Consider the following 72,089-nt stretch of genomic DNA (forward strand, 5'->3'; position numbering starts at 1 on the left):
AACAGTACTTCTTCATAAACACATATACATCTTAACCCTTACTTATCCATTAGAAATACACATTGTAACAGTACTTCTTCATAAACACATATACATCTTAACCCTTACTTATCCATTAGAAATACACATTGTAACAGTACTTCTTCATAAACACATATACATCTTAACCCTTACTTATCCATTAGAAATACACATTGTAACAGTACTTCTTCATAAACACATATACATCTTAACCCTTACTTATCCATTAGAAATACACATTGTAACAGTACTTCTTCATAAACACATATACATCTTAACCCCTTACTTATCCATTAGAAATACACATTGTAACAGTACTTCTCTCATAAACACATATACATCTTAACCCTTACTTATCCATTAGAAATACACATTGTAACAGTACTTCTTCATAAACACATATACATCTTTACCCCTTACTTATCCATTAGAAATACACATTGTAACAGTACTTCTTCATAAACACATATACATCTTAACCCTTACTTATCCATTAGAAATACACATTGTAACAGTACTTTCTCATAAACACATATACATCTTAACCCTTACTTATCCATTAGAAATACACATTGTAACAGTACTCTCTTCATAAACACATATACATCTTAACCCCTTACTTATCCATTAGAAATACACATTGTAACAGTACTTCTTCATAAACACATATACATCTTAACCCTTACTTATCCATTAGAAATACACATTGTAACAGTACTTCTTCATAAACACATATACATCTTAACCCTTACTTATCCCTTAGAAATACACATTGTAACAGTACTTCTTCACAAACACATATATATCTTAACCCTTACTTATCCATTAGAAATACACATTGTAACAGTACTTCTTAATAAACACATATACATCTTAACCCTTACTTATCCCTTAGAAATACACATTGTAACAGTACTTCTTCATAAACACATATACATCTTAACACTTATATATCCATTAGAAATACACATTGTAACAGTACTTCTTCATAAACACATATACATCTTAACCCTTACTTATCCATTAGAAATACACATTGTAACAGTACTTCTTCATAAACACATATACATCTTAAACCTTACTTATCCATTAGAAATACACATTGTAACAGTACTTCTTCATAAACACATATACATCTTAACCCTTACTTATCCATTAGAGATACACATTATGACAGTACTTCTTCATAAACACATATATATCTTAATCCTTATTTTTCTCTTTAAAAACATCTACACACTTTCTTCTTGCTCTTTGTTACCCCAGAAACATAATGTTTCTTAGTCTGACTTATTTCTATAGTGCAACATTATTTTCTTTCTAGCCTTTGTTCACCATTCTCAACCATAGCTGTAGTAAATCTGTTTTATCCTTAAATACTTACTTTTGACATTAGTAAGTAGTTTTATTGTGCTAATAAGAATTTGACACAACTGTCAGTAATTGCTATTGTAATTAATAAATTAATCTTTATTTACATTCTACTCCTGTAAACTTAATATTTGTAATTTGTTCAGGATATCTAAACTTTTACTTTTGTGTCAAGTGTATGATATGGCAGTAGGAGGTTGTTTAACTTGGTGTCTTGTGCTATAAATAATGCATCAAAACAGATGTTTTAGTTGTCTTTATAATATAATTTATATTAAGTGAAATACTCTCAAGTAGAAATACTGCCTTTAGGCTATCTAAAGTAATTCTTTGTTTCATTAAATGTATTTAATTTCCCATCTGTATCTGTAAAGTAATCTAACAAATAGTTTTTTATTCATATTTGTTGTTTATTTTCAACTTGTATGCTTCAAAAATGAAAAGTGTATTTAGTTTGTTCTTGAACCTTTAACATTAGGTATCTCAACACTCTGGAAGAACAAAGTTTGGTTACATTAGTTTATTTCTGAATTATTTCTGCCTGTAGACATGACTGTAACTCGACATACTTGTTGCCTAGTGATTGTTATACAAGTTGTGGTAAGAGAGAAGAATTACGTATCCATAGTCATTCCATCCCATTACCGTTCAATATGCTTTGTAAAACATCAAATTTGTGGATTTAAAAAATAGATGACATAACAACTAATCACAGTTAAAAATACTGATCAAACATTAATAACTTGACTTTCAGGACCTGTTTCTAAAACATAATCTGACAACATTTGCAGAGATGCCAACCATTACAATTTGAGCATAATCATTATGATTTTGGTGTATACATTACAACTTGTTGCAACTTCCAAATTATTATATATTATTTTGGCCAATACAATAAAGTGATAAATTGTTCCCCAGGACTTGAAAAGGGTGAAAAGAAAATTTCTAGTGAGATACAAATAAATTTTAATAATAAATAAAAGACATAGTCAAATGGCTACTTGCGATAATCACGTTTGTGCTTGAAGTAATAAAATATTTGTATCTCCGGCGTCTAACAATAGTTTTAGTGCAGTGCTTCTCCGTCCTGGGAACGTGGGGGAATCCATGGTTACCTCATCAGTGCTTGTCAGCCAGTCAGTGCTCGCATAGATGGGTATTTCTCATTTCCTAAGCGGCATAGAAACACCAATGAGATCGTTTTCAAGATGGAAAAAGAGAGGCCTCGTTCACCAGATTTTCTTGTTTCTGGCAAATCTAAAAGGACTAAAACTGTGAATCAAAAATTTAGGAAAGAGTATAGTGCAAAATATCCAGTCATTGCATCAAAAGTCAGTGACAGTCATGTGTTTTGTACAGTTTGTCACATCAATTTTTCTGTGGCACATGGCAGGATAAGCGATTGTTCCAGACATACAAAATCGTCATCTCACCATAAAAAGCTGAGGTGAAGACAAAACGATGCAGATAACGACATTTATGTGTAAGAATTCAGAATATGAAACCATAAATGCAGAAGTGATGTTCATGTAATTCGTCATTGCTCATAATTTACCTCTAGCTGTAGCCAATCATGCAGGACATCTATTCAGAAAACTGTTCCTAGTCTCTGATATAGCGAAAAAATATGGCTGTGTTAGAACCAAAACTACAGCCATTGTACAAATGTTGGGTTGTGAAGATGACAAAATGATTTCAAGTATACTTACTAACAGTGTTTACAGTTTAGCCACAGAGGGATCCACAGACATGGGTGACTCAAAACTGTATCCAGTGGTTGTACGATATCTGTACGGGCTCTGTCTACAATCATTACACTCAGTCATTTGAAATAGTTGGCATCTCTGCATTTGAGCCATTGAAAAGAACATTTGGTGTACAACACTTGAATAATTTAAGTGTTAGATTATACTGTAATTACTATAACATTTGGTGTACAACACCTGAATAATTTAAAAATAGATTATACTGTAATTACTATAACATTTGGTGTACAACACCTGAATAATTTAAGTGTTAGATTATACTGTAATTACTATAACATTTGGTGTACAACACCTGAATAATTTATGTGTTAGATTATATTGTAATTACTATAACATTTGGTGTACAACACTTGAATAATTTAAAAATAGATTATATTGTAATTACTATAACATTTGGTGTACAACACCTGAATAATTTAAGTGTTAGATTATATTGTAATTACTGTAACATTTGGTGTACAACACCTGAATAATTTAAGTGTTAGATTATATTGTAATTACTGTAACATTTGGTGTACAACACCTGAATAATTTAAGTGTTAGATTATATTGTAATTACTATAACGTTTATTGTACAACACCTGAATAACGTAAGTATTAGATTATATTGTAATTATTATATCGTTTTATTGCCATAAAGTACAAAATTTGTGCATGTGTATAAAACATATCTCAGTGTTATTCTCAATGCTGACTTCGTTTCTTTAAAGGTTATCGACTTGAAAATTATCTGACATGTTTCTTTTGATGGTATGAAAATTAAAATTAGAGCATGTTTAGCATAACCTTTTTGACCTTAAAACAAGCCTCTCAGTGCCAAGTTTTTTAGCTTTAGTGATAGATGTCAAATTAACTATAAACCTATATCAAAAAATACGAAATTATTTCATTTGTTCTGTTATTAAATGTAAATTATAGCCTAATTACTGTTCAAAGTTGAGAACATTTATGCAGGTTTTGTTGTTTTTAAAAAAAAACAAATAGTTTTAATTTTTGCCATAAAATGCCCATGGTAAAGTGTCAGTTTGTACAGTAGACCTTGATTAATGGGTAACTGGCACCACATCATTAAGAGTAGACATTTTCGGTCTCTTTGTTTCTACTATCTCTAAATCAAAATGAAGTTAAAGTAATTAATAACAAAGTATTTTAGAAAATACATCAGGTATAGTGTATTTATTTCCATAATTTTGAAATTTGACATTAAACTGCAGGTCTAATTGTCCCAGAACAGTAAACATTGTGTTCTAATCCTGCAGGTCATACGACTAGATGGTGGGGAACTTCCTTTTCTAGCAGGAGAATTTAATAGCCTTCTTAGTGTGACTCGTGAACAGTGGGACCAAATGGAAACGTTGATTCGAACAGTTAAGGGATCGTGAAATAATACAATATAAATTGTTGCATGCTATGATATTGTTATATAGCATCAAAAATTGTGCAGTATATAATAATGAATTCTGTTACTTTGAATGCTAAATGAATGACCAAACTGTATTTGAAATATTGTTAGTTTTTGGAAATCATAATATCCATGCTGTTTATATGAAGAAATTATTTTTCTAAAATAAAATTGCTTATTAAAATAATTGTGAAGGAAATAATATGAGATGTTATTCTTGATATAAAACACATATTTCAAGGGTTGGGCTGAGAATCCACATTTCAAGTTTGTTTACTTGTGAATTTCATTCATTCCAGTAAGAGAAATCTCTTTATAAATGAGTTAGAAATAATGTCTGGTACTGGACAATTTGCCTATCAAAATATTTTGTAAGTTGTTGCTGAAATTAAAGTATTTGATGCATGAATATCTGCATGTTTAAGAAAGTCTTTAATACTATAAAGTACAGAACATTATTTCATCATAACTAACTACACTGTTTTTTCATAACCATTGTTAAATGTTTGTCATTTCTAGGTCACTTGTACTTTACAGGTTGTGAAAATGTCACCACTGTTGGTGCTGGTGTTATTTTTCCATTTACATGAACAACATGCATGTTAGGTATTTTTGTACAATTTCCAGTACTGAAAGATTAGCTTATTTTATGAAAACAAATCACTGACTTACAAGCACTGTGCTTAAGTATACAAGTAAGGAAAGGTGAAACTTACTAATTATTTACTTAATTATTAGGCTAAAGAAACATTTGTTATTTTTGTATATATGTCTACACACACACAGAGCCATTAATATAAGCTTAATTTGGGGTTTTATTAATATAAAACTGATTATCTTTGAACTTTGTGAAGAGAAGGTTTGTAATTAGAGTAAGTTTGATTGATAAATATTTAGTCACTAGTTTCTCTGGTGAGCCATCTGTTTGCAAACTTCTGTATTGGACAATTTAAAACATATATAAGTCTGGATAGTATTCTCATATTTTATGGTAAGGTTTTGTATCTGATGGAAGAAGTGTGTTTGACAATTTAAAACATATATAAGTCTGGATAGTATTCTCATATTTTATGGTAAGGTTTTGTATCTGATGGAAGAAGTGTGTTTGACAATTTAAAACATATATAAGTCTGGATAGTATTCTCATATTTTATGGTAAGGTTTTGTATCTGATGGAAGAAGTGTGTTTGACAATTTAAAACATATATAAGTCTGGATAGTATTCTCATATTTTATGGTAAGGTTTTGTATCTGATGGAAGAAGTGTGTTTGACAATTTAAAACATATATAAGTCTGGATAGTATTCTCATATTTTATGGTAAGGTTTTGTATCTGATGGAAGGAGTGTGTTTGACAATTTAAAACATATATAAGTCTGGATAGTATTCTCATATTTTATGGTAAGGTTTTGTATCTGATGGAAGAAGTGTGTTTGACAATTTAAAACATATATAAGTCTGGATAGTATTCTCATATTTTATGGTAAGGTTTTGTATCTGATGGAAGAAGTGTGTTTGACAATTTAAAACATATATAAGTCTGGATAGTATTCTCATATTTTATGGTAAGGTTTTGTATCTGATGGAAGAAGTGTGTTTGACAATTTAAAACATATATAAGTCTGGATGGTATTCTCATATTTTATGGTAAGGTTTTGTATCTGATGAAAGAAGTGTGTTTGACAATTTAAAACATATATAAGTCTGGATAGTATTCTCATATTTTATGGTAAGGTTTTGTATCTGAAGTGTGTTTGACAATTTAAAACATATATAAGTCTGGATAGTATTCTCATATTTTATGGTAAGGTTTTGTATCTGATGGAAGAAGTGTGTTTGACAATTTAAAACATATATAAGTCTGGATAGTATTCTCATATTTTATGGTAAGGTTTTGTATCTGATGGAAGAAGTGTGTTTGACCAAACCCATGGCACTGTGTTTTATAACAAACTAATTTCTGTAGAATCCATAAGAAATTGTTATTATATGTGAAAGTTTTTTAGTAGATGCAAGATTATAATGTTCTATTGAATATCACACGAGAAAGCTTCCTTACACTCAAGGGGAAAAGAACTGTCAAGTTCTACATGTTATGGTTCTGTTTATCCTTAAGATGTTGGATCATACCTAATTGCAGGCTTAAAATTTGTTTAGTTCAAGAAGAAAGATTCACAGTTCAGTTTAACCTCAGGGTTACTTGATTCCTATCAGGGTTATCATATTTAATCTTGTGATTTTTAAATTACAGTGCCCCCAATGGCACAGTGGTACATCTCCAGACTTGTACTGCTAAAAACTAGGTTTCAATGCCCGTGGTAGGCAGAGTGCAGATAGTCCCTTATGTCACTTTGTGCGTAGTAACAATGAACAACAACCTCTTTATAGTTAGGTCATTTTGTTACTTCTAAATTGAATAGTGTGGAATCGTTTTAATTCCAAGGTATAATAGTAAGTTTCAGAAATGTAAATATCTTATTATCTTGTCCTTGTTGTTCAGCAGCTGTTGGATTTTGATGATAATAAAGTTAATAAAATTTTATCTCACATATAAAGGGAACAAGAAGATGATTGTACTGCTGTTGAATATGTTTACAGAACATGAACTTATATTGTATTTAAGTTTTGTTATGTGAGTATATATTATACATATACTTAATGCTTTAAGAAATCACTTTTGAAATATTTGTTTCTGCAAAAAATTACTTGTTTACTGCAAACGACACAATGGGTTTGGAAAGCATTTATAACCATAAACAAATAACAGCTAATATTGTCATCTGCTGTGTGGTAGAGTTGCTTGGTGAATATCTGTTCACATATTATTGTAATAAAAAACAAATGTGAATTTTCTCCCAAATAATGTCTGAAAAAATTAAAATAGGTGTAACCTTTTTTTTTCTTTAAACACTGCTTTTCCCACCTAAAATAGGAACATATCTGAATACAGTTAAAATGCAAACAACAGCTTGAACACGATTGTCACAGTTCTGTGACTGACTTGACCTTTCACTGTTTGTAGCTTGTGGTGTGAAGACATGTCACATCTCCTATATTAAACACCACACACCTAAATCACATCTACACCCAGTTCATTTCATGAAAATGTTATAAGACTACTGACTGGAGCCACTCAGTTAAGTTCTGTACATAATTTTACTTACACATTTTAAATTTCATGGTTCACAAGCAAGGTTTACGTTGGTGCTATTGATGTTGGATACTGTGATGTGTTTAGAAATGAAGATGTGTGGATACCCAGACTGTGGACAGTTGGATAGTTTTGGCATAATATTGCATCGTCATATGGTGGAGGGTTCTGGTCATACTTAAACTGTTGGTCTTTCTTCATAATAGTATCATAGGCTGGTGGTGGTGTCCCATGTTCAAGTGTGACACCACTTATAGTAACTACCTGTTCCAGAAAAAATACATATTATTGGAAATTATTTACTTCTATGTTCACAAATTCTAAGTCTTTAATAATACATGGGTAAAATCATGTATTATAAATTTTAGTAAGCTGATGGACAAACATAATAATACATGGGTAAAATCGTGTATTATAAATTTTAGTAAGCTGATGGACAAACATAATAATATATGGGTAAAATCATGTATTATAAATTTTAGTAAGCTGATGGACAAACATAATGATACATGGGTAAAATCATGTATTATAAATTTTAGTAAGCTGATGGACAAACATAATAATACATGGGTAAAATCATGTATTATAAATTTTAGTAAGCTGATGAACAAACATAATGATACATGGGTAAAATCATGTATTATAAATTTTAGTAAGCTGATGGACAAACATAATGATACATGGGTAAAATCATGTATTATAAATTTTAGTAAGCTGATGGACAAACATAATAATACATGGGTAAAATCATGTATTATACATTTTAGTAAGCTGATGAACAAACATAATGATACATGGGTAAAATCATGTATTATAAATTTTAGTAAGCTGATGGACAAACATAATAATACATGGGTAAAATCGTGTATTATAAATTTTAGTAAGCTGATGGACAAACATAATAATATATGGGTAAAATCATGTATTATAAATTTTAGTAAGCTGATGGACAAACATAATGATACATGGGTAAAATCATGTATTATAAATTTTAGTAAGCTGATGGACAAACATAATGATACATGGGTAAAATCATGTATTATAAATTTTAGTAAGCTGATGGACAAACATAATAATACATGGGTAAAATCATGTATTATAAATTTTAGTAAGCTGATGAACAAACATAATGATACATGGGTAAAATCATGTATTATAAATTTTAGTAAGCTGATGGACAAACATAATGATACATGGGTAAAATCATGTATTATAAATTTTAGTAAGCTGATGGACAAACATAATAATACATGGGTAAAATCATGTATTATAAATTTTAGTAAGCTGATGGACAAACATAATAATACATGGGTAAAATCATGTATTATAAATTTTAGTAAGCTGATGAACAAACATAATAATACATGGGTACAATCATGTATTATACATTTTAGTAAGCTGATGAACAAACATAATGATACATGGGTAAAATCATGTATTATAAATTTTAGTAAGCTGATGGACAAACATAATAATACATGGGTAAAATCATGTATTATAAATTTTAGTAAGCTGATGAACAAACTTATTTTTTTCATGTTTTCAAAAACAATCGTGCAAACGTTAGTGAAGTAGAATTTTCTTCTCATATGAAAACTTTATATTTTGTTGTATATTTCTAAAGCCATCATAATATAAGAACATAGAAATCAAGAATATATGAAGCTTGGCTGAAAAAGTTTTTTCCTTAAATTGGTTTGTTTGTTTTAAGTTTCAAGCGAAGCTACACGAGGGCTATCTGCACTATCTATCCTTAATTTAGTAGTGTATGATTGGATGAAGGCATCTAGTCACTGCCAAGTCTTGGGCTACTCTTTTACAAATAAATAGTGGGATTGACCGTCACATTGTATGTCCCCCCAGGGGTATTCGAACCTGCAACCCTCAGATTACGAATTGAACGTTCTAACCACCTCACCATGCCACACTTCACATACAATGGACAACTACACAAGTTTTAATTGTAAAACAACTTATGTCTGTGTGTCTGTATATATATAGATATTAGAGACGGTTGATATCGGTATTAAAAACTTTTACTTAAAAACACAAAACAAGTAACAAACTTTTACCTTAAGTCATCCTCAGTATAAGATGGTTCTTAACTTACTGATGAACTAAAGCCCCTCCAGTGGCACAGCGGTACGTCTGTAGACTTGCAGAGTTTCAAATCGAGTTTCTATACCCATTGTGAGAATAGTTTTATGCTTAACTACAAACAGAAAATGACCTAAAGAAATCAAAATATTGCTGTTTGTGTTTTGTTTTAATACACATATCAGCCATCTCTACTCTATATATATGCACACACAACACACCATAATGAATAACTGAGAATTAACTGCATTTTCCTTAACTCTATGTATGTTTCAAATCTGATATTTAAATGTTCTGTATAGGCCAAGTGCTTTAAATACCTTCCTCCAAGCTTTATTAAAACAATTTGGTCTAAACTGTTTTCTGAGAATGAGAAACTGGAGATAAGTCACATTTTACAAGAGTGGTGTTTCACCTCTTGTGCTGATGTTGGAAGTCTTTCTTCCACCATCGGTCAAGCTTGACCTGATGACCGTGATTATTCGTTATTACTCAACATTGTAATTACCGTCATATGAAGTTTTTAACTTAAGGCAAACTTACAAATTTTGCGTAGATTGAATCTTTCTCAGTTTCTAGTCTTTGTATATTAAAAGTATCAGAAATTTCAGGGGTGGGTGGCAAAGCAGGCATGCACGACCTTGAACAGTGTCATTCAATATGATATTACGTATTTAGTGTCCGCGTTGTCAACGTTCCTTCCGTGTTACTCTTCACTTCTGATTTTATAACATTTCGTGTTACAATATACATAGATACTAAATAAGCTTCAGATACACATTTGGGAGTTTGTAGACTTGTTTACAAGTAACTTTTAAACTGTACAACAGAGAACATTTCTGTTCTTTACATGAATATTATCACCTTCTCACAGTCAAATTGTCTTTGACTTTCCACAGACGTACCTTTAGTAATACGTCTGATTTTTGAGGTATAACAGATTTGTACTGTGGACGAAAAGCTTGTCAGATTTGTTGAAGATAAGCTTTGTAAATTCGGAATTAAAGTCAACATTCTCCGATATGGGGCAGCAGCCCATTGTACATTCAGTTAAAAGTGTTGCAACGTGGTGTACCAAAATGACTCGTAACTATACTAATATATTTATGGAACATACTGAAAGCCAGCTTTCACAGTGGTTATAGAGTATCGTTTTTTTGTGTTAAGTTGACAAATTGATTTTCAGATCCATTGAAATTTAAACCAAACGAGTAAGGCGTTTGGTAGCAAAATACGTGACAAATGACAAACGAAAATGATGTTTAATGTCACGTGTGGCATTGACAAACGATTTATATACTACGGCTCAAAATGTGGAAGAGGTGGTCCACCTCCACATTTATAGCAATACTTTCTCAGTTGAACATAGTCTGATTCCTTTGTTAATGTAGATTCACTTCAGTTCTTTAAAAAGGACGTACCTGCCAAACAGTGACGATTTCCAAATGTCATCAAATTACTTTTTGTTTGTATTTAGTGGTGTGGATTTTGGTTACAACTTCGTTTTCTGCTTTATCTTTCTGTTTCTTTTTCTGTACTTCATCATCTAACTTCAAGGTAATGCTTGTTATTGAATTTGAAGTCATTTAGAGAACTTGAAGGTAATGCTTGTTATTGAATTTGAAGTCATTTAAAGATAAGGCTGGGAAGACCAGTTACTGTTTGAAATTTTGACGGATTTGAAAGGGTTAGGGCTGATTTTAATTCCATCATTATGTGGAATATTAGTGTGAAGGGAAGAAACGACCAGTGTTCCTCTGCGATACTAAGAAAGTGTGCCATGTTTTTTATGTAAGAAGGGAAAGTACAAGGACTACTTTTTATTGAAGTTCGACAAAAGCAGACTGTTTCTCAAAAGTCATCTTTGTGTTAGTCATTAAGAATCGACCGTGATTTATTAGGTTTATATTCAGTAAGAGATAAAATATTTCTGGGTAACAAGAGACTTTTTGTTGGTTTTCTTGTTTGGGGAAAATTCATTAAATTTATCACCGATGGTTATAGTAGTTAGTTATACGAAGTTTTGTTTCTTGTAGAATTTAATGTTTTCAAGATGGCGGTTAGCTTCAGCAATATAATCATCTTTGTTCAAAATAACAATAGCCTCACTCTCATCTACTAGTTTTATTATAATGTTGTTTAATTTAACATATTTTAGAACAGTTTCCTCTTTTTGATTAATATTATTATAGCATTGCTTGAAATATTTCTATTATGTTATTTTATACAGCTTTGATATAACTCTAAATGTGGTCTCTCTACAATGGTGGTGTCCAGTAGGATTTTTCCGTGAAATCGCTTGATTTTCAGTGGTATTATAGGGTACCTTTAATTTGTCCGAATACTTACAAGTTTATACCCAGCCTGGTCAGATGGTTAGGGCGCTCAACTTGTAATCTGAGGGTCGCGAGTTCTAATTCTCGTCACACCAAACATGCTTGCCCTTTAGAGCGTATGCGCGTCATAATGCAATGGTCAATTCCATTATTCGTTGGTAAAAGAATAGCCCAAGAGTTGGCGGTGGGTGGTGATGACGAGCTGCCTTCCCTCTAGTCCCTAATTTAGGGACGGCTAGCAAAGATAGCCCTCGAGTAGCTTCGTGCGAATTTCAAAAACAAACAAAGCGATATCGGACACTACGCAAACTGCTAGCTCCAGGTAGTTCACAGTTTTAACAGTAGATTGCGCTACATTTCTTTCGATGACGTTCTTGAATGTTTGAGATATGTTTTTGTGTACTTGTACTTACGGCTGCGCCAGTAACTTTTCGAACTTTCTCGATTATTAGATTCTGTATATATAAATACCTGTCGACTCTCCGGGTCCGTCAGTAATTGAAATAACTGAAGGTGTTGTGATCAAGTATCTAACGAAGTTCAATGGATTATTTTGTTGATTTTTAGTCCTTGTACATAAAAATGGGAAGATTTTTTAGCATTAATTTGAAAATGAAATAAAAATATTGTTTTTACTTTCAATTTACGTGTATTATTCCTTCAAACGGCTACTAAGTTGTTACGACATAAGTACTTAAGTTGTTTGGACCTAACTACTAAATAAACGGAACTATTAGGTTTTAAGTTTTGCTTAGGGGCGCCGTGAAAAATTCTTGAGACACTAAAGATGCCGTGAATAGAGAAAGTTTGGGAAACGCTGAGAAAAACGTGATAAATGTTCATATAAAATCTGAAGTAACCCGACACTGTAATGCAATAAAAACATGAGACTTACCGAAATGAATACTCGTTCATCTGATGTAAATATAATTAATTAATGAGAAATTAAATTTATAAATATTCACGTACACGAGAAACATTTTCAGGTAATATAAATATGAAAATAATAATATGAACACCAAACTCCTTTACTAAGGCTCGACCTACAGTCTGATTTTACAAACTGGTAAACTTGCATGATATAACGTTATTTTAGAAAACCTTCAGGGTCACCAGGTGGGTTAAGGCGTTCGACTTCTAATCCGAGGGTTGCGGGTTCGAATCCCCCTCGCACCAAACATGCTCGCCCTGTCAGCAGTGGGGACGTTATAATGTGACGGTCAATATCACTATTCGTTGGTAAAAGAGTAGTCCAAAAGTTGGCGATGGGTGGTGATGACTAGCTGCCTTCCTTCTAGTCTTACACTGTTAACTTATGGACAGTTATCAGTGATGTCGAGAAATATATATGCAAAAACGGCTCGTTTCGGTTGAGAAAATATTTTACATAGAAGAGCGAACTTTGGATAATGTTTGTGTATTTATTAAAATTTTTTGAAAGTTTTACCTTCACAAAATTAGGGGTTAGTTGTTCCTTTCTACATTGTCGAATAAAACAGATGTCATTTCTTCTATTGATAATTCATTGATTTAAATTTCTTAATTTCTCTTCTATGTAAAATATTTTCGCAACCCAAACGAGCCGTTTGACATATATATTATGGACAGTTAGCGATGATAGCCCTCGTGTAGCTTTGTGCGAAATTCAAAACAAACAAATTTTAGAAATCCTCAAGTTCACCAACGTGGAAAACCTGTATTATTTAGTACTTACGTGATTTTCGTCCACAACATTTGAACGGTTTGTAGTTTCGCCATTTGTTGCCACTAGGTGGTCGTCATGGCTTTTCTCGTTACACCATTGACACATCAAACAAAGTAGCAAAACAAAAGCTCCAAATATTCCTCTGTAAAATAATTTAATAGTCAATATAACTGTTTTCCAAATCATTCTACAACAACATACTGCGCGAAAACAATTTTACTATAGAAGTTCCAATGTAGTTTACGACGTGTAAATTATTTAATAAAATCAGACCTGTCTATGCTATTCTGTACATGATATAGGTGTTTAACACTTATAGAAAATGTATTGTAAGGATTGTTTTCAATTAAAATTGCTAGAAAATTGCAGTACAGGATTGAACTATATATTAGCTACTCAGTTTATATGTATTTGTTAAAACGGCAGATTTTTCTTTCATTTCGTTAAGTTTGGACGCTAAAGTAAACATGTAACTTTCGCTCTGGTGCGCACGAAAGTTGGTTTTGCTAACAGGCTGTTAGATATGTTATTTTGGAGGATAGACAGCTGTTTCATAACAGGCTGTTAGATATGTTCTTTTGGAGGATAGACAGCTGTTTCATGACGTCTGTTAGATATGTTCTTTTGGAGGATAGACAGCTGTTTCATGACGTCTGTTAGATATGTTCTTTTGGAGGATAGACAGCTGTTTCATAACGTCTGTTAGATATGTTCTTTTGGAGGATAGACAGCTGTTTCATAACGTCTGTTAGATATGTTCTTTTGGAGGATAGACAGCTGTTTCATAACAGGCTGTTAGATATGTTCTTTTGGAGGATAGACAGCTGTTTCATAACGTCTGTTAGATATGTTATTTTGGAGGATAGACAGCTGTTTCATAACAGGCTGTTAGATATGTTCTTTTGGAGGATAGACAGCTGTTTCATAACGTCTGTTAGATATGTTCTTTTGGAGGATAGACAGCTGTTTCATAACGTCTGTTAGATATGTTCTTTTGGAGGATAGACAGCTGTTTCATAACAGGCTGTTAGATATGTTCTTTTGGAGGATAGACAGCTGTTTCATAACGTCTGTTAGATATGTTATTTTGGAGGATAGACAGCTGTTTCATAACAGGCTGTTAGATATGTTCTTTTGGAGGATAGACAGCTGTTTCATAACGTCTGTTAGATATGTTCTTTTGGAGGATAGACAGCTGTTTCATAACAGGCTGTTAGATATGTTCTTTTGGAGGATAGACAGCTGTTTCATGACGTCTGTTAGATATGTTATTTTGGAGGATAGACAGCTGTTTCATAACAGGCTGTTAGATATGTTCTTTTGGAGGATAGACAGCTGTTTCTTGACGTCTGTTAGATATGTTATTTTGGAGGATAGACAGCTGTTTCATAACAGGCTGTTAGATATGTTCTTTTGGAGGATAGACAGCTGTTTCATAACAGGCTGTTAGATATGTTCTTTGGAGGATAGACAGCTGTTTCATAACAGGCTGTTAGATATGTTCTTTGGAGGATAGACAGCTGTTTCATAACGTCTGTTAGATATGTTCTTTGGAGGATAGACAGCTGTTTCATAACAGGCTGTTAGATATGTTCTTTTGGAGGATAGACAGCTGTTTCATAACGTCTGTTAGATATGTTCTTTTGGAGGATAGACAGCTGTTTCATAACAGGCTGTTAGATATGTTCTTTTGGAGGATAGACAGCTGTTTCATGACAGGCTGTTAGATATGTTATTTTGGAGGATAGACAGCTGTTTCATAACAGGCTGTTAGATATGTTCTTTTGGAGGATAGACAGCTGTTTCATAACGTCTGTTAGATATGTTCTTTTGGAGGATAGACAGCTGTTTCATAACAGGCTGTTAGATATGTTCTTTTGGAGGATAGACAGCTGTTTCATAACGTCTGTTAGATATGTTCTTTTGGAGGATAGACAGCTGTTTCATAACGTCTGTTAGATATGTTCTTTTGGAGGATAGACAGCTGTTTCATAACAGGCTGTTAGATATGTTCTTTTGGAGGATAGACAGCTGTTTCATAACGTCTGTTAGATATGTTATTTTGGAGGATAGACAGCTGTTTCACAACAGGCTGTTAGATATGTTCTTTTGGAGGATAGACAGCTGTTTCACAACGTCTGTTAGATATGTTCTTTTGGAGGATAGACAGCTGTTTCATAACAGGCTGTTAGATATGTTCTTTTGGAGGATAGACAGCTGTTTCATAACGTCTGTTAGATATGTTCTTTTGGAGGATAGACAGCTGTTTCATAACAGGCTGTTAGATATGTTCTTTTGGAGGATAGACAGCTGTTTCATAACAGGCTGTTAGATATGTTCTTTTGGAGGATAGACAGCTGTTTCATAACAGGCTGTTAGATATGTTCTTTTGGAGGATAGACAGCTGTTTCATAACGTCTGTTAGATATGTTCTTTTGGAGGATAGACAGCTGTTTCATAACAGGCTGTTAGATATGTTCTTTTGGAGGATAGACAGCTGTTTCATAACAGGCTGTTAGATATGTTCTTTTGGAGGATAGACAGCTGTTTCATAACAGGCTGTTAGATATGTTCTTTTGGAGGATAGACAGCTGTTTCATAACAGGCTGTTAGATATGTTATTTTGGAGGATAGACAGCTGTTTCATGACGTCTGTTAGATATGTTATTTTGGAGGATAGACAGCTGTTTCATGACGTCTGTTAGATATGTTCTTTTGGAGGATAGACAGCTGTTTCATGACGTCTGTTAGATATGTTATTTTGGAGGATAGACAGCTGTTTCATAACAGGCTGTTAGATATGTTCTTTTGGAGGATAGACAGCTGTTTCTTGACGTCTGTTAGATATGTTATTTTGGAGGATAGACAGCTGTTTCATAACAGGCTGTTAGATATGTTCTTTTGGAGGATAGACAGCTGTTTCATAACAGGCTGTTAGATATGTTCTTTTGGAGGATAGACAGCTGTTTCATAACAGGCTGTTAGATATGTTCTTTTGGAGGATAGACAGCTGTTTCTTGACGTCTGTTAGATATGTTATTTTGGAGGATAGACAGCTGTTTCATAACAGGCTGTTAGATATGTTCTTTTGGAGGATAGACAGCTGTTTCATAACAGGCTGTTAGATATGTTCTTTTGGAGGATAGACAGCTGTTTCATAACAGGCTGTTAGATATGTTCTTTTGGAGGATAGACAGCTGTTTCTTGACGTCTGTTAGATATGTTATTTTGGAGGATAGACAGCTGTTTCATAACAGGCTGTTAGATATGTTCTTTTGGAGGATAGACAGCTGTTTCTTGACGTCTGTTAGATATGTTATTTTGGAGGATAAACAGCTGTTTCATAACAGGCTGTTAGATATGTTCTTTTGGAGGATAGACAGCTGTTTCTTGACGTCTGTTAGATATGTTATTTTGGAGGATAGACAGCTGTTTCATAACAGGCTGTTAGATATGTTCTTTTGGAGGATAGACAGCTGTTTCATAACAGGCTGTTAGATATGTTCTTTTGGAGGATAGACAGCTGTTTCATGACGTCTGTTATGTCGGTGTATCAGCTACTGGGTGAAATAACTAATCCTTTATATTTTACCTATTAAAACACTCGGAGGAAAGAAGTCACACAAATAGGTGAAATTAATAATTTTCATGTTTTACCTATTAAAACACTCGGAGAAAAGAAGTCACACAAATAGGTGAAATTAATAATTTTCATGTTTTACCTATTAAAACACTCGGAGAAAAGAAGTCACACAAATAGGTGAAATTAATAATTTTCATGTTTTACCTATTAAAACACTCGGAGGAAAGAAGTCACACAAATGGGTGAAGTTACCAATTTTATGTTTTACCTATTAAAACACTCGGAGGAAAGAAGTCACACAAATAGGTGAAATTAATAATTTTCATGTTTTACCTATTAAAACACTCGGAGGAAAGAAGTCACACAAATAGGTAAATCATTATTTTTGTTTTATCTATTAAAACACTCGAAGGAAAGAAGTCACACAAATGTGTGAAATTACCAATTTTATGTTTTACCTATTAAGATGTCTTTGTTGGAATCTTCATGAGCACCTTGCTAGAGTTAGAAGCGTTTATTCATTACGTAAGTAGCTTCCACCTTTCCCACATAACATTTTCAATTAATTATTAACATTCTTGAATATTTTACTTTCTATATATTCTGATAACCCCAAATCCTAGTATATCAGATTACAGAAACAGTGTAATGAACCTGATGATTTCAATGCCCAATCAACAGTATTGGAATCATTTTTCCATGATTGTAACTACCCAAAAAACATCCTTAAAAAATCCGTACTAGTCTATTGTAAATCAATACCACAACTTTGCCTTATCTCTCCTCTACCAGGCCACCCCTTATCCTCACACATCACACATACAAGACAAACAAATTAAAAACACTATTCTAAATAATTTTAATGTTTTAAAAGAAAACGACACCAGTAAACATGTTTTTCTAATACCCCACACCCGTTCTTATAATTTCCTACACTCACGATATTAGTGTTAGAAGCTACGCAATTCATATTGGCCTCAAAACACCCACGGTAACAGACACAAATTTTATTACAAGTAGTTATGCTTGTAATAAAAAACACTGTAACACGTGTGCTCACATTGACTCAAGATAATCTGTGCATGGTTCTAAACCGAGTTTTTACATTAAGGATTAATATAACTGTACATCGAAATGAGTCATATGTTCCATTGTTTGCTCATGTTATACAAAATTGTACATTGGACAAACCAACACATTATTAGCAGAATGTACTCGAGAACACCTTTAATATATAATAAATTATAATACAAATAAACCAGTAGCATTGCACTTCAATTCGCACAAACCATACGTTTGACGATTTCAAAATAACTGTATCGAAGAAAGCAGCTACAAACAAACATAACAAGACAAAAAAAATTTTGACTGGAAACTTTCCATTCCGGTGGACTCAAAAACCGTTTTAGTTTCTTGTAATATTTGTCGTTTTAGTTTTACCCTCTCTTTAAAATGTTTTGTAAAGTAAATTATGTTTATATTTGTTTATTTTAATTTATATTATTATAACGTTTGTCACCAATCCTATATTTATTTTCAACTTCTATATTTGAAAAACAAAAGCTGTTTATATACGTATTAACATATTTATGTATGGACATGCGCATGTTTGTGTGTATATACATATATATTTATATATGCAGTTGTATGTAAATATGTGAGTATATCTATGTACGTATATAATTACATTTAAATAAAGTTAAATAAGTAAAGAAAATCATGAAGTGCGTTAAAAACAACAATTCCCAACCTCTGATTAATTATATTATAACCCTAATTTTAAGCCAAAACAAAACACATTAAAATTTATGTGATTAAATTACAAATATGCATCGTATTTTGTTTAATTTTAATGTGTTTTGTTTATGGCTTAAACCTTTATGGTTATAATATATATATATATATATATATATAAAACTTCCTATTATTTCAAAGTGTTTGTAAGCATTGTTATACACATTGATTTGTTACATTTTCACTCGACCTTCGGTTTAGAATGTTTTCACATACCGATTCACCGTTCAGTTAGTGACTGATACCTGAAGAAGGACATTGCCTCAACAACATGTATATTAAAAAACATATATGTAGTTAACACTGTGTTGTCTTTGGCGAGTTGACCATATAACTTACTTTTATCTCTTTCAACAACTACCACGTGTGATTTTATACACTGTATTGTAAGTTAATCGATGATGATCGTTAAAGCGAGTGTGATTTCTCCACATAGTGACACTACATATTATAATTATACTCTTCTGAACAGCTTAAGCTGGAAATATATGTTTCATGGAGTTAGATGTTTGGGGCAGGTTAAGAATAGTATAATTTTAATAATAATCTCATTATGATAAATAGTTTGTTTTTATATCTTGTTACTCACAGATATAACACAATTTTTCCTTCACCCATTCCGGTAGTGTCATGCACTGAATCGTCCATAATTTCTTGTTCTGTCTCACCTAAGGCAAGAAAACAAACGATTTCTGACGTCACATATATTTTGAGAACAAAAATATGTAGAAGGTCGTTTCCTTCCCGAAACGGTAAGCGTAATTTTACGTGGATTGTTGTTTAAACAATCTGATACTTACACTAGTTTCTGTTTTAAAAATCTAATATTTACATAGATTGCTGTTTAAATAATCTTATATTGACATCAGTTTCTGTTTTAAAATTAATAATTACATGGGTTGCCGTTTAAAGAATCTTATATTTACATTAGTTGCTGTTTAAAAATATAATATTTACATAGATTGCTGTTTTAAATAATCTTATATTTATATCAGTTTCTGTTTAAAGAATCTTATATTTACATTAGTTGCTGTTTAAAAAATATAATATTTACATAGATTGCTGTTTTAAATAATCTTATATTTATATCAGTTTCTGTTTAAAGAATCTTATATTTACATTAGTTGCTGTTTAAAAAATATAATATTTACATAGATTGCTGTTTTAAATAATCTTATATTTATATCAGTTTCTGTTTAAAGAATCTTATATTTACATTAGTTGCTGTTTAAAAAATATAATATTTACATAGATTGCTGTTTTAAATAATCTTATATTTATATCAGTTTCTGTTTAAAGAATCTTATATTTACATTAGTTGCTGTTTAAAAATATAATATTTACATAGATTGCTGTTTTAAATAATCTTATATTTATATCAGTTTCTGTTTAAAGAATCTTATATTTACATTAGTTGCTGTTTAAAAATATAATATTTACATAGATTGCTGTTTTAAATAATCTTATATTTATATCAGTTTCTGTTTAAAGAATCTTATATTTACATTAGTTGCTGTTTAAAAAATCTAATATTTACATAGATTGCTGTTTAAATAATCTTATATTGACATCAGTTTCTGTTTTAAAAATTAATAATTACATGGGTTGCCGTTTAAAGAATCTTATATTTACATTAGTTGCTGTTTAAAAAATATAATATTTACATAGATTGCTGTTTTAAATAATCTTATATTTATATCAGTTTCTGTTTAAAGAATCTTATATTTACATTAGTTGCTGTTTAAAAAATATAATATTTACATAGATTGCTGTTTTAAATAATCTTATATTTATATCAGTTTCTGTTTAAAGAATCTTATATTTACATTAGTTGCTGTTTAAAAAATATAATATTTACATAGATTGCTGTTTTAAATAATCTTATATTTATATCAGTTTCTGTTTAAAGAATCTTATATTTACATTAGTTGCTGTTTAAAAAATCTAATATTTACATAGATTGCTGTTTAAATAATCTTATATTGACATCAGTTTCTGTTTTAAAAATTAATAATTACATGGGTTGCCGTTTAAAGAATCTTATATTTACATTAGTTGCTGTTTAAAAATATAATATTTACATAGATTGCTGTTTTAAATAATCTTATATTTATATCAGTTTCTGTTTAAAGAATCTTATATTTACATTAGTTGCTGTTTAAAAAATATAATATTTACATAGATTGCTGTTTTAAATAATCTTATATTTATATCAGTTTCTGTTTAAAGAATCTTATATTTACATTAGTTGCTGTTTAAAAAATATAATATTTACATAGATTGCTGTTTTAAATAATCTTATATTTATATCAGTTTCTGTTTAAAGAATCTTATATTTACATTAGTTGCTGTTTAAAAAATATAATATTTACATAGATTGCTGTTTTAAATAATCTTATATTTATATCAGTTTCTGTTTAAAGAATCTTATATTTACATTAGTTGCTGTTTAAAAAATCTAATATTTACATAGATTGCTGTTTAAATAATCTTATATTGACATCAGTTTCTGTTTTAAAAATTAATAATTACATGGGTTGCCGTTTAAAGAATCTTATATTTACATTAGTTGCTGTTTAAAAAATATAATATTTACATAGATTGCTGTTTTAAATAATCTTATATTTATATCAGTTTCTGTTTAAAGAATCTTATATTTACATTAGTTGCTGTTTAAAAAATATAATATTTACATAGATTGCTGTTTTAAATAATCTTATATTTATATCAGTTTCTGTTTAAAGAATCTTATATTTACATTAGTTGCTGTTTAAAGAATCTTATATTTACATTAGTTGCTGTTTGAAGAATTTTTCAACAGCTTGTTTGAAAGTCATAAACTTCCAGGTTATTTATACATAAATGTTCATCATTCCTTCATTGGATCAACGTCATCCATTCGCTCGTGCTGTGGACTGGTAGTCTAAAGGTTGAGAGTTCACGAAAGCTTGCTCCATGTTGTTGGGTCCTTGGGCAAGACATTTTACCCCAGCTGCTGTAGTCTGACCAGCTGGTATAAAGGTTAACTGGGGGTTAACGTGACATCCCTTCAATGTGTTATTATCATCTACTTGTGCCATTAAAACCAGAGTTCAGCAGAGGCTCCCGTATTGGTATGGGAAGGATTGAACTGATTAACAGGTTTCATTAGATCGATTTGCAAGTAAAAAAGAAACAAGTTTTTTTTTTTTTTTAATTTCGCGCAAAGCTACTCGAGGGCTGTCTGTGCTCGCCGTCCCTAATTTAGCAGTGTAAGACTAGAGGGAAGGCAGCTAGTCATCACCACCCACCGCCAACTCTTGAGCTACTCTTTTACCAACGAATAGTGGGATTGACCGCCACATTATAATGATCTCGCGGCTGAAAGGGCGATCATGTTTGGTGCGACCGGGATTCGAATCCGCGGCCCTCAAATTAGGATTCCAACGCCTTAACACGCTTGGCCATGCCGGGCCCGAAACAACAGTCAACACACAACATTCGATTGTAACGCTTTGATTAAATTGTTTTCATTGTTTAGAAATATAAATCATACCAGTTGGTACTTTTCTGTATGTGATAACTATACACATAAACTATTTGAAAATAACTTTTCAAAAAACTGGGTTTTAGAAAGCACATATAACCGATGTTTGCAGATATCACAGTGATATTCGTATGTTCTGTTTAAATAAAGGTATAAAATGTAAATATTTGTTTAAAAATATAAGATAAGAAGTTGATCATGTTCACATATTCCAACCAGAGATCCAAAGATTCACATATGAGCCACACATGATCCTGATGGTGACTGTTTAATTGTTTCATTTTTAAGCTCAAAGCTACACAAAGCTGCCAACCGCAGATATCAAAACCCGATTTTTAGCGTTATGAACCTAAAGATTTATCACCGGAAGCAGTGGGATCTGTTGTCATGTGCTAAAGACAATTAATATTTACATTTTCTGCCAATGTAAATATAAAACAGATTAGGATTTTTTTTTATATTTAAAACTCAGTTTTCGAAAGGTAAATATTATATATAAATAATGATCCCCAGTGGACATTTTGTTCACAACGAGGAATTTAGTCAATAATCCATATATTTGTGTTCCGAATCCAGATGGCTGTTTCTCACAACAGATGTACATTTCCTATGGATATGTAATTCAGTAATCTATACGAAAGCCGAGTAGAAGTAAATCAGAACACGAAACAAATACTAATAAGTGACAACAGAACTCTTGTAATGGACACTAGTTTATGGTTATTTTTCTGAGAACGACTTTCAATCCAGTAAGTATTTGCTGACGACCATTTTTCTAAAAACGATCTACCACATTATTAACTATCGTAGATGTTAAAAGGACATCAGAGTGATTTATGTTGCGTAATGCCAAGTCACAATGCTGTAAAATAGAAATATGCAGAAACACAGGCTTTATTGAACAAGATATTTTAAATTTATATAAGGAAACTGTACATTCACTAAGTGTTTTGTAGTCTATAAGTTGGTTACTGGTTTCAATAAAAAAGATGTTTCATGGCTCTTAAATGGTGTGATATAAAACTTGGATTAAACAATAGTATTTAGTTATTGACGAAGTGGCCCGTCATGGCCAAGTGTGTTAAGGCGTGCGACTGGTAATCTGAGGGTCGCGGGTTCACATCCCCACCACGCCAAACATGCTCGCCCTTTCAGCCGTGGGGGCGTTATAATGTGACGGTCAATCCTACTATTCGTTGGTAATAGAGTAGCCCAAGAGTTGGCAGGGGTGGTGAAGACTAGCTGCCTTCCCTCTAGTCTTACACTGCTAAATTAGGGACGGCTAGCGCAGATAGCCCTCGAGTAGCTTTGCGCGAAATTCAAAACAAACGAAAAAGAATGTAACAAACTACAATAATTTTTTCATATAATCATCAGCTTACAATGCATAATGCATTTTGAGAATGTTTTTTACCAACTTACTTACTGTTATAGAAGACATTTAATAACTACGTTTGTTTCAGTATAGTTTTTATGCATGTGTATTGCGCAAGTCCAGACTGTTCCATAAATATGAGTAAGAAACAACAGTATATGGTTTACGAACATTTATAGCCTTGCTTCTAACATTGTTGAACGTTCGACAATCTGGCGTGATTGGTATGTAAAAACAATCCATAACAAGACGCCAAGAGACAGTTTTATATTGTTTGTCAACTACAGTCAGTATACTATAAGCCATAATAACGATTATCGCTTATTAATCGAAAAACTACAGAATGTCGAACATTACGAACCGTCCCATTCATACAATTAATAACTTCCGATGTTAGTACTTATGAGGGCAATATGTATCCATTTTCCTCCGTGAAGATTAAGTTTGCTAACCGCGTTAGGCCAAACAAGAATAGTAATAGTCAGCATTTCCTTCAAATAAAGTATATCCGTGTATTAATCTTGTTGGCAAATATCATAAATTGGATACATCTCCACATTCAATTAACTTCTAAAGTAAAATTTCCAGTTGCTTGAAATCGTAATACGTAAGTACGTGACTTAATAAATCGAAGATTCGCTCGAGATAAATTATAATACGTAACAATGTGAACACCACTTTTTGGTTTTCAAGAGACCGTATGTAAAATATCATTTTGAACGTAATTCACTGATAAATTCTACTTATAAACAGTTATTAATTTTTCAGAATAAAATATTTTACAGGCGTAAGTTTCAAGAAAGATGTTTAGAATCAGGCGTTTTATTCCTGATTCAAACTATTAAAGCAACAACGGAAAGTCTGTTATTTCACAATTTAGTTCTTAAAACAGCAATATTTTTGTCGCAGCCCCATCTGTGGTTTTAATATCAACCACATCTCCGCAGAAAAGTTATTTTCCTGCCTAATGACAAAAATAATGTTTCAAATGAGAGGATTTCAGTTTTGTTCTCTTACTGTAAACATATATGTCGGTTCAGATATGCAATAATGATAATTGATAACCATATTAGGTCATAATTATAACTGATGACTACATTAGGTCATAATTATAACTGATGACTACATTAGGTCATAATTATAACTGATAACTGAAACGTTTCTCAGCTTCGCCACTGCATCTTAATAGTGAATTAATTTAACTGAATTTTGTAAATTTACCCAGGATAGGCTTAACACTTTACAAATTTTGTATTACTAAATCATTATTATTACTTACTTTGTTTTGTGGTATGACGAACCTTCTACGTTTGTATTTTGATCTACTGGATTTCACGTAACGCTTCACGATGGCTATCTGCGTTAACCGTCCCTAATTTTGAAGTGATAGACTAGAGGGAAGACAACCAGTCAACACCACCCACCGTTAACCCTTGGACTATTCTTGACTGACTAAATAGTGATTATTTGTTCGTCATCCACGAATCCAAAGTGCGAAGCGCGAATTTCGTTTTAGTGGTAGTAATAATCAAAACACAGCTAACCGGTGAACTCTACAGTTCTATTGATATCCTAGATCTGTGTATATCTTCATCAGAAATCAGTAACACAATTTTCAGTTTTAACATTGGCTTTGATGTAGATTGTGATCGTCTTCCAATACCATGTTCGAGCCCCATCATAATAAACCCACAACAAAAACAAAATTAAGTTCCGAACAGAAAAAAACCAAAACTAAAAGGAATGTGATAAGTTATAAGTGATAACATGAAATATCAATGATTACTTTCAAACAAATACTGTGTGCCTTATCAAAGCAGTGGATGAATGCACACCAAAAACAAACAAATTATATATACAGCTGATAACAGATGACAGCCACACGCACAAATACCACAGACATTCGAACTTGAACTTCATAAAAGTTGTTTTGGTTTAAATACCAGATTTTTTCATTAACCAGCTATGCAGACTTCGGAAATAATATATATATATATTTATATATCACGTAAGGATATTCTACAAATCGGGAAGAAAAACCCTTACTTATATCAAATTATTATTTCGTTTACCACGATGAATATTTTTATTATTATGTTTGTTAACAAAAATACAAACAAACTGAAAAAAATGGAAGAACATTGATGTTAAATGAATACGTGACCTCATTCATCCAGAATTTTTTTTGTGAACTCCATGTCTTTTAGTCTAAAAATTAAATGTTTTACATATTACGTTATAAAGTTCTGTGAAAATTCTGTACGTGATGGAGAAAAGTGGATATCATTTTTAAATTTCGAGTACAGGAAATACTGCAGAACATGTAAAACATTTCAACACAATAAAACCACTGGAGGTCTGTGCAATAAGTCCTCCAGTGGGACAGCGGTAATGTCTGTGGACTTACAACGCTTGAAACCGCGATCTGATACCCGTTGTGAGAAGAGCACAGATAGTCCATTGTGAAGCTTTTTGAATAACTACAAACAAATACAAACAGTAAGTATGATAACAGAACGTCGTCACAATAAAAAATAATAATACTAAAAACCTATACATCAAAACTCATGAACACGCTAAGAAATAAAATAATGAACACAAGATAAATAGGACTATTACTATTCATAATGAAACGAACATACAGATCCATAGAATTTCTGGACACATCTGAAACGATTTACTAATAACTAAAACACGTACAAGACCTATCCAACTTTAAACCACGAAAACCGTATAGCATATAAAACCATACGAAAAGCAAAGGTTTTCAAAAAGTAATTAAAAAAAAAACATTGGAAACACATAATGAGTCACAACTATCCATGTATTTAATTATGACAAAGATAATAAATTACAGCAATGATTACGTCATGAACCCCTCACTAACATGCCTCTTGTTTCAAACTATCATCCTTCAAAGTTTGGTTGAGGTTTTCCCAGCAACATAAGAGCAGTTAGATAAGTGACAAATAGACAAACACACTGACAGTTCTGCTTTATAGATACAGATATATGTGTCTAGTAATAGAATATTAAATATTTAGATAAAAATATATACAAAAGTTATTTGTTAACCTCGACAGATCGTTACATCATACATGATGGGAATAGTCCTAAGTACCTCTATCCATTTAATATGTAAAATGAGAAAAAGTCCAGGTACACTAGACCAGGGGTTCCCAAACCTTTCAGAACTGCGGAGCTTCGCATCAGAAGAAAAAAAAAATATTGCGAAGCCTTAATAAACAAAATACACTAAAAATAGAAACAATCAGTCTCCAGCACCAGATAAAGTTTACTTCAAACTTTCAGAATATAAATTTATTAAAACTATCAATATTTAAAGAAAAAAATTTACTTCTACTTGTTTAACATTTTCTGCTTGCAATATTTATACCAGTAAAAGTACTATGTACTTATTTATTTATTAGTGGCTCGGATGGGCTTGCTTTTGTTCACAAAATAGTTCAATATTTGGAGTTATGGCTGTTACTTGCAATCGCAAATCATCTTCAATATTTAGCCCGTTTCTAAATTTGATCTTTGTAGCTGTATACAGTGAAAATGTTTGCTCACAAAGATATGTTGTTGGAAAACGCATCAAAATTTTCAAAGATCTATTACTTATTTCAGGGTATTCCATGGCCATTTGAATCCAAAATTGTGTAATTTCTTCCTGCTGAAATTTTGTTTTTAGGGTGTAATCAGTTGAAATTTCGATAAGCTGCTCTTTCTTTTTCAAAAGGCAAATCGTTGGTACTTGTAGAGTCAACAAAGGGATTTTGAATCCACACTAATTTTTCTAAATGAGGAGGGGAGTACTCCTCAGTAGTTGTACACAAATCAGACATGTGTTACAAGACTGAAACTTTTGCATCTTCGCTTAAGGAAATTTCATTCGTAATTGAAAAACAACAACAAAAAAAGCCCAGACATTTTCGAAGCAATCAGTTTCTTCCATAAATATACATTCACGTTACGTTGAAGCGCTTCGATTTTACTATGAGCTTTGTAATACGTTACCCTGGTACCCTGCATTGTAGCATTCACTTCATTTAGATAGGCAAATACGTCCGAAAGGTAAACCACTTTCTGCATTTAGCGTTTGTTCATTAATTTGTATGCAATTTCAAAATGGCATTCAGATAAAATTAAACCTATCTTCTCACGCAGTTCGTAAAACCGAGCAAGCACTTTTTCCCGAGAAAACCAACGGACTTCAGTATAAAGCAGCAAATTTGTATGCAAACTTCCTTTTTCCTTACAGAGTAAACTGAAGATCCTCGCATCGAGTGGTCTTTATTTTATAAAAGTAACTATTTTTATGACATCACCCAATACATTTTTTAAGCCTTCTGACATTTGTTTCACTACAAGTGCATGACAATGAAGACAACAGTGGATACTCTCGATGTTCGGGTTTTTCTTTTTTATACGTGCCACTGCGCCTGAAAACTTTCCAATCGTAGCTATCGCCCCATCAGTGCAAATACTTGAGCAAAGCTTCCGTTGAATCTCATGTTCTTCCATGATCAGTTTAAATATTTCTTCGTCTGTTGTTTGGGTAGGCAAAGGTTTGCAAATAACCATATCTTCTTCAAAACTAGCTACGTGAACATATCGAACAAACACAAGCAACATCGCATAACCTGCGACATCTTTTGATTCATCCATCTGAAGCGAAAAAAGTTGGACTCGCTTTTACTCGCCTTATTAACTCCGTTAAGCAATTTGCTGACACATCCTTGATTCTTCGAGAAACCGAGTTGTCAGAAAGTGGCAAGGAGTTAATGTTTTTAATAATTTTTTCATCAGTCGTGCAATCTATCAAACCTTTTGCGCATGATTTTATTAAATCTGCAATTGTATTAGCTTCACCTGCTTTTGCAATACGGTAACTAACATGGTATGAAGCAATAAGAGCATCTTTCTTGTCCTAATGGACAAATGAACGAATTTAGCTTTCTTTGCATTTAATTGAAAACACTTTCTTTTGAAACACTCGGAAGTTGGATTTTTTTTTTAATTGGGAGTGTTTGGTTTCTAGATGCCGCTATAACATTACTGAATGCAAAGTATTGTTACTCAACACTGTTCCACATTCAATACACAACCCTCTGGGTCCATCTTCATTATCTGTCCATGAAAAAACCATATTCAATAAAACTTCCATCATATTTTCTTTTATTTCTTGTTTCGGTACTTCTTGCATCATCCTGTGTTGAAGTGCTCGCACAGAAGATAATGCCGATGAATTCGTATTAGTCCTAGTCCTAGGATATTCAGTCCTTTGTTTGTTTGTTTGTTCGGGAATTTCGCACAAAGCTACTCGAGGGCTATCTGTGCTAGCCGTCCCTAATTTAGCAGTGTAAGACTACAGGGAAGGCAGCTAGTCATCACCACCCACCGCCAACTCTTGGGCTACTCTTTTACCAACGAATAGTGGGATTGATCGTTATATTATAACGCCCCCACGGCTAAAAGGGCGAGCATGTTTGGCGCGATGGAGGTGCGAAGCCGCGACCCTCGGATTACGAGTCGCACGCCTTACGCGCTTGGCCATGCCAGGCCAAATTTTCAGTGCTCAAATTAAGTGTTGAAGTACTTACTGAATTTTACTGACACCGTGTTAACCCCTGGTGGCTAAGCATATGAGTCATTTTTATAAAGCTAAAAATCAAGCTTGCGTACTCGCAGTGGGCATAACACAAATAGCCCATCATGTAGATTTGTGCTTAACGATAAACAAGCACGTTATGTTATTATGCTCGCATTATGAAGCTTACATAAAACTGCTGATCCCTGTAATGTAAAATAATATGGATATTTTATTTTCTTCGTGAACTGCCGGATTTTTTCTTCATCTCATCACACTGTTTCCTCTTTGTAATCTTGCAACATTTGATTTGGACGGAAAATTTGTTTGTTCAAAAGTATCGCGTGAAGTTGCACGAAAAACTATCTGCGAGCTGCTAGAAGGAAGACAGCTAGTCAACAGCACCCTCCGCCAACTTGTGTTTGACCGAATAGTGGGATCATATTTATACCGCAACCGTAGCAAAAAAGTACAAAACGTTTCTTAACGTGCTTCGAACCAAGAACCTTCAAATAGTGGGATTGACTCGCATCATAACGTTCCCACAGCTGAAAGGGCGAGCATGTTTGGTGTGAAGGGATTTCGAACCCGCGATCCTCAGATTACGAGTGTTGTTACTTTTTTGACAGATGAGCAGTTGCTTATTTTAAAACCTTAATCAGTGTGTTCATATGAAGTTAAACATCATATTTACATATACCGTAGATGACAGGATTGGTAATTTCACTCTTATGTATCTAAGGGATAATTTATTTTATAGAGATATATTCAGGGTGTATTTCGCTTAATTTAAAAGCGCAACAACTTAATTTTTTAATCAGACCGCATTTATACATATCACTAGGCTCTGTATTCACAGATATCTTATCACTGTGCTTTGTGTTTATATGTATCTTATCACCATGTTTTCTGTGTTCACATTATCTTACCACTATGTTTTGTGTTTATATGTATCTTGTCACCACGTTTGGTGTTTATATGTACCTTATGTACATGTCTTTTTATTAGAAATAAATATACAACAGTTATATGTGTTGCACCGGTAATTCAGTATTTTCAGTTTATGTTTTTATAGTTTTATTATGTTATTCTGTAAAAATCCAAATTATTTTCAACTAGAAGTGATATATTTACGGATATTTGGAAAGTGACGAAAGATACGTTTTTTTTTTTGTTTTGTTTCGTGGGGGGGGGGGAATATATAAATGCAGCTATAATTGATCAGTATTAGGTTTTCGGTTATGTTCATATTACCAAAATGCAGTTAGAAATGGTTTATTGGCTATATTTATAAAAATGAATATTAACCAAGATAAGTTTTATTTTTGGTACTCTATATGTAAAACAAAAAGTTACCTTTTTTTTGGTTCACTACATATTAAACGAAAATTAGCTTTCCGGTTATTTGTAAAAATTAACTGGAATTAATTTTAAGGTTATTCGTATATTTACAAAAATTAGGTTTCTGGATATATGATATATGCATATCAACAAGTTCTGCTGAATTCCGGGAGTAAACAGGGAGGAATTGTTTCTTAACCTGAAGATGACCTAGGAAGGTCGAAACGTTATTCTTTCGTTATCAATAAGTGTTAATATTCATACCAGCCATTTTGAGATACATTTTTATTTGAAGTGGGTTTCTCGTCATCAAGAAGGGAGGAATTTTATCTCCCTCAACAAATATTTCCCAAGAAGAACAATATTTAACACTTTGTCAACATTTAATTAACCCCCTACCACAGCTTCACATCCCCTCCCCCCCGTGGAAAGGTCTGGATTCAACACTGAACAAAATTAGTTTGTAATACTAATAATTTCTGAACAAATTAATTTGATTCTATTATACAGAAGTAAAAAAAAAGCTTATAAGTTAATGACGCTAATATATAAGAACAAGTGTGTGTATGTTTTCTTATAGCAAAGCCACGTTTGACTATCTGCTGACCCCACCGAGGAGAATCGAACCCCTAATTGCAGCATTATAAATTCGTAGACTTATCACTGTACTAGCGGGAAGCTTATGAAAACACCCAACAACGACATAGAAGTACAAACTATCACAACTTAAACCGCAAGAAGAGCTGAATCCATGATGCTTAGAATGCCGAAATCTATTTGAATTATACATATTCCGTATATATTAAACAGACAACCTTTTGATTATCTTTGTAAAGATAAAACTGACCACAATTAATTTTTCTGTTACTTGTGAAAGAACTGGTTTCGGTTTCACTATCGTATTTTTAAATAAAATTTAACAGTTGTATATCACCTTATACTATCACGTATGTACAATTGTTAATTAGTGACTAATTATCTTTATTAGTGTTAAGCTTATTATTAACATTTCGGCTGCTAATTTGGTGCCATCTTCAGGGAAGTTGTCACTCTGGTGGTTACTACGATTATTATTTCCATCTGCTCGTCACAGTCAAATGTAAGTATTTAAAATTAGCTAATCTAGTTCTGTTGCATTTTTATTAAACTGTGGTAGACAGCCTTATCTCCTTTTTACAATAAAAAAACGTACTTACCGAATCGTAGTCTTCATTTAACAGCAAACGATTTACTAGTCGTGATTTCTAATTGTGTTCCCCGTTTGAAAGACGTTTTATCAAAGTTACAAAAGTCGAGTTAATCCCTAATGTGGTTATGCGTCATGATTCAGTTTACTTTCTGATCCTATTGTACGGAGCCACACAACAAATTGCAATGTAAACTGAAGTTTCTTGCGTAACAAACAGAAGAGATGATTACGTAACTCTATAATCGACGTTATAATTTATGTAAATTAAATCTAATCGTATATGCCAACTTAAAAATATATTACAATTTGTGGAACAAAACGATTCTCACGTTACATAACCAGTCTGTTTTAAATGCAAGTGTGTGAGTATGTTGTACATAAGGCACCGATAACTTGCAAAACATTAACCACGAATAATAGCATAATGGTAAGATGAAAGGTCGTCAGATCAGTGAAAACTTGACGTATATCACATTACAAGTAGTTTAATATCGGATGATTCCTCATACATTTATTATAACATTAATAGATTTATTCCAGAATATTTACTTAATATTACATTTTTACTGCTAAAAGAAAAATTATGCAAAGTGTCAAACACGTTATATTTAAAACGCTTTGAATATGCAAATACTCAAGGCAGCTAACAACTATAAAGTCACTGTATTCACGAGACTTGTTTCTTACCGTTGTCATTCCATCTCTTTTTCTGAAAGACACTTAATATAATTGAGAATTACCTCTATAGTTTTGACGACAACATGAATATAAACCACTTTATAGTACCGAGAATTTATCAATGTAAACTAACATTAGCTTTACAGAACTGAAAATCTCTGACAGGATTAGCTTTAAAAGGCTGAGGGTGTGATCGGTGTAAACTAATAACAGTTTTACAACACTGAGATGGGATCAAAATAAACCAGCTTTACTGAACTATATATTTTGGTAGTATATACTTGAATAAACTTACAGAACTGTGTATTTTGACAAGATTGTTTTACAGTACTGTGTTGTCAGTTTATACCAGGATTAGTTTACAGTACTGTGCTATGTAGTCAGTTTATACCAGGATTAGTTTACAGTACTGTGTTATGTTGTCAGTTTATTTCAGGATTAGTTTACAGTAGTGTGTTATGTTGTCAGTTTATACCAGGATTAGTTTACAGTACTGTGTTATGTTGTCAGTTTATACCAGGATTAGCTTACAGTACTGTGTTGTGTTGTCAGTTTATACCAGGATTAGCTTACAGTACTGTGTTATGTTGTCAGTGTATACCAGGATTAGTTTACAGTACTGTGTTATGTTGTCAGTTAACACCAGGATTAGCTTACAGTACTGTGTTGTCAGTTTATACCAGGATTAGCTTACAGTACTGTGTTATGTTGTCAGTGTATACCAGGATTAGTTTACAGTACTGTGTTGTCAGTTTATTCCAGGATTAGTTTACAGTACTGTGTTATGTTGTCAGTTTATACCAGGATTAGTTTACAGTGCTGTGTTATGTTGTCAGTTTATACCAGGATTATCTTACAGTACTGTGTTGTCAGTTTATACCAGGATTAGCTTACAGTACTGTGTTGTCAGTTTATACCAGGATTAGCTTACAGTACTGTGTTGTCAGTTTATTCCAGGATTAGTTTACAGTACTGTGTTATGTTGTCAGTTTATACCAGGATTAGTTTACAGTGCTGTGTTATGTTGTCAGTTTATACCAGGATTATCTTACAGTACTGTGTTGTCAGTTTATACCAGGATTAGCTTACAGTACTGTGTTGTCAGTTTATACCAGGATTAGCTTACAGTACTGTGTTGTCAGTTTATACCAGGATTAGCTTACAGTACTGTGTTGTCAGTTTAAACCAGGATTAGCTTACAGTACTGTGTTGTCAGTTTATTCCAGGATTAGCTTATAGTACTGTGTTGTCAGTTTATTCCAGGATTAGTTTACAGTACTATGTTATGTTGTCAGTTTATACCAGGATTAGTTTACAGTAGTGTGTTATGTTGTCAGTTTATACCAGGATTAGTTTACAGTAGTGTGTTATGTTGTCAGTTTATACCAGGATTAGCTTACAGTACTATATTATGTTGTCAGTTTATACCAGGATTAGTTTACAGTACTATATTATGTTGTCAGTTTATACCAGGATTAGCTTACAGTACTATATTATGTTGTCAGTGTATACCAGGATTAGCTTACAGTACTGTGTTGTCAGTTTATACCAGGATTAGCTTACAGTACTGTGTTGTCAGTTTATTCCAGGATTAGTTTACAGTACTGTGTTGTCAGTTTATACCAGGATTAGCTTACAGTACTGTGTTATGTTGTCCGTTTATACCAGGATTAGTTTACAGTACTGTGTTATGTTGTCCGTTTATACCAGGATAAGTTTACAGTACTGTGTTATGTTGTCAGTTTATACCAGGATTAGTTTACAGTACTGTGTTATGTTGTCAGTGTATACCAGGATTAGTTTACAGTACTGTGTTATGTTGTCAGTTTATACCAGGATTAGCTTACAGTACTGTGTTGTCAGTTTATACCAGGATTAGCTTACAGTAGTTTGTTAGTTTATACCAGGATTAGCTTACAGTACTGTGTTGTCAGTTTATACCAGGATTAGTTTACAGTACTGTGTTGTCAGTTTATACCAGGATTAGTTTACAGTAGTTTATGTTGTCAGTTTATACCAGGATTAGCTTACAGTACTGTGTTGTCAGTTTATTCCAGGATTAGTTTACAGTACTGTGTTATGTTGTCAGTTTATACCAGGATTAGTTTACAGTACTGTGTTATGTTGTCAGTTTATACCAGGATTAGTTTACAGTACTGTGTTATGTTGTCAGTGTATACCAGGATTAGTTTACAGTACTGTGTTATGTTGTCAGTGTATACCAGGATTAGTTTACAGTACTGTGTTATGTTGTCAGTTTATACCAGGATTAGCTTACAGTACTGTGTTGTCAGTTTATACCAGGATTAGTTTACAGTACTGTGTTGTCAGTTTATACCAGGATTAGTTTACAGTACTGTGTTGTCAGTTTATACCAGGATTAGCTTACAGTAGTTTGTTAGTTTATACCAGGATTAGCTTACAGTACTGTGTTGTCAGTTTATACCAGGATTAGTTTACAGTACTGTGTTGTCAGTTTATACCAGGATTAGTTTACAGTAGTTTATGTTGTCAGTTTATACCAGGATTAGCTTACAGTACTGTGTTGTCAGTTTATTCCAGGATTAGTTTACAGTACTGTGTTGTCAGTTTATACCAGGATTAGCTTACAGTACTGTGTTATGTTGTCCGTTTATACCAGGATTAGTTTACAGTACTGTGTTATGTTGTCAGTTTATACCAGGATTAGTTTACAGTACTATGTTATGTTGTCAGTTTATACCAGGATTAGTTTACAGTAGTGTGTTATGTTGTCAGTTTATACCAGGATTAGTTTACAGTAGTGTGTTATGTTGTCAGTTTATACCAGGATTAGCTTACAGTACTGTGTTGTCAGTTTATACCAGGATTAGTTTACAGTACTGTGTTGTCAGTTTATACCAGGATTAGCTTACAGTTGTTTGTTAGTTTATACCAGGATTAGCTTACAGTACTGTGTTGTCAGTTTATACCAGGATTAGTTTACAGTACTGTGTTGTCAGTTTATACCAGGATTAGTTTACAGTAGTTTATGTTGTCAGTTTATACCAGGATTAGCTTACAGTACTGTGTTGTCAGTTTATTCCAGGATTAGTTTACAGTACTGTGTTGTCAGTTTATACCAGGATTAGCTTACAGTACTGTGTTATGTTGTCCGTTTATACCAGGATTAGTTTACAGTACTGTGTTATGTTGTCAGTTTATACCAGGATTAGTTTACAGTACTGTGTTATGTTGTCAGTTTATACCAGGATTAGTTTACAGTACTGTGTTATGTTGTCAGTGTATACCAGGATTAGTTTACAGTACTGTGTTATGTTGTGTATACCAGGATTAGTTTACAGTACTGTGTTATGTTGTCAGTTTATACCAGGATTAGCTTACAGTACTGTGTTGTCAGTTTATACCAGGATTAGTTTACAGTACTGTGTTGTCAGTTTATACCAGGATTAGTTTACAGTACTGTGTTGTCAGTTTATACCAGGATTAGCTTACAGTAGTTTGTTAGTTTATACCAGGATTAGCTTACAGTACTGTGTTGTCAGTTTATACCAGGATTAGTTTACAGTACTGTGTTGTCAGTTTATACCAGGATTAGTTTACAGTAGTTTATGTTGTCAGTTTATACCAGGATTAGCTTACAGTACTGTGTTGTCAGTTTATTCCAGGATTAGTTTACAGTACTGTGTTGTCAGTTTATACCAGGATTAGCTTACAGTACTGTGTTATGTTGTCCGTTTATACCAGGATTAGTTTACAGTACTGTGTTATGTTGTCCGTTTATACCAGGATTAGTTTACAGTACTGTGTTATGTTGTCAGTTTATACCAGGATTAGTTTACAGTACTGTGTTATGTTGTCAGTGTATACCAGGATTAGTTTACAGTACTGTGTTATGTTGTCAGTTTATACCAGGATTAGCTTACAGTACTGTGTTGTCAGTTTATACCAGGATTAGTTTACAGTACTGTGTTGTCAGTTTATACCAGGATTAGCTTACAGTAGTTTGTTAGTTTATACCAGGATTAGCTTACAGTACTGTGTTGTCAGTTTATTCCAGGATTAGTTTACAGTACTGTGTTGTCAGTTTATACCAGGATTAGCTTACAGTACTGTGTTATGTTGTCCGTTTATACCAGGATTAGTTTACAGTACTGTGTTATGTTGTCCGTTTATACCAGGATTAGTTTACAGTACTGTGTTATGTTGTCAGTTTATACCAGGATTAGTTTACAGTACTGTGTTATGTTGTCAGTGTATACCAGGATTAGTTTACAGTACTGTGTTATGTTGTCAGTTTATACCAGGATTAGCTTACAGTACTGTGTTGTCAGTTTATACCAGGATTAGTTTACAGTACTGTGTTGTCAGTTTATACCAGGATTAGTTTACAGTACTGTGTTGTCAGTTTATACCAGGATTAGCTTACAGTAGTTTGTTAGTTTATACCAGGATTAGCTTACAGTACTGTGTTGTCAGTTTATACCAGGATTAGTTTACAGTACTGTGTTGTCAGTTTATACCAGGATTAGTTTACAGTAGTTTATGTTGTCAGTTTATACCAGGATTAGCTTACAGTACTGTGTTGTCAGTTTATTCCAGGATTAGTTTACAGTACTGTGTTGTCAGTTTATACCAGGATTAGCTTACAGTACTGTGTTGTCAGTTTATACCAGGATTAGTTTACAGTACTGTGTTGTCAGTTTATACCAGGATTAGTTTACAGTACTGTGTTGTCAGTTTATACCAGGATTAGTTTACAGTACTGTGTTGTCAGTTTATACCAGGATTAGTTTACAGTACTGTGTTGTCAGTTTATACCAGGATTAGCTTACAGTAGTTTGTTAGTTTATACCAGGATTAGCTTACAGTACTGTGTTGTCAGTTTATACCAGGATTAGTTTACAGTACTGTGTTGTGAGTTTATACCAGGATTAGCTTACAGTACTATGTTATGTTGTCAGTTTATACTAGGATTAGTTTACAGTACTGTGTTATGTTGTCAGTTTATACCAGGATTAGTTTACAGTACTGTGTTATGTTGTCAGTTTATACCAGGATTAGTTTACAGTCCTGTGTTATGTTGTCAGTTTATACCAGGATTAGCTTACAGTACTGTGTTGTCAGTTTATTCCAGGATTAGTTTACAGTACTGTGTTGTCAGTTTATACCAGGATTAGTTTACAGTACTGTGTATTTTGGTAACCTATACCATTAGTAGCTTAACAATATTTTATATGAACAAAGAGAGTTGAGAACAGCTTTCAACACTGTATGGGAATAGTATAAGCAGGTATAGTTTTTATATCATGTGAGTCACCAGACATCAGTTATTTATTACAAAACCTTCAACCTTTTGCTATGTATAATAACTTTTAATTAAGTAGACTTGAATATTGTTGTGCATCTAGCATGAGTATTAATAAAGACATAACAATGGTATATTTTGTACATGGCTGTGTATTTATTATCAGTGATAATAGAATCATGTAATAATTATATCAAGAGACACAATATAAAGATAACTAAACTTTATTTCAGACACACGAATGATGTATTACAGATTTAAAGAACCACTGAACTTGTCATTATTCAGTAGGAGTACAATATTGACAATCTGTCCAATTATAATCTGGCAGGAAATGGTTCTAGTTAATAGTTTTCAAATTTGTATTAGAACAAATAACAACTAATGAGAGTTAGAAATTTAATTTTTTTTTTTTGCAAAAATTGCTATTAAGAAAACACAACCAATCTGTTTTAACTCTACCACCAAATCCTTCACAAAGAATTTGAATCTTATGAAACATTAACAATGCCACATTGCAAGAAAATAGTCCAAATGGACAAACTGAGATGTTTAGCATTGACATCACATGCTAACACTTTTCTCCGTAACTACAAACACCCCTCTCCACCAAAACAAATGCAAAATTCTGCATGAATTGAGCTTACAGTGCAAATAAAATATTACTATTAATTCCATGTGTTTAATGGCATGTTTTAAAATACATGACTAAAACTGTTTCAACCAAAACAATTTTATCAAGTGCTGAGAATTACAGCAACAAAAAATTTATACAACCAAAATACTTTTATGAAGGAAGTTTTCTGGTTAATGCATTCCAGACTTATTCACAGATATAAAGATATAGAGATAACTGTCAAACTTACAAGACAACACTCATTACTAGTCTTAGGTGTTAAAACCTCAAAAACGGTTGGCCAAAATTCACTAACTATGTAAATTTCGGGAGAATTAACCTGATCTACTGGATCATGTTAAAATTTTGGGAAGATTTTAACGTCACGTTTGATGAACATTAATTCTCTTTATATGTTCACAGAGAATTTTATTTCTTTTCTATGTGAAGGCTACTAATGAAAACCTACTGTCCAAGGAAACCAATCAAAATAACACTAAGTTCACAGTAATTTTCAATAAAAGTTCACAAGTTTCTTCTTCTCCAGAGAACCCAGTCTAAGATCACATGTTAATCCACATTGCATGTGGACTGATAAAAGTCCACTAGTACACCTAGCATTTTATGAAATTTGGTCCACATTCTCCTCTCTATATGTCTCTAATTCCATCATGTCATAAAGAAGTCAAAAGAGGAGTTGTACTTTTAGTATTAGCAGACCCATTCACAGACACACAGGCTGCAAACCTTTGGTTCCAGGAGCTGCAGGCATTGCTAGTATTGTTTCTTCGTCTTCATTATCCTACAAAACAACAGATGGACTTTTCAAAGCTAACATTTGATATTATAACATTTTTTTCAGTAAAGCTTAATATTAAAAAAAGACGTTTCTAATTAAAAACACTTTTCCATCAAAGGTTTCAAACTGTATTTTAAATCATATTCTGGATATGTAATGTTATTTGATACACTTAAAAAAACAAAACACTAACTTCTTGCTGCCCTATAAGTCTGTATCCAATTAGAAAAAAACTTTTAACCTTTTCATTATAGGTTGGGTGAAATTCACCCAACTTGTAACCATGAAGGTATTCATGAGAGTATTTATACATGATGTTTGATAATGTACACATACTTTTAAAAATATTTTGCAGGTAATTAGTAAACATCACAATGCTTTAATGAAAATCAGGTTTTTAAGTACCAAGATATTTTAATGTTGACTAGGTAACATGCAGAGTAATCTTCATTTTAAAATTAAAAATACTTTTATAGATGAGAACATTTTCAAATATCGCATGTGAAACCTCTATGACTTCCAGATAATTATCAACTGTTTTTTAAGAAAAAACCTTACTTTTTGTAATATTTTCATAATCAAATTGTAATCTCTGGATGTTTGATTTAATCATCATAAAAAAATTAGTATTTTTCTCTTTCTAGAATGATTAAAGATTATAACTTGAACATAAATATTTAATCTAAATAACTTAAATGTCATAACATTATACAGCTGTATATTAGTATTTTTATTATACTGATCTTTAAGCCACTGCTGGCTAAGATAGAAGTTACAATGATGTGGAGTGTATGCTCTCATGTTATCATATCTTAAAGTATAAATCTGACCTTTAGTTTTTACAGAGTGACCTGTCTTGGTTGTGTTTTAGTAGACTAGTATTTTGTAAAATACAATCACATTTCAGTTATAATACATCATTACTATTTACAAATAATATTTTCAACTCATTTTCCTTAAAGTGTAGAACAGTAAATAAAGAAGCAAAGCAAACAATTATCTCTTTTAGTTACAACCTTTGTATATGAATTAATTTTTACATATATACTTGAATAACCAAAAAATAATAAATTACTGTATAAATACCACAGAAATCCATTATAATTTATCTAGTTTTGTAATAAAGCTGTATATAGGTAAAAAAACAAAATTCAAACAGGTTAAAATACTTAACTTACCAGTACAAAGACTTGTCTTGGAAGAAACAAACAATGACATTATTGTTTAAAATGGCTGGAAAAAGCACTTGTTGGACATACTGAGCTTTTGATTGGTTATTCATGTCATATATAGAATTAAGTGTACGTAAGGAGATGAAAGGGTGACCATTGTGTTTGATTCAATACGTCAGTGATACCTTACCGTACAGAAAAGATACAAAGTTCTTATTTTATAGTGTATTTTGTTAAATAATCTGAGTTCCTACAAAACTAGACTTTACAAGGTGTAAGCAACAGCCTGCTATATTAGTCTTGGATCAGAAGAAAATCAAAGTTACACACTGTGTAAATTTTAAATGACTGAAGTGACAAATGTTTACTATCTAATAGACTATTACCTCAGATAAAATGTCTGAAAAGATTAACTACTAATTTTGTGCAGGCTAAAGCTTGGTGTTCAAGTGCTATTTATTACAAATATATACATGAAAGAATTCTTCAATATTTTTTTCTGTCTTTATATATAAACAAAATGAATTTCCAAAAATAGAATACCAGCAAGTCATAATGAAGTTTTTATAGAAACATACCACACCATATAAACATTGAATTATGTGATGGAAAAACATGCATTGGAACAAAATATCATTGAATTTACACTTAAGATATAATGTTTTTTTACTTAATTTGAAATGTAATGTTATAAAAATACTATGACAATTTATAAATTACAATGTAGTGAAACACACACCATATAAATTAGTTTCTATACACTACCAAGAATGTTGTTAATGTAATTTAATATATATTAAAAAAAATGTTCAAAGTTACAACCTCTAATTTAAACATATAAATTTTTTGAAAGAAAAATCTGAACATAGTTTTGTATTTTTTGAAAATATCATAAATTGGAAAGTTTAAAATTATAGTTTTATAATGTCTCACATCAAAACCAAAGCATTCTGCCATGTCTCTCTGTTTCTGTTCTTGTCTCTTTCTCATCATCTCTTCTTCTCGACGGGCAACTTCTTCAGGGTTGGTGGGAACAAGAGGAACCTTTGGCTCTGGTTGCTCCCTATCAGCTACCATCAAACATGTTTCTTTAATTGACACATGTCATACAAAAGAATCGTATCTAGTACTAAATAAACAAGGTACAGACAAATGTATAGTGAACAAATTACATCCATCTAGTACCTAGTTTTAATAGTGTTTCAGCCTTTATACCTAATTGTAAGTATTAAAATCTTTAGTTGAAAAATAATTTTTCTCTACACACACTTACTGTGTCATATTTTTAAATAGTAACAACACTTATTATACCAACCACACACACAAAATGTCTGGAAGAGAGAAAATAAATAGACGTTTTAAAAAAAGTAAGTGATGAAAGTAGACGTACCTAAAATTGTTGAGTTTAATTTGTTGCTAAACATAACCAGTTTCAATTCTGCAGGTTTTTACACAGCTCATAAACAATGGTACCTTTTTGTAGTTAACTAATGAATTTGTAAACATTATATTAAAACTAATTTCTTATTAAAATTTTACTTCATTACATATTCAAGAGTCAATTCAGTAAAACCTGTCTAAGGTGGAATCACACGGGACACAGTAAAATTTTCAGTTTAGACAGTGAATGTGCATTTCCTTCATTATATACAATTTTTGAGCAGAACGTTATACTTGCTTGACTCAAGGGAAGTAAGATGTTGGTGAATAAAGTTATTATACTGTTCATGTTATATTTATTAGAATAAAAACAAAAAATAGACATTCAGAATATACATAAATACACAAAATTTTAATCATATTTTTTGAAGAAAGTGTCCAATTTCAACTGTTTCGTATTTTTTAATGGTCTTTCTTACACAGTTAAAGGAAAATGCCAATTCTAAGGCCTCTTCATGAAGTTAAATTTTGCATGCAATTTGACAGCGTTAATATAACTTAACACTAGTGATGAAATTTCCATTTCCTCACTACCTTTTCCATTTTCTTCATCTTATGAATTTTTCACACTGTTACAAACTTGCAATTCTATTCTTGTCAACATTCAAAAAACTCTTTGTTCACAGAATCATCTGCATCATCCTTTCAATCAGTTTGGATTTCACTAGAATCGTCATAACAAATTCCACAATCTCCACCATTATCAAGAATAAATCCACAGTTTCTAAAGCACTTTATTACACATTCATCTTTTACACATTTGATTGAATGACTTCAAAATGCAATTACATCTAACACGTCAATTGTCATGGTGTATTCAGATGCTCTCTCACAGTCATCTATGTTTGTAATAAAATGCTGAAGCATCAGTTTTCTGTATTTCAATTTTATACACTGTATAATTCCATTATCTAGTGGCTGTAGAACTGATGTTGTACATGGAAGTAGAAAAACTAAACGAACATTTAAAAGTTGAACTTTTGGGTGACAAGTTACATTATCTGAGAAAAGTAGAATATTCCTATTTTCTTGTTCCATTCTTTTGTTTACTTTAACTGCAAAAATAATGATGGCAGAAATAAGAACAGAATATATTTAAGCAATACTTAGTGTAACAAAATGTCAGAGGATTTATTAATATTTAAAGAAATCATTAATTAAATAAGAAATTAATATTTAATCAAAACATTTTTTCCACCTTATTCAGGTTCTAATCCTACTTGTTGACAGATGAAGTAGGTGAAAGATAGTTTTCCGTCCAGCGCAAGCACGCAGGTTCCGCCATATAGAGGGCGTTTTGTAAGAGAAATCTTAAGATAATGTTACAGAGTTTTGATATTTCTGTGTCATATAGGTTTCTGCCCTGTGTAATTTCCAGCTTAGACAGATTTCACTGTATATATTATTTTAATTCATGTTAGCTGTTTCTGCTTTTTAATGTGTTTACTTCTGATTATTCTTGTTTAGACCCAACTGCTGTTTTTACTCATTCTAGTTTACTCCCTGGAACTTTTCATGATGACTGGCTAAGAGTTTATATTATAATTTTGTCATTCAAGATTCTAAAAAGATTAGTTAATGTGGATTTACTGTTGTATTTGAGAGCTTAAATTTAGAATTTATCAAATTCTTTTACACATTTTATAAATGTTTGGTAGTACCTCTTGCTCTAAGGAAAAGATAATTAACATGGAAACTAATTATAAGGTATGAAATGGCTAATTATTTATTTGAAACCAGATCATTCAAAATAAACTTTGTATACATTTTGAATTGTAGGTTGCACGTTCAAATATTTTATTATTAATACCATATAAAGTTTAGTGTGGTTAACACAGTTAAAACAAAATAATTACACTTCCAAGTTACCTTCTTCATATTGGATTCTCCCCCTTTTTGGTTCTGTCTGTTCTATATATTCATCTGCTTTTCTCCTTCTGGTAACAGCTACGTCTTGGTTTTTTTTGTTCTCCTGGCCATCTCCCCTTGCTATGAAAATTAACTACTATAAATCATGGTTATTACTTTTACTGTAACCATGATAATTATACAAAATTATTTGATTTTTTTTGCCAAAAATGTTGAATATTTTATCACATATCAAATTTGTTTAGTGGTATTTCTGTACATAGCTGTTAGATAACTATGACAAAAAAAAAGGCTTCTTATGAAATAACTGTGACTAACCCAACCTCACTACTCTTGGTATGTTTACTACAGCTTGTCTGCTATATAGGACAAATTCTCTAAGAACAAATGTCAACTAGGTCAGCTTGGGATGACATCACACTTATAAGCAACTTCTACCTGTATATTACCTCGATTTTCTTACATCACATTTGAAAAACATATTTTACAGTAGAAAACATGAGTTAAACTTCTAAATACTTGTGTTTAACTCAGCAAACAGCAAGACATTTTATTTATTGTGACACTTAATCTGTAGTCAAACAGTTAAAATATTGACCCTTCATCTCTAATTTTTCATCTCAGGTCTCAATGTTTCAGTTACTTAAAGAGTTGTAATGTCAACTAATTTAAAAAATAGTACTTTGTTTATTGGATGGTGAAGATTTAAACAAAACAATAAGGACTCTCCTTAGAAATATCTAAAAGGTCAATACAGTAAAAAACAAAGTATGGTATCTTTATCACAGCTTTCTCTTACATTACAAAAAATATTAGTCTGTTTCTAACTTTAAAGCAATGTATGGCACTCTTATTAATAATCACTTAGTTTTGGTTACTATTTGTTTTACCCTCTGCTGATCTTCTAACAGTGGATTCTACCAAACTCCTAACATTTCTCTTTTCAGAACCCTGAACTGTTTATTGTATATTGTACATCTAAAATGTTTGATGACATCCACACAAACAACACGTATAAAAAATTAACAAAGACTACACCATGAAATGATACTTCATAGATGGACAGAGTTATCAGTTTGTTGTACGGTAACTCTGAAACATTGAGATATCAAATAAAACAAATGATGTCCACACATTTTCACCAAAGACTACTACTACATTTTATAAAAATACAGCAGTGTTATCTTGTACCTAGTGACATCATAATATTTTTTACAATCAAACACACACCTGGATTTTCTCAGATGTACTAGCCCTGGCAAGCTCTACTTAGCCCGGTTTGATAGAACCAGACATTCACTGTTAATTATTGCATTTTCTCAACATAGAAAGCATAATTTGTAAGAAATTTTACATAAGGTTCATTATAAAGTTGTATAGTTTTATGTTCAGAAAAATCCTGTGTGTCACTTGGGGGTAGTTTTCTTGCTTTTTGACTTCACACACTACAAATTAAAGTATTAATTGGTTTGTATAAGCACAAACATAAAACATCACCAAAGTTTACAATAAAAACCATCTAGTACCTTGTACAGGTTCAGCAGCAGCAAATGGTGACTGGGTTGGCTGACTTTCTGTAGGGAGTGGGTATTTTCTAGGGCCTACCGACGACGAGGTGTAGGTGTAGGAGGGGGTAAGGTCATGATGGAATGAGACTGTTCGTCAATGAGTTCTGAATAAAAAATTACGTTTCTTTCAAAGTAGATCGACCTATTATTATCTGCTACAAAGCTTATCTTTACTGATCAAAGCACTAATAAATTTAAAGCTAAATCCCATGTAAGTACTGAGCTTTATAAAAGTACTGGTATATTTGTTAATTTTACATTCACTGGCTCAGTAGTTCAGATTACTGAAACATCAGTCTCATAAGAAGCAGATTACCTGTAACTGTTGTAGACTCTCTGGGAACTTGAGTGATAGGTGCACTGTTGTTGTTCACAAGCTCACTCCCTTGGACTTCTTGGCTTTGAACATGTTGGAGAATGGTAACATTCTCCTGAGAATTTCTTTGGTTGTTTGGTATTGAAAGTGAACTATGCTGAAGCTCAGTAAGCGTTTGTTCAGAGTTATCGGAAGTTCCATCAACGCCACCAGGCAGTTGAATCACTTCAAACACCACCACCTAGAAAACATGGAATTTCTCTGATACTGTCTAAAACCAAATTTTTGATGCAACTTTGACAATACATCAATTTCTTATAAAGACTTTTTTTATTTGTATATTTCCCACACACTGATCTCATGTAAACTACTAATGCATAGCACTAGATTACTCTGAAAATCTTCCATCTCTTTTTGACCACGTGTATTTGAATACCAAGAAAAACAAGTTTACTTACCAAAATTAAATTTTGTTCTGCAATACATATCTTTGAAAATAAAATCCAGCACAAGGTATTAGTTCTTTCCATACCATGAGCAAGCATGGGTTACTGAACAAGTAAAGAACGAACAGTCAGTTATTGAAATAAAGATAAAAACTATAACATAAACTGAACTTCTTGAAAACTTACACACAACAGAAGGACTTTTATTTTTGTCCATTCAGTTCCAGGGAAGCAATGAGAAGAAACTTTTATACGTGTGGTGAAGACAAATCTCGTGGATTACTCTTCACAATGAATAATGTGACAAATCACTGCTTGTATCATAAGACTGTTTATGATTACAGCATAATACAGTACTCTTAAGAGCAACAAATCACTGCTTGTGTCATAAGACTGTTTATGATTACAGCATAATACAGTTCTCTTAAAAGCGACAAATCAAATGCACAAAAATAATTTGACTCGACCCCTGTTTTAAGAACACAATGTGGCATTTATCTTAGGTAATCTACAGATTAAACTTTGAACATGTGTAAATATTTATTGCAGTATATAGTTCAGAGCCAATCCAATAAACATCGTATGTGTTTAAATATTGGTCATCTTTCAGGGATATTTGGAATTTAGGAGTCTATCATACAGGTATACAAAGACAACCACCTACTTTACTGAATGTTTGTTGCTGCAAGATTTCTTTTGCTTTCAAATTGTACGATAAAGTAAGAGGCTGAAATGTTTTTCCCTTAATGATATGGTGCCCATTAATTGAGGTTCTATGGTAGTTCTGTGTAAAATGTCTGTATATGAAGGAATAATATACACTGAAAAACAAAACTACTGAACAGACAAATCAGCAGTCATTAAGTTCTTAGCTATATAACTATAAAAAGTACTTTCAAGGCATATAATGAAATCAAAACCATGTTTTTTTTCTTAGGTTTTATGGTTGTTATGAATAGATAAAGTGGAATTTATTGTTTTGGTGCAACAATATCAATATTATTAGGTTTTAACCTGAACACTAACATGAATCAAATGAGAGTGCTTGTAGTTCTACACATTAAATTAAAATGTTCTAACTACATCAATAACATGTAAATTTCATCTCATAAGAAAACTGCAGTTTTACTCCTGTTATTGTTGATGGTTTAGGAAATGTTATTAGAAGTAATACATGTAAACTTCACAGTAATGACAGTAACAAAAATATGGATTGATCACATTACTGTTGACAGTTTAGGAAATGTTATTAGAAGTAATACATGTAAACTTCACAGTAATGACAGTAACAAAAATATGGATTGATCACATTACTGTTGACAGTTTAGGAAATGTTATTAGAAGTAATACATGTAAACTTCACAGTAATGACAGTAACAAAAATATGGATTGATCACATTACTGTTGACAGTTTAGGAAATGTTATTAGAAGTAATACATGTAAACTTCACAGTAATGACAGTAACAAAAATATGGATTGATCACATTACTGTTGACAGTTTAGGAAATGTTATTAGAAGCAATACATGTAAACTTCACAGTAATGACAGTTACAAAAATATGGATTGATCACATTACTGTTGACAGTTTAGGAAATGTTATAAAAAGTAATACATGTAAACTTCACAGTAATGACAGTAACAAAAATATGGATTGATCACATTACTGTTGACAGTTTAGGAAATGTTATAAGAAGTAATACATGTAAACTTCACAGTAATGACAGTAACAAAAATATGGATTGATCACATTACTGTTGACAGTTTAGGAAATCTTATTAGGTAGAAGGAACTAGTCCAAACTTTACATTGACGAAAGTATGGATTAATCGTGTTATTACTGATAGTATGGGAAACCTTATGAGGAGGAATACATGCACACTTTATACTGATGACAGTTACACAAATATAGATTAAAAAAGGGCACAGCCAGCAGTCCCCAAACTGTAATTGGTCCATGAGCTCCCTTAAGATGATCTGTGGAAATGTTTCATAATTATAGAAAGATGTTGCAGATTCCACAACAAACCTGACAATGTAAGGATTCAGGTACACAAGCAGGAAGAAAATGTATCAATCAAATGGAAAAGTCTACAACTACATGGGATATTAAAGTTTCAAATGAGAAGTGACAAAATTCATGACTGGAGTTCTGGATCTAAACCAATTAATTTTCTGATACCATTTCTTACTGTGCAAGACATGATTTTAATCACTTATGGACCTGAAGATCAAATAGAGAACCAGGATGAATGTGAGGTTAAAACTGATGGGTATCACATCTAACATTACAGAAGGTTCCTCACAAAAACAAGTGTAACTCTTCACACTGAAATGTGGAAATGCAGTATGTGGTTAATTTTGTAGTGATTTTTATGCACTTACACTGTTTTGTTAAACAACACTGTTACTATGTGGTTCATTAAAGTTACTGAATAAATATGTAAATCAGGTGACTCATCTGTTTAACATGGTAGTAAATATTGTTTGATTAAACTAACCTGTAAATCAGGTGACTCATCTGTTTAACATGGTAGTAAATATTGTTTGATTAAACTAACCTGTAAATCAGGTGACTCATCTGTTTAACATTGTAGTAAATATTGTTTGATTAAACTAACCTGTAAATCAGTGACTGTAAACTCAGATTATATTAATTATTTTTTGTTCTGTATTTCAGTTTAGCAGCCTGAATATAGTAATCTTTACAATGTTTACTCTGGAATGCTGGGAAGGGTATTTTCCTACACGCTTTAAAACAGTAGATGTTCCATCCTGACTCTATCAGCAATATACTTATGAGCTCTACCTACAGCAAGGTTACACATCTAACCAATATTCAGATCAACATACCTGCTGTCCCTCCTGTTGTCCTTCTTGAATTGTCCCTTCAACATCAATTGGAACTGGCTTCATTAGTCTTTCCTCACTTTCTGAGTAACTTTCTTCTCCATCGTAATCCTCATTCAGCTCATTTTGTTGTCCAATTAACATAGCTTCTGCTTTCTCTGCTTCTGTTGCATCTGGGTCGTGTATCGCTAAGTGTCGAATTAGATTGCCCTGCAGACAGTTAACAACAGTATTCATAATACTGATGTGTCAGACACACACACAGGATACCAATACCCTCTTCTCAAAGTAATAATGAATGTATACCAAACATAATGTTATGTTTTACCAACATGAGAACCATGTGACACAAGTATAATGACAAATTAAACATGAACTACTACTCCTGTCTTTTACTATATTACTTTGTACTGTTTCTTAAACTACACATGAGAAACAAAATGAGGTTTTGCACATCAAGTATATTCACCACAGAGGTCTGTTCAAGTACTATGGCATTACACATGAAGCTTCCTAAAAAAACAAAGTATTTTCCTGAGGAAACATTTCATCTAGGATGTACATATATAGTAATTCATTTGTTAGATTGAATCTAAACACATGCATTTTATAAAAACTTCTGATTATTAAAAGAAGAGTGTAGTATGAAACACTGTAGTTGCTATACACTCAGTGGCCAGTTTATTAGGTACACCTGCTCTTTAATATAAAGAGCAAAATAGCAAATCATGTGGGTGGAACTCAAGATATAAAGCATGCAGACACGGTCAAGAGGTTCAGTTGTTGTTTGACCAAACATTAGAATGCGGAAGACGTGTGATTTAAGTGACTCTGACCATGGAATGATTGTTGGTGCCAGATGTGTTGGTTCCAGCATCTCAGAAAGTGTTGACCTACTGAGATTTTCACACACTACAGTCTCTAGAGTTTACAGAGAATGGTGAGAAAAACAAAAAAACATTCAGTGAGCAGCAGTTCTTTGGGCAAAAACACTTTGTTAATGAAAGAGGTCAGAGGAAAATAGCCAGGCTCATTCAAGCTGACAGGAAGGCTACAAAATATTCAAATAACTACTCTTTACAACAGCGATGTACAGAAAGGCATCTCTGAATGCACAGGATGTCAGACCTTGAAATGGATGGGCTACAGCAGCAAAAGACTACACCAGATTCCACTCCTGTCAGATAAGAAGAGGAAGATGAGGCTGTAAGGGGCATGGGATCATGAAAGCCTGGATGACTGAAGATTGGAAATACATCACCTGGTCTGATGAATCTCAATTTCTCCTGCAACATGCAGATGATGGAGTCAAAATTTGGCATAAATAGCATGAATCCATTTATTCATCCTGCTTTGTGTCAAAGGAACAGGCTGGTGGTGGTGGTATAATGGTGTAAGGAATATTTTTTCAGTGCACATTAGGCATCTTAATACCAATTGGGCCTCATTTGAATGCTACAGCATACCTAACCTCTTTATAACAACAATATACCTGTTTTCCAATGGCTACTTTCAGTAGGATAATGTGCAATGTCACAAAGGATGCATCATCTCAAGCTGGTTCCATGAACATTACAGTGACTTTAGTGACTTCAATGGCCTGCACAGTCTCCAGAATTCAAACCAACAGAGAACCTTTGGGATGAGATAGTATGGGAGATTTGTAGCACAAATGTGTGACCAACAAATTTGCATGAACTGTGTGATGCTATCAAATAAGCATGGACAAAAATCCCTAAAGAATGTTCCAGCACCTTGTTGGATCCATGCTGTAAAGAATTCAAGCTGTTCTGGAGGCAAAAAGAGTTCCTACCTGGTGCTAGATAGGTGTACTTAATAAAGTGACCACTGAGTATATCTTGTGCCAATGAAACCATCTGCCTAATATCAGGCCTCTTCCAGACAGCTTGGGTATAAAACACCTAGTCATAGTTGAGATGTTATATATCTGTTAGCACACATTCAAATGAAATACTAACCTACACATAAGACCAACAAGAGAGCAGGAAATAAAAAAAAAAGACACTGGTTGGATGAAACTCTTCTTAAATATTATTATTTTTTAATTTAGAATAATCTGAACTAAGTTATCAACACTTTTACTGGTATCAGTAAACTGAAAGAACTCTAAGCTATTATAATACCCTATAAATTAGTTACATTGAATAAAAAGTGGTTAAGATAGTGAATTTTGTTAGTGATATAAAGAAAAAAAAGGAGACAAACATTCTTCTTCAAAATTTTGTTTACAATACAGCGTTCATCTCTAAGTTCATTATTCATATCTTTACAGGTCAAAGACCACTATGGGGAGAATATTAGCCACGTTCATCTTATTTCAAACGAGTCTGAGAAAGTTTCCAGACTGTGGACAGTTATGAGTTTTACAAAACTTACTTTGTGTCTGAAGGCCTTTCCACATTCAGCACATTCATGCGTTTTCTCTCTAGGAACAGGAGGGATGTAGTTTGGGTCATGGTACAAATTCTTGTGTCTCTTTAACAACTGCTTCTGTCTGAAGGACTGGTCACACTCATCACAATGGAATGGCTTCTGGTCAGTATGGATTAACATATGGGATTCTAGGTGACGTTGTGAGATAGAGGCATAGGAGCACAGGTCACATTTAAAACACTTCTCTCCCTCGTGTGTCTTTACGTGAATCTGTGGGAAAAAATATAGGTTAATCCTCTGTATACAGGCTTGGCCACTTTCACCAACAAATGAACATCACGACCTTTTACAGAGTTAAATTCAAAATGTAAATAAACAACTTTATTACCAATGTATATTAATGAAAATGTAGTAAACTGAAAGTTTAATATTATGTAAACTCACTATGAAATATTTAAATAATTTTCCATCTTTACATCTCTGCATCACAGGACATTACTTCATTCCACATTTTTAGATTTTTATTTCTACATATATATAATCTTGTCTTCTATAAACCACACACTTCTACTACAGACATTCACAAGCTAAAATGTAAATTTCAAGTCTATAACCAAGAAGATTAGAGACTACAAAGCTATCCCTTTGTGATGAATAGTTTTCACCATACTCTTGAGAATGGAGTTATAAACCAATAATCCAAAATGAACTCAAATTTAGTTGTAAGAACAGTGTAACTGCGCAGTCATGTACAAAGGAAGAAAGGTAACTGAGGTTTATTTTGTATTCTTCCATTTTTTTATTTTAAATTGGTGATTTTACTAATGGTTAGTGTTAGGGTATAGAAAATAACAGATATTTACAGTTTTACTGATATTTGTTTAGGAGGTCCTAGATGTTATGCACCTGAACTTTAAAAACTTTAATAAGAAAAAGGTATCTTCATTCTTAATATGAAAATCACCTTACATACAGACTGTCTCAGTAAAGGCTATGTGTATTCACACAAAAATCTTTAGTTAAAAAATAACAAAAAAACACTTATTTAATTACAAATTCCAATTTTCTGTTTAAACCAGTTTTGTCACATTTACTGAAAGCTTGCCAAAGTTCATATAGATACAACTGATTAATTCAGAGTTTTATATGTGTAGTTTCATGGTTATATGGTGCCTGTAAGATTAGTCAAAATGACCAAGCTTGGACATAAAGTTAAATTATACACATCTGTAAGAACTGAATATAACTATAATATTGTTGTACATTAATAACAAATAATGTCACAGTGGGATAAAACAATACTGATTTGACTAAGATGGCACCCGAAAAATACAATATCACCCTGAACTTGCTCTTCTAAATAAATAGGTGAAAACAAATACATTAACTGTCATCATTTATACTGAATATTCTAGATGTTTCTATTCAAGTACTATCAATAAATCTACGGCTCGTGAATCATTACAACTTGCAACTAATAAAAATTAACAATATATATCCAAGATATTAAAAAAATCATTGTTTTTAATTATATATAACAACACTGCACTTTATAAATTAAGGACAATGAATGATGGTAAGACTTAAGGTTTAGTGAACTATTTGGTCAAGTCAAAAATGTGACCCCACAAAACTGAAAATATCTTCCATTGAAATACTAAAATAACTTACCATCCATGATACGAACTACATTCAGTATTCCTTCAAAAGGTATAATTAAGTTTAATTGTATATACAAAGCAAGCTTTTTTTTAGTCTTTAACTTGGTAAGTAATATTTATGTTACGATGAACCATGGAGAAAAAAATAAATACATTTGTCTAATAAATTCTTAAATTCAAAAAGTGTGTTACAAGTACACGTATTTATATACTGAAAACACTTATTCTTGTTAAAAGAAATTCAATAATATGTTTAAAAAGATGAAGAATGACACTGAATTAATTAAGAGAATTTGTGTACCTTGGGGGCATTTCTTGGTTTAATATGTCTAGTTGTAAATTGTAAAGCAAACTAGGTCCACTTTATGGAAAAAAATACTGCCCTAATCTTGCTTAAAAACAATACTGAATCTAAGGTAATGAAATCACGTCATAGTTAAGCAGTAGTTGTAGTTAATTTTAAGTTGTTAAAACATTATTAGTGACACTTTTTTTTAACTAATCAGTTTGTATTCACGTTAGTGAAATCTAACGATAATGCTTCTTGTCTAGAAATAACAGACATTAAAAAAAAAGAACAGTTTTGCAATCAGACATAAATAAAAAGGCTTTTAAATAAGAGGAAAATTTTGGGTTTAAAACAAAGGATGTATATTTACATACAAAAAAGACAACAACTTACTTTCAATGAATACCTATCTGGGAATGACTTGCCGCATCGCTTACACTTCAGAGGTTTATCACTAGTGTGTAGCTTTTGAACATGAATTCGCAAGTCTGTTTTTCGGCCGCACGTGGTGGGGCAAAACTCGCATTGGTACATAGGTTTGTTTCCCGAATGGATCATTCTATGAGCTTTCAAACTGTTTGACTGAGTAAATCGGGCATGACATACTTCGCATTCGTAAGGTTTTTCTCCCGTGTGTATTCTTAAATGACGTTTCAGTTTGTAGGTGTCTGGACTTGCATACGTGCAGTGAGGACACTGATATGGGGCCACCAGTGTGGCACCTCATGTGCCTTTTAAGTTTACTCAATTCTACACTAGCATAATCGCACTCCGTACAGCGGTGAGGTTTTTCATGAGTGTGACGATAACGAACGTGACGAACCAATTCTCCTGAAGTGGTAAAGCAAGCATCACATTCTTTACAGTGATGTGGTCTTGTACCAGTGTGGGTATTTACATGGTTTTGAAGAGAAGCTAATGTTTTAAAGCCACATTCACACACACTGCATTTGTGAGGCCTCTCCTCAGAGTGGGATTTCATGTGGCGAGACAAAAGGTATCGTTTTGGACTAGTGTAATTACAGTAATTACACATATGTGCCTGAGTGACTGTTTGGCTTTTCTTTGGTGAGATTCTGATTGTACGCATCTTACTTCCATCAGGAGAAGCCTCTTCCTTTACAACCTCTCCATACTTCTCTCCTGCTTCATTGAAATCATAGACGGACATATCCATGTTTAACCCTTTCTGATCGTCTTTGTTTTCATCTGGTTGTGATACTATTAGAACATAGCTGACTTCTCCAGGGTTTGTATCAGATGGTACAATAGTTACTGTCTGGTAAGAGTTACCAGTATTTAAAAGCACCTAAGGAAAAAAACAATGAGAAATATAATTTTGAATCAAACTGATAAGATTTCTTATGCAATGTACATATGACACTAAACAATAAATTTTATAATAAACATCCAACCAACAAAAACATGTAAAATTAAGACTTCAATCTTGTATAAGGTAACCTTGACTTATTTTTATGTGATCAGTGAAAGAAGTTTCAGTAACATAAGATGTTTAACCATGTTAAATCATTTTGATTCATATTGAAGTTTGTGTGAAGGTTAGTTCTGTTAACCCTTAAAACCATGAGATGGACTCTCAGGTTAATTAAAATATTAACTTCTCTTTACCAACACACCCAGTGTGTTTCTGGTTCAGAGAAAAGTCTGTAAATAATTTGAAGATTAAAGATGATCAACAAATGATTGCTATAAGTTACAATCATACACAACCCTAACCCCAAAGTAATTAATTAAATTAAGCCTTAAAATGTTTCATCTTCAGTTTTACTATTCACAGAATTAAGTTACCATGGGTTACACTGACCAGACTATAGAATAACACTGAAAAGGAACTCCATCATTAGCTATATGTAGAAAGGAGTGATTTTTTTATTGTTTTTTTACAGTTTTATAAGATAAATTTATTTTTATTGCAAACATTTGTTAATTATCACAAGACCCCATTGAAATGGTAAAACACTGTTAATGTCCAAAAGCTGTGAATACATACCAAGTGTGTAAAATGTAACCTTCCTTATCTTTATGTGATAACTGTCAGTGACAAAGAATAAACTAATAGTACTGTCATGTTTAGTGTGCAAAAAAGTGTTAACTGTTAAAACTAACACTGTTCACTGTCAGAGCCTGGTGTGAAACTCGATATATTTTATCACCTATGACCATCACTTAATCAAAATTGTGATTAAATTTATTAATATGAAGAAATAAGCAACTAGTGTTTTAATTATTCTACATATTCAGTAACCAAAGTTACAATTCATTTGATTAATGTCACAAAAATAATCCACTAACAGAAATTAATTTACAAATAGTTGTTTTAATTACTTCAACAACCCTGTAACTGAAACATTGCTATTATGATGTTTCATAATTATTTTTTAATTAATTCAAATTTGTTTAAGTTAATCTGTTACTAGTGACAACAAGAAATCAACTCAAAGTAAAAATTTATCTCAAGATGGCTAATATGGGTAATAAAACTTTTATTAAAATAAACTAGAGAACAAAGTTTTGATCTCCACTTTATTTTAATAAAACATTTAATATCCATACCAGCTGTCTTTAGATACTGCACTGATTCATGAAAATAATCAAAATTAGGGTTTCCAGTTATCCCAACCATATAAATATTGCTCTTATACTTGTTTTTGTTAAAAATAAAACTATAAAATTGAGTTATGCCCAATAAAAATATCAAAACTGTACATACAACACATCTTTTTATTTTAGATATACTATAAGAATAATTCATTATTTAAACGTAACTGATTAACAAATTATACTAATTTAACCAGTTCTACTCAATATAAATAAAAATTAAGTGTTGACACAAAGTTTTGTGTACATAATAAATGTTTCATGGCAAATACATTTTACTGAGAACAAAAACAAGGGACCAACAGTACTGTAGGCACTGACCACATACCTAAACTCAACAGAACATGCAGTCTCTTATAGGTTTCTTTCATAAATGAGTGCATTTTTAAAGGGAACACATTGAGAAGACAAATAGTGGTAGAAGAATCAAGTGTAAAACAACAATAATGTGAAAGTGTAACTCACATTGTATTCTACCTGAGTCACGACAAAAAAGTGTCGTGACATAGCACTGGCATACTTGTATTGATAAAGATAAGAGTACATGGCTCATGATACAGGAAATCGAGAGAGATTAGAGACTTTTTATAACAACGAGAGAAACAAGCCTATTAAGTATGGATAAGTTCTTGATTTTTAGAATCCTTCTCATGTAAAATATCCCTGGAACTGGGTTGCACTGCATGCTCTTCCATTTTTTTAATAATTATCTCAGAATCAAGAGAGATGTTTTTCTCTTACTTGATTGTTTCCATCTCCACCACCACCTGCTGAGGTCTGGTCAGCTAAGTTAGCCATCATCTGTAGAGTTCCTTCATCACTGACATGAATCTCCTGACCATCACTGGTCACTAGTGTTGAGCCACCAGATCCTGATGATGAAACAGGAAGAGTTTGTTCAGTTTCAGTGCCGTCCGGCTGCCTCACACGACCATCCGTATGGTCTGTTGCTCAGTGGTATTCTGTTGGCTTACCACGTTATGTACGTGAGCTGCTTCATCTTGACTCATTAATGCTGCTAATTCTTGACTTCTGTCTGACACAATTACCTGGTCGGGAAAAGATCAAAATTTGGAATGTTAATGTTTTCCTCAACTCATAATGAAACCAGTTCCAAACATATTATTACAGTAGTTTACTTTTACTAAAGAGCTTAGCATAACCTAGTAGTTAGTGCTTTGGACTAGTAATTGAAAACAGAGAAGTTTGTTTAGAAGATTAGAAGTAATAACAGTACCAATATGTGTCTGTAACACTTGTTTAGAAGATAATAAGTAATAACAGTACCAATATGTATCTGTAACACTTGTTTAGAAGATAATAAGTAATAGTACAATATGTATCTGTAACACTTGTTTTACCATTATAAGTGTAACTGTAACACATTGTAACACTTTAGAAGATAATAAGTAATAACAGTACCAATATGTATCTGTAACCCATAATAATAACATACCAATATGTATCTGTAACACTTGTTTAGAAGATAATAAGTAATAACAGTACCAATATGTATCTGTAACACTTGTTTTAGAAGATAATAAGTAAGTAACAATATGTATCTGTAACACTTGTTTAGAAGATAATAAGTAATAACAGTACCAATATGTATCTGTAACACTTGTTTAGAAGATAATAAGTAATAACAGTACCAATATGTATCTGTAACACTTGTTTAGAAGATAATAAGTAATAACAGTACCAATATGTATCTGTAACACTTGTTTAGAAGATAATAAGTAATAACAGTACCAATATGTATCTGTAACACTTGTTTAGAAGATAATAAGTAATAACAGTACCAATATGTATCTGTAACACTTGTTTAGAAGATAATAAGTAATAACAGTACCAATATGTATCTGTAACACTTGTTTAGAAGATAATAAGTAATAACAGTACCAATATGTATCTGTAACACTTGTTTAGATTAATAAGTAATACAGTATCTGTAACACTTGTTTAGAAGATAATAAGTAATAACAGTACCAATATGTATCTGTAACACTTGTTTAGAAGATAATAAGTAATAACAGTACCAATATGTATCTGTAACACTTGTTTAGAAGATAATAAGTAATAAAGTACCAATATGTATCTGTAACACTTGTTTAGAAGATAATAAGTAATAACAGTACCAATATGTGTCTGTAACACTTGTTTAGAAGATAATAAGTAATAACAGTACCAATATGTGTCTGTAACACTTGTTTAGAAGATAATAAGTAATAACAGTACCAATATGTATCTGTAACACTTGTTTAGAAGATAATAAGTAATAACAATTACCAATATGTATCTGTAACACTTGTTTAGAAGATAATAAGTAATAACAGTACCAATATGTATCTGTAACACTTGTTTAGAAGATAATAAGTAATAACAGTACCAATATGTATCTGTAACACTTGTTTAGAAGATAATAAGTAATAACAGTACCAATATGTATCTGTAACACTTGTTTAGAAGATAATAAGTAATAACAGTACCAATATGTGTCTGTAACACTTGTTTAGAAGATAATAAGTAATAACAGTACCAATATGTATCTGTAACACTTGTTTAGAAGATAATAAGTAATAACAGTACCAATATGTATCTGTAACACTTGTTTAGAAGATAATAAGTAATAACAGTACCAATATGTATCTGTAACACTTGTTTAGAAGATAATAAGTAATAACAGTACCAATATGTATCTGTAACACTTGTTTAGAAGATAATAAGTAATAACAGTACCAATATGTATCTGTAACACTTGTTTAGAAGATAATAAGTAATAACAGTACCAATATGTATCTGTAACACTTGTTTAGAAGATAATAAGTAATAACAAGTACCAATATGTATCTGTAACACTTGTTTAGAAGATAATAAGTAATAACAGTACCAATATGTATCTGTAACACTTGTTTAGAAGATAATAAGTAATAACAGTACCAATATGTATCTGTAACACTTGTTTAGAAGATAATAAGTAATAACAGTACCAATATGTGTCTGTAACACTTGTTTAGAAGATAATAAGTAATAACAGTACCAATATGTATCTGTAACACTTGTTTAGAAGATAATAAGTAATAACAGTACCAATATGTGTCTGTAACACTTGTTTAGAAGATAATAAGTAATAACAGTACCAAAGTATCTGTAACACTTGTTTAGAAGATAATAAGTAATAACAGTACCAATATGTATCTGTAACACTTGTTTAGAAGATAATAAGTAATAACAGTACCAATATGTATCTGTAACACTTGTTTAGAAGATAATAAGTAATAACAGTACCAATATGTATCTGTAACACTTGTTTAGAAGATAATAAGTAATAACAGTACCAATATGTATCTGTAACACTTGTTTAGAAGATAATAAGTAATAACAGTACCAATATGTATCTGTAACACTTGTTTAGAAGATAATAAGTAATAACAGTACCAATATGTATCTGTAACACTTGTTTAGAAGATAATAAGTAATAACAGTACCAATATGTGTCTGTAACACTTGTTTAGAAGATAATAAGTAATAACAGTACCAATATGTATCTGTAACACTTGTTTAGAAGATAATAAGTAATAACAGTACCAATATGTATCTGTAACACTTGTTTAGAAGATAATAAGTAATAACAGTACCAATATGTAACACTTGTTTAGAAGATAATAAGTAATAACACCAATATGTCTGTAGTTTAGAAGATAATAAGTAATAACAGTACCAATATGTATCTGTAACACTTGTTTAGAAGATAATAAGTAATAACAGTACCAATATGTATCTGTAACACTTGTTTAGAAGATAATAAGTAATAACAGTACCAATATGTATCTGTAACACTTGTTTAGAAGATAATAAGTAATAACAGTACCAATATGTGTCTGTAACACTTGTTTAGAAGATAATAAGTAATAACAGTACCAATATGTATCTGTAACACTTGTTTAGAAGATAATAAGTAATAACAGTACCAATATGTATCTGTAACACTTGTTTAGAAGATAATAAGTAATAACAGTACCAATATGTATCTGTAACACTTGTTTAGAAGATAATCTGTAAGTAATAACAGTACCAATATGTATCTGTAACACTTGTTTAGAAGATAATAAGTAATAACAGTACCAATATGTATCTGTAACACTTGTTTAGAAGATTATAAGTAATAACAGTACCAATATGTATCTGTAACACTTGTTTAGAAGATAATAAGTAATAACAGTACCAATATGTATCTGTAACACTTGTTTAGAAGATAAGAAGTAATAACAGTACCAATATGTATCTGTAACACTTGTTTAGAAGATAAGAAGTAATAACAGTACCAATATGTATCTGTAACACTTGTTTAGAAGATAATAAGTAATAACAGTACCAATATGTATCTGTAACACTTGTTTAGAAGATAATAAGTAATAACAGTACCAATATGTATCTGTAACACTTGTTTAGAAGATAATAAGTAATAACAGTACCAATATGTATCTGTAACACTTGTTTAGAAGATAATAAGTAATAACAGTACCAATATGTATCTGTAACACTTGTTTAGAAGATAATAAGTAATAACAGTACCAATATGTATCTGTAACACTTGTTTAGAAGATAATAAGTAATAACAGTACCAATATGTATCTGTAACACTTGTTTAGAAGATAATAAGTAATAACAGTACCAATATGTATCTGTAACACTTGTTTAGAAGATAATAAGTAATAACAGTACCAATATGTATCTGTAACACTTGTTTAGAAGATAATAAGTAATAACAGTACCAATATGTGTCTGTAACACTTGTTTAGAAGATAATAAGTAATAACAGTACCAATATGTATCTGTAACACTTGTTTAGAAGATAATAAGTAATAACAGTACCAATATGTGTCTGTAACACTTGTTTAGAAGATAATAAGTAATAACAGTACCAATATGTATCTGTAACACTTGTTTAGAAGATAATAAGTAATAACAGTACCAATATGTATCTGTAACACTTGTTTAGAAGATTAGAAGTAATAACAGTACCAATATGTATCTGTAACACTTGTTTAGAAGATAATAAGTAATAACAGTACCAATATGTATCTGTAACACTTGTTTAGAAGATAATAAGTAATAACAGTACCAATATGTATCTGTAACACTTGTTTAGAAGATAATAAGTAATAACAGTACCAATATGTATCTGTAACACTTGTTTAGAAGATAATAAGTAATAACAGTACCAATATGTATCTGTAACACTTGTTTAGAAGATAATAAGTAATAACAGTACCAATATGTATCTGTAACACTTGTTTAGAAGATAATAAGTAATAACAGTACCAATATGTATCTGTAACACTTGTTTAGAAGATTAGAAGTAATAACAGTACCAATATGTATCTGTAACACTTGTTTAGAAGATAATAAGTAATAACAGTACCAATATGTATCTGTAACACTTGTTTAGAAGATAATAAGTAATAACAGTACCAATATGTATCTGTAACACTTGTTTAGAAGATAATAAGTAATAACAGTACCAATATGTATCTGTAACACTTGTTTAGAAGATAATAAGTAATAACAGTACCAATATGTATCTGTAACACTTGTTTAGAAGATAATAAGTAATAACAGTACCAATATGTATCTGTAACACTTGTTTAGAAGATAATAAGTAATAACAGTACCAATATGTATCTGTAACACTTGTTTAGAAGATAATAAGTAATAACAGTACCAATATGTATCTGTAACACTTGTTTAGAAGATAATAAGTAATAACAGTACCAATATGTATCTGTAACACTTGTTTAGAAGATAATAAGTAATAACAGTACCAATATGTATCTGTAACACTTGTTTAGAAGATAATAAGTAATAACAGTACCAATATGTATCTGTAACACTTGTTTAGAAGATAATAAGTAATAACAGTAAAAAGTGTTAAAATCCATACCAGCCATTATGGGATAAATTTTTATTTCAAGTGGGTTTCTTGTCATCACAAAAGTTTATTATGCTTAAAGGCCAAATAATAAAACACATCAATGTGAAACAGCATGTTTCACTGTTCATATTCTTTTCTCAAGCTTGCCACTCTAACATAACAAAAAGAACATAACCCTACATCCAAGTGTATGTTGTCTCTAGGAGCATATTAATACTAATCAAGATATACTCTTATTACTGTGATCTTTCTGGATGAGTGGTAATCTCCTGAATACATTTAGAGCATTCATTAATGATTGTTTCTGGTATGGTTTTTATTTAGTTGAAATTTTAACTGAAGGAAAAGAGTATGAAGATGTATATATGAAAAAGAAATTGAAATTATACATTTACTTAAATATCTATTAAATTTGAGAACACAAGTATGCATTTGATAAATGTCATGATTATAAACAAATATATATTTGAAATTTATCACTGACTGGCATGTTATATTTTATACCCATATATTTTACCTTATATATTTTTGTTATTTAGACTGAATTTTTTCTGATTGTAGAGCAGTATGAAACACTTTTTTACAGTAAAATATCCATGTAATTAATTACATACTGATACTTTTGGGCATGCATTTCAGAAGATACAAGTTCAACTTTTTTAAAAGTTTTTGTTTAAAAACAAAGAAAATATTATGAAAAATCTGAAAAAGAAAACATACAGTTGAACCATTTAGAAATTACTATGGCTAACAATTCAAAGAAATGCTAAACTTATCTTTAACATCCTGTACTTAGGGAAAAAAATGAGCAGAAAGCAAAGCGACCGACACTGAGTCTGAGATGTAAAACAATTTTACAAATCTGTACTTGTGGTTATTATGTATATTTTTAAAATTAATAGTGTACATTTAATAAAAATAAATTAACAGAAATGCTTCTCCTGAAGTGTTATTATAGAAAGAAACATAAGTTAGACACTAAAGTAAGGACATTTTCACAATCTTTGTTAAGTTGAATGTACATTCATTTATGTTTATAAATGTGAGTGTAATTATATACACGAAATCGTTTAGAAAATCTTCATTCAAAATCCTTTTGGCAATTGTTAAGTGTTACTATAATTGTGGCATTAAGAAACTTGGATCAATATTTACAAATGAACACTTTAGTTCTAGTATTCAATGCAGTGAATACTTATCTATCAGGCATAATAAGTTTAATTATAGAATAAACAGTTAGCCCACAGTTTAGAAGTTTTGTTTTTAATCAACGATGTTGATAAAATTTTCAACAGTTGCAAGACAGAATTGTTAAGCTGGTTCATCTTACAATTAACATTACACATTTTGCTCACAAATCTCAACATGGAGATTCTTATACAAGAGAGAGATGTCCTTCATTGTCTATTAACTGGTTTTTAATTCAATAAGTTCTAAGCGTACAGTCAACAAAACAATTATTACATGCATGTCGAAAAAGAAAGACATCAAAAATGGGTTAAATCACTGTTTGGAAATTGCTGATTACATGTAGAGAATTTTCCCCAATAACAAGACCTATTATAAATTATTACATTCATTTTAACTCCAATAAAGAGTGTCGTAAATTTGAAAAGAGAAATAAAAACTAGGTAAATAAATTGCTTTTCAACAAAATTTACACAAGTATTAGGTTGAGGAATAATTCGTGAGCATTTTTAAATAATTTCATTCAAGCATTACATGCAAGACTATACAATACTTCAATGCATGAACACATTACACCCAAAACATTTATTATGATACTTTATTTCATGTAATACCTAGGTATATAGTATGCATTGTTGTAAACGAAATTGCAAGAAATTAAATGCGAAAAGCAGATGGTGTCGAAAATGCTCGATTTTGTCCACTTGATATTCCATTTAATGAGCTGAAAATGAAAGCAAACATTAAAGACATATGAAAATCAAACACACCATCTGTTAGAGCAAAAAATTATCTACCAAATGACATGAAATATTTTGCGAAAGCGTTTCATTTATGAATATATTTTTTTAACTTGAAAAAATGCTCACGAATTATTCCTCAACCCAATATTATGATTCACCAGAAGGGTCAGGAAATGGACACATACCCAATGAAAAATGACAAATTCAAGCAGGCTGATGTCGGGTGAATGCTCTTGTTGTGGTCAAATGTCAGAAATCATGATACCATTGAGAGATGCACCTCAATTTAAAAGGGATGCATCAGTGTAGAGATAAATCTGGTTTGGAAGTAGTACTAGCATATTCCAGCTACCAGGATAATTCCTTATGGAGAGGAAAGATTCACAATCAAGGACAATGGAACCAAGAAAGAATCCCTTGGACTTCCCAAGGCTCACTGGAAGAGGTGGATGTTTGTATGTCTCAAAAAAAAATGATCCAGGGAAACCAGAGTCCACAAAAGTAAAAGAACAGTTCACATAAGATGAGAATCTCAATTCCTGTTAACCTGATACTCCACAGCTCACAGGCTGAGCTCGACTGAGACAAGAGATGAAGAAAATGCTCAACTGTACTACATTTTTAACAGGTATGAGAAAGAATATGTATACCTTGACAAGGCACCCCAATCAAGTAGTCTCTTGCAAAAGGGAGGAATGAAAAGAGGTTACCACTTGAAAACAGGCCAATATAAGCCAAATGTCTAAAAAATGGAATGACAGCTGCAAGGTGGCCAAAGTTATCTTGAAGAGAAGAGCAAGGAATAGGAAGACATGAACGTGATGGAGAGAGTATAGAAAACATCTAAAATTGTAAGAAGGTGTCTGACACATCGACCATTACAATTCACAGACCATATGAGAAATGATCATAGGTGGAATTGAAGGAAGAAGAAAAGGAGCAAGACCAAAAGAGAGATGAAATAAAATCTATTTGCAGAAATTGAGACCAAATACTAGCAAAGAGAAAGAGACAGATACCCACAGGACCTAATGTAAAAGGATAGTTACAGGGCAATGAACCAGAGAGAAGGTAGTAGTTGGATTAGTAAAAAGAGGAGGCCTGAAACCTGAATATGGAAAAGTGGGGGTAAACTAATCCAGATGAGAAACAGGAACCAAAGAGCAGATAGCTCTCGTGTAGCTATGTGAGAAATTCAAAACAAATCAACCCAAGATCAAGAAAGAAAAAAAACTCTAGGAGAATAACAACAACCGAAGTCATGCAAATGCAGATGAGGTCTACAAGAAGAAATGGACACTACCAAAGATATCCAGATGAAGAATACACACAAGGAGGAGGAAAGTGAGGTCTACAAGGAGAAATGGACACTACCAAAGATATCCAGATGAAGAATACCCTGCACACAAGGAGGAGGAAGGTGTATAGGAAAGAAGAATGCCACTAAACCCCATGAATATCAACAGCATGGGAATCAAGTTGAAAAAGGTGAAGTGGAAGAAACTAAGCTGACAAAGAGAATGGAATGAACCCCTACAAAAACCCCTCTGGGGCATGATAAAGTGGCTCAGATGAAAGGTGGAGGAAAGAAATAGAAGACAAGAGGGATGGAAAGAAAGACATATGAGGTAAACAAAGCAAATCCAAGAAGTGAAGACTGACAAATATTAAAAGAAACTGGCAAAAGTTGAGGAAAGGGATATATCTAAGAAAAGAGATTGGAAGGTTATGATAATTCCTTGAAATATTTAGACACTACAAAGGTGTATCGGGTTACAATTACATTCTAACAGGCCATTTAGAGCTGAGGAGACATAGTTGGCTGAAGGAATGGGAAGTCTAGTAAGCAATCTGTAATCCCAAACATCTTCAACAAAGCTGCAACATCCCCAACAGTCAATAGGGGGAAAAGGAGTTCTTTGTGTGTCTCATGATCATTTTCATCAGACCAAGTAAGTCACCTTTGTTTGAGAGTTTGAAATAATAATTAATGCTTTTGAAACAACACCAATGCAAAACAAAGACCAAAGTTGTATTAGTGAATGCAAATATTATTAACTTGAATTCAGACAAGAAGTTTAAACACTACTGCTAATGTAACGTCAAGGAAAAAACGAAATTATCAAAAATGCAAGTGCATAGAGGGAGTTACTGTGCATGGAAGTTTTTTTTGTTCTGTTATTGGTGGAGGTATACTGTTGTGTAATAACATCATTGTACACTTCATGTTAAACATATGAATTTAAGTGAAAGATTACTCAAGAATAGTGACATGCAAATCTCATAGAAAGATGTGCAAGGAAAACAGTACTTATATCAGGAGGAGAGTTCTCTCAAAGTATTTAAATATAATGTATTAATGATACTTTGAAGCTACGTTTATTCACATACATTGATAATAATGTACTTCAATTACATTTTGAATGTAATTCCATAAATAATCATGACATGCCGTTATAACCTTCCCATAGTGAGGGTTAGTTAGAAAGCTAGTTAAATTATAATGGTTACATGATATTGTTCGTTTCTTTCATGTTATCATTCTGTGTTCTTATGTACCTTCTTCAAATAAAAAAAATATTCAGTGTACTAGTACCATCATTACAAAAATAATTTTAATTTCATTGGCTGGCCGACAGCAAAAGAGCAAAAATTCTTGCTTTTTGAGTTTATTTTTTACTTATTAAATTAAATAAGGTAAACTCAGGTAATATTGTGTAAAATAACAATAATAAAAAATGTATATCCACAAGTAACTTGAGCTATATGGTTGCAAGGTGGTTACAAATTCAGTCAAATCCATATAATGTTAGGGCAGTAAAAAACAACAGATTAAATACAGTTTTACTCAGAAAAATGTTTAACACTCATTAAGAAAGTTTCAGTATTAATAAAAATGAAATTTGAAAACTGTAAGATGAACACAAGTATTTTAATCTTAAGAAAATCCTTATAAAAAGATTGTAATGTTTACTGAAATCTTACCAAAATTTGTGAATATAGATTATGTAATTTCAGAATTATGTATAGTTTCATGATAGTTATGAGGTCCTGTAAAACACACCAGCCCATCTACATAGGGTTAAAGAAACTTGGAAAATGAAAATAAAAAATTTAAATAACACATTAAAAAATTCAAAATATTAATGCATATCTGTACAGAGAGCTAGTTATGAGCATTAACAAAGATTTAGCTGATGTCTGGATGGGTTTTAGTGTCGAGAGATGAGTGGGTGGTATGATCAGTATAAAATACTGTCATTTCACACAAAGGTATTACTAGAAGGCTGGAATCACTTTAGGAACTTGTTCCGTTTTAGTTATTATAACCAGTCCTGTTTGGTTAGTATGTGGTTGTAAATAAATTTATAAGTTTCAACACAAAACCCCAGAGATACAATTAAACTGCTCATTATACTGAAAACTCACTTGCTGAGCACCTTCCAGATGATGACTTGCAGATGATCTTGGTTGCATAGCAACAAAATTTGGTTGTTCAGAAACCTGGGTTGCCATAGCAGCTCCATGGCTTTGTACAACTTGAATCAAATCTTCATTATGTCCATGGTTTACCTTCAGGAAATGTTGTACACAATATAATCTTACTTTATTGACTTAATAAAGGTTAATATGTCAACTGCTTCAATTTTGTTTTGGCACACACCAAAACAAATTGAAAGAACAGACCTCATCTTTGAAAATTAGTATGGCAGTTTTATGTTACATTACCTCCTACTACTTCATGTAAATCACAGTGTCTTGTATGCTCTTAAAAAATTACCATTAGTTATCTATCTGTTTGAAAATAGTGAAGTAATCATAATAACTTTGTTTAAATACAGTCCAACCTTGAGGATACTCATGGAATACCTACTTACACTAAACTATGCCACTATTTATATTAAGTAATGTAGCTGGCTTCTCAGTTTTACATACCTGACTGTTCGGATCATAGTGATAGCCCTGCAGACTGGAACCATCAGCAGAATGGGTAACATAACACGTGAGTGGCCCCATCAGTAGTTGGCTGTACTCCAGACTGCTCGTTTAATGCAGCCACTAAATGTGTCCCTTCAGACATTTGATGAAATACAGCAGTTCCTGCAGATGAGGACGTTCCATTCTGTATCTCTTTGTTAAAAGATGCTAGATAATTCTGGATATCAGTTATCGTTTCTTCTTCAGCTGCTTGAATTTCTCTAGTTTGAGTATCCATCTCCCAGGAAATTTTTCAATTACTAAAAATCTATAACAAAAAAATTGTTTATATAGTATCAATCTGCAAACAGTACACATGGAAAAACTGTAATGGAACGCATTACAATTTTAAGATACATTGATAATTAATTATGCACTTTTATGCACAAACAGAATATTACTTTTCTGAAAGCCATTTGATTGTAATACTTAGCAAAACATGAAGTACAAAAGTGAATATGAATTATAATCCCAACAATTTCTTTTAATTAATAAGCTAGATAGGTAACTCTACAAAAAAATGTACCTCTCTACATCTTCAAGTATATCAACAACTATATTAATAAAAACATTCATCATCTTATGTGAAAAGTTGTGGTTTCTTATAAGTTCATAAGAAAATGTTTGTTTAGCAATTATACATTTAAAATACTTTCATCTAACTACCCAAAATACTGATACTTCTTTCTGTGTGTATGTGAGTTATACTAAAATTCATTTTTGAAAAGTACAAGTCATGAAGCTAAGGAACTGGTAAGTTAGCTAATGGGGCTCCAATAGTTTACTTGTGAGGTTCTCAAGTACAGGATATAACAGTTATGATAACATTTTTGTTGCTGGTACCAAGAAAACATTCTTTTTTTTTGTAGTACATGTAGGAACAAATTATGTTAAAAACTGTAAAGCAGAAGAGCTACGTATTACATACAGAAACTCCTTAGCCCTCTTCAGAGTGCTCCAGTTGTCTAAGTGCAAGAATGAATTACATAACAGGATCCAAGGTTTAAATGAAAAAATATCCTGGGGAAGTTCTAAACATATTTATTTAAAGACAAAACAAACTCTAACCTAAGATTTTTTTGAAATGTAGGCCTTTCTTTGTAAGGACTACAAAGTCCCTAAACATTATGGGTCATGGAATCATAAAAAAGATTTTGAGCACTCTTTATTTGTATAGATGAGATTTAGTGTAAGAAGTTAAATGACAGTTTTAGAGACAGACAGATGGACTTAAGGATTAAGATAAGATTCTGTAATTCTAATGTTAGAAGTATAAGAACAAAAAGAAAGGTTTTAAAAGTCAAGGATATTATAGGAGTCATTTTAAATTTCCTGTATTCAGTTGTTTCTTATAAGATGTGGTGTACCTTTATGTAGGGGCTGAACTGATTATAATGTATTTAGTTGTTTCTTATAAGATGTGGTGTACCTTTATCTAGGGGCTGAACTGCAGCCTGTTAGATTTGACAGAAAGGGTTCCCAGAGATTGAATCAATACATATTACATCTATGGAGTTTTAAGGATAAGTTTGTAATTGATCAACTAGAAGAGATAATACATTTCAGTTGATTCAAGATGGGCGTATTCCTTGAAAGAGGAAATGAATGCTGAAATCTAAGCATAAAGAATATAACAAAGGTTCTTTCAAAGGTCTTACGTTCACAAAGTTTAAATTACTGGGTAAAAGGTTCACAGAACTTTAACAAAGATAACGATTTGTTTCTTTGAAGATAAGCAGAAAGCTACACAATGGGCTATCTATGCTCCACCTTATTCAGCTATCTAAACCCAGTTTCTAATGTTGTAAGTCCACAGACAAACCTCTGTGAGACTGGAAGACCAAGAATAAAGAACTGGTTTAAAAAGAAATGAGGAAATTTAAAAGTGTTTGCAAGAAACACATGGTTCCTATTGTTAAAACTAACATCAAGAACTTTTCAAGCATATTAAAAGTAAGTAAAATGTTACAGTAGGGACTATGCTTTTAAAAGATGTTGACAGAATAGTTATTATTGAAAATTAAAAGATGGCTGAGCTTATAATGTTCACTCACCTAAGAGGGAGGACATTGAAAAGTTAAAACTATTATATTATTACAGAATTCTGAAAGTTATTTAACATTATCATTAACATTTATAATAATTTTGATTCAATAACAGTAATAACTAGCTATAATAATTCTGATAAATACAAGTAAGGTGTTCAAAATTTTAACCTAAATTTTAGTACTGTAAATTTTACTACAACATTAAAATAGGCTTAGGTATATTTCCAATTACTGGTAAGTCATAAAACACAATAAAAAACAATATTTTACTAAATAAATAAAATCTAAAAACTAGTTTATTGTCTCTTGGTATTTTAAGAATTAACTTATTAAGTTCTTTCTCTAAGTCCCACATAATTAAAGATAAACTTTATTACTTAAATGTAAGACAAAGTAGTTATTACAAAAAGAATAATATAATTGATCCTTAAACATTATTTGTTAGGCTTAATAGTAACAATAGGCTACTGGTATTTGGTATTGAATATATATTTTCAAGCTATAAGTATATATACAATAGTTAGGACTAGTGTATGAGTTATGTGGTTACAGTTTGTTAGGTGTAATAAGTGGGTTTTATTTGGTTACTTGAGATTGGCAAGTGCTTTCAAAAAAAGCCAGTTATGAAGGTGTACAAGTGTTATGTAGTTTGTAGGTTGATGGAGAAGTGGAGATTATCCTAATTAAAGTAGAGGCAAAAGAAAAAGAAAAGTGTAAGTCATGAAAAATGGCAGCAAGATTTGAAGATGAGTTTTAGCTTTTACATGTAAGGAATTCGTCAGCTAACATTAACTTCATGGAAGTTACAATGAGTACTCGTACAGTAAAAAGTAGTAAATCCTTTGTAGTGGACTATTCTCTTGAGGAATACATTTAAGTCCTTGGCTTCTTTAGATGTAGAACTATTGGAGAGAAGGAAAACAAAAGGGTCAGAGAAGGACGTGAATGATTAGGTTAGAGTTATAAGTGATTCTTTGACAAGACATGGACAGAATAGTCTGCAAGGTAAATAAGAAGAATCAGATTATGTTAACCAGGGACACAGATGGAGAATACAACTGGTAAAAGCAGGAGATATATGAATGGCTTACATTTAAATAGGATCTGGGCTGGTTTGTTTGCTAAGGCTATTAATAATGAATGGGGCTAGCAGAAATGCAGTTTCTGTGTTGGATGTAACGGGTAACAATGTGGGGAAGGGTACCAGAGGAGCTAATTAATAATTATAATGGTTTGATAAAGGTATTTAAAGTAAAAAGCCATAAGTTAATTTTGTTGGGAACACTGCTGAGAATTAAATGTTGGGATTAGGTTGTAAGTTGTTTGCTAGGACTAAATGCTTGGCTTTAATGTGTAAGAAATGATTGGACTTATGGAATCATTTCAGTGAATGAAGAGAGCTTTATGATATGAATGGCTTACATTTAAATAGGATCTGGACTGGTTTGTTTGCTAAGGTTATTAACTCCACTGCAAGGGAAGTTTTAAACTAAGATAGGACAGTGGTGAGAGCCAGGAAAAACAATATGCAAAAAAAAAATAAAGAAAATAAGAGACACAAAATAGCTTAGCATATAAAATAAGTATAGAAGTGCTTATAAAATAGGCTTAATTGTTATTATTGTAGTCCTAGAAGTAAAAAAATAAAACAGAAGACTTCAGAGCACTATAGGGCTGGAGGATTTTGATATAATGTGAATAACTGATATATTTTAAGAGTTAATTTTGATAACATAAATTTCTTTGAAATACAGGGTTAAAGGTTTTTAATAAGGATACAGTATTAAAGAGTAAGAGTGGCTTTATATATAAAATGTGAGTTACATCCTGTTTAATTCAGGATAATAAATATAATAGCAAGGAGATTGATTCTATTTGGGTTTCTGTTAATGGAAATAAAAGGAAAAGGCTTTTAGTGGGAATTTGTTTTAGATCACCAAA

The 72,089-nt window shown here is 31.8% G+C and overlaps 1 protein-coding gene and 1 pseudogene across 2 annotated transcripts; both read right to left on the reverse strand.

The window, feature by feature from the left end:
• Positions 1 to 7,288: 7,288 nt before the first annotated feature.
• LOC143231712 (uncharacterized) lies at positions 7,289 to 32,578 on the reverse strand. The gene is made up of 4 exons (XM_076466320.1): positions 32,261 to 32,578; positions 19,816 to 19,894; positions 13,859 to 13,991; positions 7,289 to 7,975 (listed from the first exon to the last, which is right to left on the reverse strand). The coding sequence occupies exons 2-4, from the start codon at positions 19,872 to 19,874 to the stop codon at positions 7,757 to 7,759; spliced, it is 411 nt and encodes a 136-aa protein (XP_076322435.1). The 5' UTR covers positions 19,875 to 19,894; positions 32,261 to 32,578; the 3' UTR covers positions 7,289 to 7,756.
• Positions 32,579 to 38,426: 5,848 nt separating this feature from the next.
• On the reverse strand, positions 38,427 to 68,368 carry LOC143231714 (uncharacterized; annotated as a pseudogene). Its single transcript, XR_013017125.1, has 11 exons — positions 68,059 to 68,368; positions 67,552 to 67,695; positions 56,998 to 57,305; positions 54,031 to 54,946; positions 51,691 to 51,957; positions 49,297 to 49,503; positions 45,999 to 46,239; positions 45,641 to 45,786; positions 44,115 to 44,234; positions 41,739 to 41,893; positions 38,427 to 39,636 (listed from the first exon to the last, which is right to left on the reverse strand). The product of XR_013017125.1 is annotated as an uncharacterized LOC143231714 (transcript).
• Between the last annotated feature and the right edge of the window lie 3,721 nt (positions 68,369 to 72,089).

This window comes from Tachypleus tridentatus, chromosome 11 (assembly GCF_004210375.1).
Source record: "Tachypleus tridentatus isolate NWPU-2018 chromosome 11, ASM421037v1, whole genome shotgun sequence".
Lineage (NCBI taxonomy): Eukaryota > Metazoa > Arthropoda > Merostomata > Xiphosura > Limulidae > Tachypleus > Tachypleus tridentatus.

Excerpts from the sequence above, each read along its gene's own strand:
- LOC143231712 (XM_076466320.1), bottom strand. The coding sequence starts at position 19,874 with ATGGACGATTCAGTGCATGACACTACCGGAATGGGTGAAGGAAAAATT. Across the intron at positions 13,992-19,815 it reads GGAAAAATTGTGTTATATCT|AGGAATATTTGGAGCTTTTG; the intron begins GTGAGTAACAAG and ends ATTATTTTACAG. Across the intron at positions 7,976-13,858 it reads ATGTTGTGGACGAAAATCAC|GTAGTTACTATAAGTGGTGT; the intron begins GTAAGTACTAAA and ends TTTCTGGAACAG.